This window comes from Adiantum capillus-veneris, chromosome 26 (assembly GCF_014529385.1).
Source record: "Adiantum capillus-veneris isolate H3 chromosome 26, ASM1452938v2, whole genome shotgun sequence".
Taxonomy (NCBI): Eukaryota; Viridiplantae; Streptophyta; class Polypodiopsida; order Polypodiales; family Pteridaceae; genus Adiantum; species Adiantum capillus-veneris.
In genome coordinates this window covers 82031123-82103211 of record NC_140956.1, presented here as the reverse complement: position 1 = coordinate 82103211, position 72089 = coordinate 82031123, and positions in this window count along the sequence as shown.

Sequence of the window (72089 nt, the reverse complement as noted above, 5' to 3'; positions counted from 1 at the left end):
TACTTTACAGTTTATTTTACCGGTTGCCATTGAGGGATGTTTGTCTCTCGACATCCGTAACACAATCTACAAACTTGCAAAGCTGGTGCAATGGATCTCACAAAAGGAGATCAACGTAGACTCCATACTATTCGCCAAACTAAATGCTGCGGAGCTTGTGTGCATGTTTGAGAAACATTTTCCTACTACCATGCTAACCATTCAGGTGCATCTTCTTGTTCACATAGTTGATGAGGTGGAAATAGCTGGCACAGTTCATTCCAGATGGATGTTCTTCTTAGAACGTTTCATAAAACCGCTTAAGGGATATGTGCGTCAAAAGGCACATCTGGAGGGTAGCATGGCAGAAGGTTGGTTGGTATCAGAGTCCCTAGTGTACATTGGAGAGTGGCTAGACAGATTTGATAAAGCCCGGGACACGCTATGGCGAACCATAGATGATGAGTGCATATCTGGGATTGTCATGTGCAATCTTGGTGTTGAGAAGAAGATGACGGAAGATCTAGAGGCTAAAATCAACCGCTTTTGCATGCTTCACAATCCAGTGATGCAAAAGTGGATTTCACAATATGAGGATGCAAAGCAAGAGCGACAAAGGGCACAAATCGAGTGGAGATGGGGAAGACGACCACCGATGCACTATCCGACGGTTCTGGAGAGCCTACCAACATTCATGAGCTTAAGATGGTTGCACAACCAATTGAAAAGCGCACAACAATGCAGTGACGAAGTGGTTGAGGAAGAGTGGGAGTACTCTCGGGGTTGCGCGACCAAGGTAAGTTTGCAATGTACGACTAGCTAGTGACTTTATTTCTAAACGTTTGAATGGCCACTCATAATCTTTGTTCGTTGTAGTATAAGTCATACACAGCAGCATGGTGTAAAGGTCGACATTTTAGGGTGGAACGGATCGACAAAAAGCGTTTTACTCAAGATTGTGGAATCATGGCAAAATTTGAATAGTCTAGTCGACGACGTTCCTCTGATGCAGATCCTGTGGTGGCAGAACTCACTTACTTCGGCACGCTACAAGAGATTTTGAGGATCGATTACAGAGGATTTTGTCGACTTGTTCGATGTGCAATGGTTCAAGATAATCATGGAGGGTCGCAACGCTACTGTGCGTAGAGGAGAGTCTGGTTTTCTTGAGGTGGATTCTACTAAGAAATGGACTGACCTAAGAGACACTTTCGTACTACCCGAGCATTGTGAACAAGTAAGTATGTAAATAGTTAACATCCCCCTTTTACAAGTTATGTGCTTGAAAGCTCTCATGTAAGTTATGTGGCTCTGGCAGGTAATATTTCATCCTACAAAGTCTACATCAAACTGGTGGTACGTCATAGAGGTAGCCCCTCGTAGTGCAAGGACGTATGAAGGCTACCATGTGCCAATCACAACGGCATCAATGGAGGAGATCAGAGAAGATGCTCAATCAGAAGCCGCTGCGGTGGTGCCAGACGAGCATCAAGATGCTACTACTCTATATGGGGTGCATGCAGAGGAGCTACAAAATGAAACAGAGGATATGTGTCTAAACGGAGAGCTCTATATAGATATAGGAAGTTATGCTGAGTTATCCGAGGATGAGAGAGAGATCTCTTAAAGCCACAAATATTGTATTTGAACAATTTTGCTCCGTGTTGTAAAAGCTCTGGCTCTCTAAGTACCTTCCATGGTGTATAACGCTCTTTTCTACTCGCGCTCACATCTTTTGATTGAAAATTCTGAGTTTTCGACTTGCCTCTTCTATCACTCAATTGATTGCGTCGTTGTATTTATATGCGTCATTACGTCATTGTATTTAATGTTCTTTGCGTCATTGTCTACTCTATTCATTCAATATTAAGTTTAAATATTCGTGTGTTTAATGCAGGTATGGATGATGAGGAGTTTCTTTCTTCTTTGTCACCGCAGCAGAGACAGTGGTACGTGGAGCGTCATCGCTCTGGCGCATCATCGCGCGTTCCTACTCCATCTGCATCTCCCTCTCTTTCGGAGCATTCGGCGCGCTCCGAAGCTTCGGCGTTGACGAGACGAGCTTCACACTCGTCTAGACACCGGCGCTCTAGTGGTGGCGGTGGCGGTTGTTGTGGGGATTCCGCCACCGATGCCTCCACACCGCCTCCTGTTCGAGGAGGCTCTTTACCCTCCCCTTCTTTGCCCGACCCCACACCAGCCACAGCATCGCCATCTACGCCAGGTTTTGCACGGCTGACTGTTCCTAGAAGCTACACACCTCTACCTACTCCGCCAGGAGCCACCCCACTCGACACTCCTCGCTTCGGGGCCCAGACGCCGGTGGAGACACCTGACGTCCGTACCCCCATCGACACGCCGCTAGAGACCCCTGCCGGGACACCCAGGTTCACGCGTCACCGGCCAGAGGGCTTGTCTTACTCCATCGACTTCAGCGGCAGCATCATCATGGATGATGACGGCAAGAAGGTGATCTCGCGCATACGTGGTCTTTGCTCTCAGCTGTTTAGACACTACATACTAAACAAATGGAGTGAAGTACCAAGTGATTTAAAAAACAGAGTCATCAGCATACTTCATGATGAGTTTCCCGTTCCAACACGGGATCAGCGCTTCAATGAAGACCTGATGAAGATTCGAATGCGCGAATACTGCAAACACAAGCGTTCCGAAGTGCAAAAAGCAATCAAGAATGGGTGTAACAGGCCAGATTGGCTGGCCAAAGAAGATTGGAAGAATGTGAAGAAAGCAGCGCGCGAGAATCCCGACAAGTGGAAGCAACAAAAGGATGCAGCCAAAGCGCGAGTAGAGGCAGGGAGCTCGCACCACTTGGGGAGCGGTGAATGGGCATCATTTGAGGCCGATTTTGTAAGTGTTTTCGCATTGCTCTTTATGTTCGATAGTTTAGGGTTTATGAGTTTTTTAATTCTAACATAATGAAATCTTTGTATGTTTTGACAGTGGTCGATGACAGGACGTGATCCCACATCGTACGAGCGCGAGTACGCAGGCAGGAAGGGCTTAAACGCCCTAATGGACATTCTCAGTTCTCGCAGCGGCATGGTTAGTATTAGGGTTTACTCTTTTCTATTTTTTGTATTGTTTTATAAATGTCGTTATATGTTTATACTTACTGAAAGCTGTCTTATTGTCTTTTTTTGCAGAATCCGATAGATACGCCGCTTGGACGCGATGAGACGTCTGACTAAACGACGTCAATTTAGCCGTAGCTAGATAGCATTAGTTTAGGGTTTCTCATAGCTTATGTATCATGAGACGGATTTTATACGTCTTTTTGAACCATGTATATTATTACATTTGTCACCGCAGTTCATTTTGCCAATCAATTCTTTATGCCTATGATGTTGTACAATTGTCATTATTACATTTGCCAATCAATTCATTTTGCCTATGATGTATACAATTGTCAATTTTATGCTTGTCAATTTTACGCTTGTCAATTTTACAAACAATGCATCTTGTGGGTGACTATTTTGGGTCTATTATCTACCCTTGCACTTTTTTTAAAAAGTGAATCAAGTACAATATGGTTGATGGGTGGCAGGGCATTCAATGCCCTGTCACCAAAAAAAAATTCTATCGGGCGTCGCTATAACCGTCGCTATTTATGGCTCTGGAGTGTCGCTATAGACTTCTGTGTAAAAGTCGCTATAACCGTCGCTATGATCGTTGCCAGGAGCGTCGCTATATAGCAACGCTTATAGCGACGCATATAGCGACGCTATTAGCGACGGTTTTAGCGACGTCGGGGGTTATAAAAACCCAGTGTATTTCCGTCGCTAACAGCGTCACAAGAGCACACAACCTCTTGTAGTGTCTTTGATCAATGTAGGATTTATCAAAGAATTGTTTTTATGAAGAAAAACTTGGTGGCAATAAAAGATTTATGAAGATATGTTTGGTGATGTCATATTGATGACAACATGAAGATATGTTTGGTGATACGATAGTGATGACAAGCTACATAGCAGATTCATGGAGACACTTCTGATTACGAGCTAATCGATAGCCTTTACACCTCTTTATTGAACCTTTGTATTCATTATTGTATTTGATAGGATAGGAGTACTGTAAACTTTTATAAAACATTCATTGTAAAAGGAGTGATGTTGCTCCTCATAAAATATTCATTGTAAAAGGAGTGATGTAGCTCCTCATAAACATTTGTATATTCAATGATTTTTATAATATAACAGTGGGTGTATATAGAGCTGTGGGTTTTTCCCTTGATCCCCCAAGGGTTTTTTCATCCACAGTTAGGGACCCTTATTTGAGTGGGGGTGTTGAGCTTATATGTGAAGCTACTCAATATATGGCACCCAGGTCCCCTCTATATATACATCATCTCATGTGTGTATTCTACACACTTTAAGGTTCTATTTCTGTGCTCTCTCTTTCCCTCTCAACAATTTCAAGTTTCCAAGGTCAATGTCCCATACAACTCAAACTCTTGAGTTTATCCACTCGGATTTGTGCGGCCCAATGCAAACACAATCACTCACCGACAACAAATACTTCCTAATCTTCATCGACGACTATACAAGATACACTTATGTCTATTTCTTGGCAGATAAAAGTGATACTTTCATCCTACATGAGCACCAATTGAAGACCTCTTTAGCTCTCCCAATAGAAACAAACCATTTCAGCCCTCTACCTCATTCAAAAACGACCCAAAACAGCCCTTATTTCAGCCCCTCAACTTCTCCTTCATCGCCTCTAGACATGGCACACACACCTATTGTAGTCTCATCATCATACTCAGCCCCGCCTACTTCTACTACTCGTTCTTCTTCCTCAGCCCTCAAGGCATCCAATCATTATTCTATTCAACCCTCTGGATCAGCCCCAATGGATGATGAAGGGATATCGTCTCCCCTTCCCCCTCGACACCGCTCTCTCGAAGTTATCTACGAAGCAACTTCCTTCGCCTCATTCTTGCTTCAAGAATAAGAAGACCTCTCCATCAACATCCCCTACCCGCTCGAAGAGAACAGACTCTCAGTTCAAGACGCCATTGCCTCTCCCGAAGGCGAACAATGGATTCAAGCCATGAAGGAAGAACTTCAAGCACATGCAGAATCTCAAACTTGGACTATCACGCCAAGGCCCGACGACGCCAATGTCATCGGTTGCCAATGGATTCTCAAGAAGAAGCATCGCCCCAACGGTTCTGTCGAACGCTACAAAGCAAGGCTTGTCGCGAAGGGCTATACGCAACAACATGGTACAGATTTCACTGATACTTACTCTCCCGTCATGGGTATCACATCATTTCGCATACTTGTTTCATTAGCCGCTTTCTTTGACATTCCTCTTCATCACATTGACATTCGCACTGCCTTTTTACATTGATGGCTAGGGTGAAGTCATTTATATGGCTCAATCGCCCTACTTCTATTTTGATGATCCCACTATCTATGTATGCAAGCTACATAAGCCTATATACGGTCTCAAGCAATCTGCACGACAATGGTTCAAGTGGTTGCATGCTTTTCTTATCAAATGGGGATGGGTTCAATGCACTTCTGACCCAAACTTATTCTATCATACTCTCTTTCATGGATGGGCAATCATTGGTGTCTATGTCGATGATATTCCTATCATTGCTGGTGATGAGACGTATGTCTCAAATGTTGTGGAACTGTTCAAGGAAGAATTCCCAGTCCATGACAACGGCCTTATGACCTACTTCTTGAGCATAGAGGTCAACAGGGATCCAAATGGCAGAATCATCAAGCTTTCTCAGCGGAAATACATTGAAGACATATTGGGTGAGTATGGTCTTCTCTCTTCTGGTGCACAACTCTCTTCACCACCACTTGTCAAGCATAAATTATTCACTTCTATGCCACCATCTGGTGATGATACTTATTCTATGTCAAGATTTCCCTACGCTCGCTTAATTGGCCAGCAAAGGTACCTCATATCATGCACAAGACTTGACATTAGCTTTATAGGTCATGTATTATCTCGCCATATGAAGGCATCTCACAAATGCCATGGTCTCGCTGCCAAGAGATCACTGCGCTACTTACACCACACTCGTCATCATTCTCTCACATATTATAGTCAGCACCACTCATCACCATTGCAAATCAAAGGTTTTGTTGATGCCGACTAGGGCCGTCCAAGACCCAAATATGCATAGCATCTCTGGGCATGTATTTCTTCTTGCAGAAGGTGTTATTTATTGGCGAAGCAAGCGCCAGACTTCACTTGCTCTATCATTTGTCGAGGTAGAGTATATAGCAAAATCCCTTGCTGCTCGTGAAGCATTGTGGCTTCACCAACTCCTAGAAGAATTGCCAATTCCATGTGCCACTCTGCCAATCATTCTACATTGCAACAATCAGTCAACAATTGCAATGGCGAAGAGTTCTCAGCTTACCGAGCGCACAAAGCACATAAAACTCGTGTATCACTTCATCAAGGAGCTAGTAGAAGACAACTTCATCCACCTTAAATACATCTCTACCACAGAGAATGTTACCGATTTCTTTACCAAGGTAGTTCCTCTTGAAAAACACATTCTTTGCTCAGCAAGAGCCAGTTTGGAATCTCCCTAGCTTCATCTTCAACAACACTCATTGTATTTCAGCATGGTTTTATTTTGTATTCGCATTTAAGGGGGGATCTTCTCACAAATACTTATGCTTTCTGTTATGATTTCGGTTTGAGGGGGAATGTGGAAAGTGCATCCCTACAACGGCTATATTGCTTATCCAAGCCTATAAAAGGAACTCCCCCTTGTATTGTTCCACAACAGTTGTTGTATGCAATTCGAATTCGAACTTCCCCCTCTACTTGGTGTCAGCTCCCCCTTCCCTTCTCTCTCACACCTCTCTCTTCTCTACCTCCATCTCTCTGTCTACTCTCTCTCTTCTCTACCTCCATCTCTCTGTCTACTCTCTCCTTCTCTCCTCTCTCACTCTATCTTCTATATATCACTCAAGTTCACATGGCCATGTCTCAGATCTCTCTTGACAGACTTTTGCAAAATCGGCTGGAAGAGTTGTCTCTTAGCAAGGTAAAACAATTGATTTTTTCTTGACAAAAGAATTTTGGCGCGCTCCAGTTTCTCATTACATCTCAATTCACATATTAAATACAGGATTTAAGCTCCAAGTATTATGGTGATGCTGCCATTCCAAATGGTTATGATGAGCAGGGGCCCTTAAGCAGTGCAAGATTTGGGCGATATTTTTAGTTATATTCAATTATGAGTATTCATATGAAATGAACTACAGCAGCAAACTCGTAGTGCTACTAAGCAGCGAAATGTTTGGGCTGATCGACACCATGCAAGCTTTGTGGCAATGCTGGTATGCTTCATATAAGGCTAAAAAGCGATAGTCCATGCCTCGTTACTGAGCTAAAAAGGCTTTGTGGTGCTCCAAAAAGCTGGGGGTGTTCGCCACAAGACTATTATTGGCGGCCATCTTCTAGCAAGTCTCACGATTGGCATTTGAAAGCCCCTCCGCCGAGCAGCAAAGAAAATGCGAAAGCGGAGTGGCACAAACAGTTTTGAGAATGGAAGATCAAAGAGCATGTGGAAGTGTCAAGATAGTGCTTTGCAGGTTGAGGCAAGCCTACAGGTCGGTCCAATAGCTTGGCTTGCTGGTTCTGACGAGCGTGTAAAACCACAGTAAAGATGCCTTGTTGGTTCTGATGAGCGTGTAAAGCCACAATAAAAATGCGCTTGGCAAAAGGAACTACTCCCACTCCCAAAGATTATTCTTATAATCCTTATTTCACATTCATTAAGGGACAAATGACATTGGATGTGTTGTATTGCAAGGATGAATGGTATTAAGGGTTTAAATGCCCATTCTTAGTTTAAGGGACAAATCATTAGGGGAATTTTGAGGTCATTTTTCTGCCCTCTATAGAAGTTTGACCAAAAGATTCTCTCAAAAGTTGGGCGTCCGGTAAATTTTTTGCAAATGAGCTCCAAATCTGGCGGACCTTGCATATTTAGATTCTACTCGTCGAGCTCTTTCCGGTGATATATGGGTTGATAGGGTTTGGAGGTCGGACGAGGAAGTTATGCAAAAGATACCTTTTAGCCTAGCAAAAGGTTCCGGAACCTTTTGCTAGGCTAAAAGGTATCTTTTGCATAACTTCCTCGTCCGACCTCCAAACCCTATCAACCCATATATCACCGGAAAGAGCTCGACGAGTAGAATCTAAATATGCAAGGTCCGCCAGATTTGGAGCTCATTTGCAAAAAATTTACCGGACGCCCAACTTTTGAGAGAATCATTTGGTCAAACTTCCTTAGAGGGGCAGAAAAATGATCTCAAAATTCCCCTAATGGACATTGGATGTGTTGTATTGCAAGGATGAATGGTATTCAGGGTTTAAATGCCCATTCTTAGTTTGAGTGCACACAGTTGAAAGATGTTTCTTTCTGAGTATTAACTAGCATTCAAGAGGTTTGGATGCAATTTCTATTGTGCTCAGTGGGCACATTAATTTTGCATTGAATACCTCTCCTCGAACTACTGTTCTAAAAGATGGTCTCTCACAAGGAAGCAATTTTAGGGTTTAAAAATTGCCTCTCAAATGAAAAATCCTTACAACGACGGACCTTGTTCACCGCATTTAAAACATCGGTTATCTTTGCAAAATGTCCAACATCTTCAGGAGAGATGATTTTTACCTTGGTAGCTTTGTTTGTGTTTTGGCTTCCCTCCTTTGTTGTGGTTGCTCGCTTGCGGTTGTCTCCCTTTCTCCTGAGGCTTCTCTTTCACAAACTTTTGCTTTGATCCCTTGTCTTTATGCTGAAATTTAATGTTGGAGGCTATCATAGAGTGATGAATAGCCTCCGATTTGTTCCTGGGAGCCCAACATAGAATTGTTGCTTTTGCTTAGAGAAGTCAATGCGTTTGTAAATAGTTGCTCTGAGATGCAAGTCCCAAAACTTATCCACATACCTTTGAGTGTTCTCTCCATCTTCAAGATATAGGCTTTGCCATGTTGTGGGCACTTTATCGGAAGTTCCATGTGAAAGGAATTGCTTCATGATAGCAGCTTTGCATGTTTTCCAGGTCCTTAAAGCTTCTCCTTTGGAGCATATGCTTGCCTACCATTGACAGGCTGATTTTTAGAGATACATGCCAATGACGGACGCAAAGCGGACCCCGAACCCCGACGGCCTCTAAAACGCTGGGGGCCGAATGGCGCGCCTCGAGCCTTACATGGTAAAGTGAACAGCGGGCACCACCTAGCTTTGAGCGGCTAGGACGCAAAACCACGATGATATGAACACCGCAAACCTACACACCGAGAGAGAGAGAGAGAGAGAGAGAGAGAGAGAGAGAGAGAGAGAGAGAGAGAGAGATTTTCAAATGATGAAAACCCTCTGGGGTGTGAGGGTAAATTATTTGTGAAGTATTTACAAAGCGGCATGCCGTGGTGGTAGAGAGGTAGGGAGAGGAGGTGGTGCAACCTACTTGGTGCGTTCGAGATCTAAGACGACTCAATGATTGTGAATACTTACGACCAAGAGCGTGCATACGTGTGTGCATCGACCATTAGAGTCGAGAGATGGATGTGGTTCCCTTCGCATGATGCAATTCCCAAGGCAAACCCAACATACAAGCCCCCTCCCTGTGATGATGATAGTGTCAATCCTTCCCACTACACTCTACCAAATTCTTGGCTCCTCATGAATTGCCCCCCCCCTCCTGATAGTGACCTCTCAGTGTCAATTTATAGGTGTTGGCTACGTGGATTATGGTAATCCCAGTGTGATTAGGGTAAGCTTAATCAGGGAGACAAAGCAAGTGGTGGGCCCGGTGTGGTTGACCCTTGCTTTGTTTTGGGAGGTTATTAAAAGATGGGAATCTCTAGGTGAGCCTTTGTGACCATCACCTAGAGAGAGGATGTTTACAAAAATGGAAAATGGCTCGGGTGAAAACTGAAGATAATGATGAAAATAATCTATAAATTACTGGGATGGCATCGTGGTTGCGTGTTGCCGACGAATGGCGTGTTGCTGGTGTGTCGGTGTCGAGCGTACTTCCTTTTAGAGTCGGCCGGGGCATGCCTTCGGCGCATTTTCTCTTTTTGTTGTTGGCGGTGCGTGCTTTGGATCCTTCTTTTTTATTCGTCGATGTCGTAGTCATTTCTCCTCCTTTGTATTTTTTTTGGTGCAGTGTGTATATGCGTGTGTGTGTGTGTGTGTGTGTGTCTGTATGTATATGTATGTGTGTGCAAAAAACGTGCGTGGGCACGGCCTTTATATATATATAGTTTTTTTTTTTTTTTTTTTTTTTGATGGCGGATGGCCTGTTTTCTACTGAGCGAGGTAGAGGGTGGGGGGGGAATGGGGTAGGGGTATAGAGAGTGTGTGTGCGGTGTGTGTGTGTGTGTGTGGGTGTGTGTGTATATTGTGTGTGTGTGTATGGATGGCCTGCTGCGGTGCATGAGCACTCGGGTGGGAGAGTGGGTAGTCCTGCGGACTGAGCGCATAGCGTCGAAGGAAGAGAGGGGAGGGGGAGGGGGGGTGATTTTGTGTGTTTGTGTATGGTGTGTGTGTATGGTGTGTGTGTGTGTGTGTGTGTGTGTGTGTGTGAGAGAGAGAGAGAGAGAGAGAGAGAGAGAGAGAGAGAGAGAGAGAGAGAGAGAGAGAGAGAGCGGTCCTATTGGCGCTGTCCGTGAGAAGGAGAGAGAGAGAGAGATTTCCTCATGCGTAGCCTAAGCGCCCGAGTGAGAGAGAGAGAGAGCGGTGTCCGCGGACTGAGCTAAGAGAGAGAGAGAGAGAGAGAGAGAGAGAGAGAGAGAGAGAGAGAGAGAGAGAGAGAGAGATTGTGAGGGAGAGGGAGGGGTGAGGTGTGGATAAGAGAGAGAGAGAGAGAGAGAGATGAGGGAGAGGGAGGGGTGAGGCTTGGGAGTGGGTTAGGGGAGATGTGTGGGTGAGAGAGAGAGGGGGGGGTTCTACTGTCTTGCATGGGAGCTTGAGGACGAGGGGAGAGAAACAAGTCAATGGGTGGGAGTGAGGGAATATATCAGCGGGCCAAGAGGGGGGGAAATGAGGCCGAGGGGAGGGGAATGAGGCCGAGGGAAGGTGAGGTGAGCGGGTGGGGAAGAGGGTGAGGGGTCGGGGAAGGAATATTGGCAGGCCAAAAAAAAAGGGGGGGTAATGAGAGTGGGGGGGGGGTTCCATGCGGCTCACACCGAGGGAGCACGAGAGAGGGATCGGGGGGTTTTTTCAAAGCTTCCACCTGGCCGGGGGGGTTTGAGAGTGGGGGTAAATTGGGAGAGAGGATATTAGGGGCGGGGGTATATAGGGAAAATGAGGGAGAGAGAGAGAGGGGGTGTTATTTATCCAATGCCCGTCGGGTGGGAGAGGGAATGAGCTAGGGGGGGTACTGAGAGTTGGGGGGGGGGGAATGAGTTTTTTTTTTCTTTTTTTTCTTTGATTTTCGAAAGTCAGCTATCATTAGCCCTCTCCCTTTGGCTATAGGCATTCTCGCTTCTAGCCCTTCTTCTGCTTCTTTAGCTGTAGAGTTAGAGGGTTCTCCTTCTTCTGGAATGTCTAGCATGAATTCTGGGTCAAACCTAAGAAAATACCTTTTTATCCTCCATCCATTGATCCTAGTCTTGTGAATTCGCCCATCTGCTTCCATTAGCTTATAGCTGCCGTTGTCATAGCGTTTCTTGATGATGAATGGCCCTTCCCATCTGGGTTGAAATTTCTTTAGTGTCAAATCTGTAGTCGTATCGCAGAACTAACATGCCTTTTTCCAGACCTTTTTCTTTAAGCCCTTGATTGAAAGTGAGCCGACGTCGCTTTACCAGTGTTGCATAGTGATTGATTGCTTCTTCCCTATCTAGTTGGAGTCTCTCTAGATCCAAGATGTGGTTTCAGAGGTTTACAATTGGATGGTGTGTCGGCTAGCCAAGACTAGTAAGCTGGCTAATTGTACCTCAATGGGTAGAATTGCCTCCTTCCCATAAACTAGATGGAAAGGAGTGAAACCTAGTGATGTTCGGTATGTTGTTCTGTAGGCCCAAAGAGCTGCCATGAGATGTTTATCCCAGTCCCCTGTGTGGTTGTTCACCTGTTTTGTGATGATTTTGCAAATCATTCCATTTACCTTCTCTACCAGACCATTGCATTGTGGGTAGTATGGTGTGGAATGCCTACGTGTGATGCCTAGCTTCTTCATCAGTTCTCCCACCAAATCACCTCTGAATCCTGGTCCTCTATCTGATATTATCTCAAGAGGAGTGCCAAAACAGAAAATGATATGCTCAAAAATGAACTTTGCCACCTCTTGGGTTGTAATGCGGGTAGTGGCTGTTGCTTTTGCCCATCGAGTCATGTAGTCTACACCCACTATGATGTACAGTTTACCTGATTTGTTAGGAAATAAGACGTAGCTAAATAGATAATTGAGTAGATTACTTAATGGAGAGAGATAGATTTATATACACGAGATTATAGAGTAGAGAGAGAGAGAGAGAGAGTACACACGATATATGTGGTTCACCCAATGTGGACTACGTCCACGGGAAAGCAGCCACTCAATGGCTTTAGTACTTCAAAACAAGAAGTAGTTTACAAAGGGATTATACCCTTAATGGAGCTCCCGCCTTGCTTCACTCTCACCACCTCACACTCACCTTGTTGCATCAACTTTACACTATGAAATGTGTGTAGAAATGGCCTCCTTTTATAGGCCAAAAGGGTTGCCCTCTCTTATGAGAGACAGCCATGTGTAGCCTCCCTTGTGCGAATAAGTCCAAATTGGACCCTCCAATCCGCCCATGTGTGGCCGCCCTTGAGAAGACAAGTCCGCTTTTGAATTCGGCCACCGGCCATTGAATTCGACCATCGGCCATCGGCCATTGACTTTCGACTACCGGCCATCGGCCATTGACTACCGACTACCGGCCACCGGCCAACCGACCGATTGTTTTCCGACCACTTTTCGGCCGCCGTCCGGCCATAATATTCCGGCGAAAAAGAATATTCCGACGAAAAAAAAGTCTCGGGGGCCTCCGCCCCCGAGGCCTTTAAAGTTGCCCCTGATTCTTGTCCGTGAAAATTTTGGTTTTCGGTGAGTGATTTTCCTTCACGCACGATGGCTTCTCCTCATAATGGGGGCCTTACAAATGTGCGCTTTTACCACAGAAAATTACAAGGGTAAATCAGGCTCCATACTTAAGATGATTTGGCCCTTGGTAAAGGACCGATTGCATCTATTCCCCATTTCTCAAAAGGACCATATGAAATGATAGGGGTTTGTGGCTCGTAGGTTAACGTGCGATCACTGGCCACTTGACAAGCCTTACATGTTTTACACCAATGGTGTACATCCCTATCAAACTAGGCCAAAAGTATCCTGCCTGTAGAATCTTCCTACTGGTGATATCTAGAGCAAAATTACCGCCGCAGACGCCGTCATGGCAACTTGAAATTACCTCTGTGATTTCACTGGAGGTTGGCACCCACCTGAGAATTTGATCTTTGCCCTTACAATACAAGTGGTCGTCTATAAGGCGGTACCTAGTAGCCATCCTTACCAGCCATTTTTTTTGGCCTTTGGTGTGTCCTGTTGGACATTCTCCTGTATCTAGAAAACTGATGATATCAGGCATAACATCACTACCTTGGAAGAGGGATAGTTTTAATTTGATTGCTCCTACGGGAACGTCTTGTATTCTTTCTTTAGCTAGTGCATCTGCCTCTTGATTTTCTGCTCTGGGGACATGGAAGAGTTTCACTGCTTCAAACTTCTTTAGGAGGTCTTTAACTTGGCGAAGTTGACCAAGTAAAACCTGATTTTTGCACTCCCAGGTGCCATTTATCTACCTTATCAAAAGCAAAGCGTCGCCAAACACATTTAGGCGTTGAATTCTTTGTGAAACACATTGTTCCAACCCAAGGATTAGGGCTGCATATTCTGCTGCATTGTTGGAGTGGGAGTGTACTAACTGCCCCATGGAGAATACTCTTTCTTGCCATTCATTGAAAATGACCATGCCTGTTGGCAGACTGATCCATTGTTCTCTTGTATGCTCCGTCAAAGAAAAGAGAGTGAGCTCTCTCTAGCTTAGGACTTTCTATCGCTGGTGTTCCTTCCTTTACTTCCGTGTTGACCTTCAGCTTCTTCTCATAGTGACGATGAATGAGAATTCTCGCTAAACTAGCCCAGGTGGAGTTTTCTACTTGCATGGTGTAGTCAAAATCTTGTAGTTTAATTAACCACTTTGAGATCCTAGATGAGACATCCATGTGTCGCATTACATATGGGAAAACCTCCTCCATTGTCAGGATTACAAAGGGTCTAGGCAGGAGATAGGAGTAGAACTTTGTGGTAGCAAACATTAGTTCTAGAACCATGTGTTCTACTTTGGTAAATCCTTTTTCTGATGGGGTCATGACCCGAATAGAGAAGTAAATAGGGCACATGAAAGAAGTTTTGGGATCCTTTTGCATTAGCACTACTCCTAGTGTATCGTTTCCCACACTAGGGTTCACATAAAATGGCTCGTCCCACTTAGGAGGTGAAATAGTGGGAAGCTTAGCTAGGATTTGGTTCACCTCAGTAAACTGCTGCTCGTTCTCTTCACTCATGAGAAGACATCCCTCTGGGTGAGTTGTTGTAGGGGAAGGACCACTTGAGATAGCAGGTGAATGAACCTGCTTAAGTATCTTACCTTATGAAGGAAAGAAACCAGTTGCTTGGCGGTGGTGGGTGATGATAAAGATACCAGAGCCTGCATCTAGCTAGGGTCAGCCTCGATTCATTTTGCTGAAATTACATGACCAAGGAGAGTGACTTTGCTCTCTCCAATGTGACACTTGTCCACGTTGAGTTGGCCACCCAAGGTTTGTAGCCTGGTTAAGCCATCATAGAATTTGCTTAAATAAAGGGCTCATGAGCTATAAATGCAAAAATCATCTATGAAAACCCGTATTGATGTTCTAAAGTAGGGTTGGAAGACAAAAGTTACATAGCGTTGAAATGTGGCAGGGGCGTTAGTGAGGCCAAACGGCATCACTCTGTAGGCAAAACATCCCCAAGGTGTGATGAAGGTTGTCTTCTTTTGATCCTCCTCCGCAATGCTAATCTGGAAGTATCGTGAGTAGCCATCGCATACTGTGTAGCGTTCGTGACTTGCCACTTCATTGAGTATTTCATCCTGGAATGGGAGGGAAAAGTGGTCCCTCTTCGTGGCTGGATTGAGAGGTTTATAATCCACACATGCACTCTACACTTACCATTTTTTTTTTGTGTGACTACTACTGGGGAGACCCATTCTGAGTCTTTGACAGGATAGATGAAACCTGCTTGTAGCAAACTTCTCACTTCTTTAAGAAATGCCTCTTGTTGGATTACTCCAAGTCTTCTGAGCTTTTGTACTATGGGTTTGTTATATTCCTTGAGATTTTTGTGGTGTTGCACTACTGTAATTCCTGTGATCTTATCATAGCCATCAATGAACAAAGTAGTGAAGTTACCTGACATGGAGATGTACTCCTTTCTTTCTTCATTGGTTAACTCATTTGAGAGCATTTTTTGTAGCTTACCTGCATCCTCCAAGGACTGCATACCTGATGATCCCTCTTGGTTTGCCGAGGTTGCTTTAGATTGTGTTAATCTGTTTGGGTCTTTAAGAATGATTCCCATTACTTCGATTCTACTGTCACTTTGGTCGGTGGTGGTCGTCTCTTCTCCGGAGGTAGACGAGTAGTCGCTGGTGGACTCGTCTTCCGAAGCCTCCAAGATCATGTTGCGCTGCTTTCTAGTCTTCATGTCGTAGAATATGGACTTTCCTTTAGCATCCTTCATATGGATCATCCCGGTGCTCCAGTCTTGCTTAGCTTCCATAGCCATAAGCCAAGGCCTTCCAAGAATGATGGGGTAGCCCTCCCCTTTGTGTGGCATGATGAAGATGTATACCTCCATTTCTGTATTGAATGCTTTTACTTTGACCGCATTTACAATGCCTACACATTTCACTCTGACATTGTTTGCTATCTTGGCTCGGCAGGGTGCCGACCTACTTACCTCTAGACCTAGATGGTGCATCATCTTTTCACTCATGACGCATATTTGCACACCACCATCTATGTAGACGTTTGAAATCCATTGCCCCTTGATGTGAGTGTCCATGGTTGGCAGGATGTCGTCGAGATCCCTCCCAGAGATAGCCCCAGCTATCTTGGGTCTTGATTTCCTAGTACTTACCATTTTCGTCCATTGCCTCCTCATTCTGGGTGCAAGGTGGAGTAATTGGGGCCAAGTTATCTTCGGGCCCTGCATTAACACATCCTGGACTAAGTCATAGTGTTTTTTATACTCACCTAGTGAGAAGTCCACGATGTCTATCTTCTGCCACCGCGGTTTAGCTGCTTGCTTGCTAGACTAGGCCTTCCCTTTCATCTTCTCTTCTCTTTGAGATGCTTCCTCGTGTCTCGCACGCTTCACTCCCATAGCATCCACTTCTTCTACCTTCACTTTTCCTTTGTGCTCCTCTCAAGCTGACTCTTCTACCTTCGCCTTCCCTTTAGCCTCCAAGATAATAACACTCACCGCTTGGTTCACAGCAGGTGGTGGGGGTAGTGGCGGAATCAGAGGTTGGGGTGGTGGTTGCTATTGTACAGGTGGTCGAAGGATTTGGACCGGTGGGATTGGTCCTAGTTTCCTAGGTGGTGGTGGTCTTGCTCTCGGCGGAGAGATCTGATTTTGTCTCCCCTCTCTATTGAAATTCTGTCTCCTTGGGTGTGGGCAGTAGTACATTCCATGGCCATCTTCCCCGTAGTTGTAACAATGGTACTCTGGGTTCTTCCTTCAATGTCCCCTTCCTTGTTATGGATTTCTGTCAGATGCATGCCCTTGCTGCACCAGATGCACAGATAAACTCTCTAGTTGGGTGGTGATGCGACTCAGCAGGTCTTGTTGTTCTGTCAGATGCATGCCCTTGCTGCACTAGATGCACAGATAAACTCTCTAGTTGGGTGGTGATGCGACTCAGCAGGTCTTGTTGTTCTTCTGATGCCTCCTGCGGTTGGACTCTATGATTGGTTGTTGCAGCCACTGGGGCTGGTCGGGCCAAGCTTGTTTCCTCTGACTTGTTTACTCTTGATACATTTGCAGCGTCTTATCTTTAAGGCAGGCTACTTCGATTGCCAACTCATATGTTGCAGGAAACCTTCCCTTCACCTTCTCTCTAAGCGGCGACCATAGGCCATCAATGAAACGTTCCTTCTTTAGGAAATTAGGCGCTCCTTTGCCTTCCTCCAGTGTGGCAACCCATCTCTCCCAAAATTCCACAAACTTTGACTCGTAGGTGGCATACTCCAGCAGGCCTCCTAATTCTGTCAGTAGCTACCATAGCTTCTCCGAGGTTGTGCTCCACCAAACCTCTTTACAAAAGCAGCCCTTAACACATCCCATGCATTCTTGGTAGCCTGGGGCAATGCATTATACCAGGACTTGGCCTCTACTTTCATCAGTAGAGGAAAAATTCTAAGTCTTAAAACGTCGTCATCTTTGTTGGAGACGACACAAGCAATGTCGAAATCATCCAAAAAGTCGGTGGTGAGATCCTCTTCCTTCTTTTCACCGAACGTGGGGAAAAAAACACTTGCCATGGTGGTGACTTAGAAAATTAAAAACCTTTTTTTTCTTTTCTTTTCTTTTCTTTTACATCAACAGTAGCGACTGATAGCGGCTTTTTACAGGGGTGGGTGGATAAGTCAAAACAGGATAAAAATAGAGACATTAAAGGAATGATGGTAATCTAATATGGGGAGAATGATAGGGTTCAGGGAATTGAGGATTTCTCCTAGTACCGCCGCACCAAATAGGTAAACGATCTTCTGTTGGTAGAAGACTTTCCTATCTACATAGATATTCATATGCATATGCTCCACGAATCTAAACGGGAATGTCGTCGGCCCGTTTTCCATTATGCACAGAGCGTTGAATACTTACTTATACTCTTACCATGCCAATGTTGATGAGTCGGCACATCCACAAGAGGTCGTCGCCTTTCATGGGCTCCACCTTTCCTTCGTTGCTTAGCACGTACGGGGTGATGGCGAAGCGTCTGACCACTCCCAGCCTCTTGGATAACAGCAATTGCAGGTAATTTCCGTAATTGGCGTGTTGCATGAATTCTACTCCATTCAGTTGTAGCTCATCTCCATCCCACTGGGTTTCTCCTGTGGTAGAGAGATTCTTCAGGATAAGTTGTACAAGGAGAGGAGGAAGGTCCTCCACTCGCTTCCCAAAACAGTGAGAGCAGTAGACGAACCACTCTTCTCTAGGACATGGGAATCTTCTTACCACTTCTTCTTCTGGATTGTCATTGGTAGCACTCGCATGCGTCGTGCAAATCGGTAGGCAACCTTCCGCCGCTTAGCTTCGGATGACTTCTTCTTTGACAAAGTGGGGACAACCTGGCTTTCTGAGCTTGAAGCACTTGCTTGGCCAGATGCTTCTCCGTTCGGGGTCATGCGTTTCTAGACTAGATTATCTTCTCCTTGCCTTTGGCTCAAGCAGCCCCTTTAGGCCACTTTGGAGTTATATCTTTGACTGCAACTTCTTTAGGGAAAAGAGGTCTCACCGTTTGCTTCCCTTCCTTGACGTGAATGATTTCTTCTCGATGAATGTCGATGTAGATGACTTCAGCCCTTTCGCTGCCTTCATTGCTAGCACTCATTGACAGTGTGCCTTGGCTGACAACAATGATGGCACTTCACGAATCTCCCACCTGAGGCTTTCGATTTATAGTTAGAACGAGCGACACGAGATGGAGAATTTACCTCTTGAATGCTGATGACACTGCAGCCTGGCAGTAGCACCTCAATGAAGGCAGCTAGTGCCTCCTTCGTTTCCTCTTCTTCCGTCCTCCAGTTAGAAAATTCCTTCAGCCACTCGTCCATGATTGATAGTGGGCGTCACTTTCAACATTGTAAACTGAAGGGTCTTAGAAAAGCCCTCCTCCGTGGGGGCACCAAATGACGGAAAAACGCAAACGGATTTCGGAAATGACTTTTATGCCTACTGAAACCATCCGTAGTCCATTAGGTAGTCTTAAATCAATGTGAAGAGCCTCTATAACAAGCCGTAGGTCAAACAGACAGAAGAAGCGCCAAATACACAAGGTATTGATCAGATCCGATTACGTTTTTCTACGAAAAAACGCAAACGGACTTCGAAAACTGATTCTACGGTTACCGAAACCATCCGTGGTCGATTAGGTAGTCTTTAGGCAATGTCAAGAACGCGTATGGCAAGCTGTAGGTCAAACGGACAAAAACAACGCCGAATACACAAGTCGTAGGTCAAATCTGGATCCGAAGATAAAACGAGAACTCTTGAGACCGTTTACATGGATTGTCTGAAGAGCACGTGTGTGTGTGTGTGTGTGTGTACTTATGTTGCACCCAAATATAGGCTTTAATTTGATCAATAAAGACATGATTTACCCGATGGTCCTAATCTCCGTGCACCTCTAAACCGAGGTGTGCGGAGATCGGGCATGACTAGAGAATGTGAGGTAATTTACACTATTTATATATACAAGGTGAAAGAGAATCTATGCTCCTTACTGTTAATTTATTGTACGACAGACACAGATCAATTATGGACGATAGGATGGCGTGTCCTTGTGTGCGATGCAAGCACCAGATCTTTCGAAAACGAAAGATATGTGAACAGCACATACGCAACAACAGTCTCTTCCCTGCAGAGCAACTACAAGATTTGCATTTTCGATCTCATGGTCAGGATGCAGTCGATCAATCCCCACAAATAGATATTGTTCCAACTTCATCACAGCAAAGACGAATATCAAACGAACCACCGGCAGTGGAATCTACTCCACCAATAGAGAATGTAACATTCCAAGAAGCTGAGATGGATCAAATGTTGGATGCATTTTTTTACATGGATCCGGTTATTGAAAACCAAGGTGGAGAAACCATCCAAGGAAACAATGTCGATCAACGTCACTCATCACGTCCACATCGACGACATGAGAGTGACGTTAAGCCAGAAGGTGAGATGATGCGGAGACTTGCACGGACGCCAGTTTACAATGGTGCATACATTTCAGTTCTTTGTACATCTTTGGCACTGCTTAATCTACAGTCGCTGCTATATACGTCGGTATAGGCTCTGCTATGTGCGTCGAAATCGACCTATAATTTCGAGCACATATTTAGACGAACATACTGACGCGTATATAATCGTCCATTCATAGGTTTCATACCGACGCATATATAATAGCTTATTTGGGTGTGTATTTTAGTGCTTATACCGACGCATATGCAAGCGTTTATACCAACGCATAATATACCGACCTGTATATAAGAGTGTCGATTCCGAGGCGGATACCGAAGCATGTACGGACTTCGTTCATTTTAAAAATAAACTCAATCCCGTCGGTACACACGCTGGTATTTACGCGACGTGTTGTAGTGACTAAGTAAATAAGACCTAGAATGTCTTGAACAAGCTGCGTGAGGAAATGCATCCAATCTTGATACCCTATAAGGACATGTGAACAATGGCAACCATAATATAGGAACGCAAATACCAAAGAATTAGTTGTAAGCGTTATGTTTTTCTAGGCAATGACCTTGTGAACAAGGATGTGAAGGAATGGCCTTTCCCTAGAAGATTCCCTCTCAAGTGTCGTTTAATGAAGTGCAATTTTCCAAAGTATTCTCAGAACTGACAAGGCCAACAATAAATGCAATACAATCACCCTTGTGAACATTGGGAATGATTGTGCTAGAGCAATGTAACAGTGGGTGGTGCTCTTGTGAACATGTGGCAAGGGTGGTGCACGCCTATGACTGAAGTATTTTATGTAAGTCTCTAGTCTCATAGAGTTGCATCTTTGAATGCATTGATTGGAGGGTATATCCAAGAAGGTGAATTGAACAAGAACTCAAATGCTTTGAGTGGATGTAGCATATATCAATTTTTTTCCTAACATGAACTCCGATTTAGAGTGTGTTAGACTTTGCACAATTGATCACCTTAGATGTATCTCCAACAATACAACGATTTCTTATTTCACTAGCTTCTCTTCACATGTAGTGTAATGCTTTAGACTATTTTGAGAAAATGCAGTGCAATACTTTGCTTGAATGCAAAAACTTATGCATGCATCTTCAACAACATGTCTTGTGATCAATTCATGAGCAAGGGAATAAACTTTCTAAAGAATATGCTCGACATTGCAACTCTAATCATTTCTTATAAAGGAAAACACGACGTGAAACAGAGAGCATGGCAGCAAGATTTTAGAGGATTTTCTTCCAAAAAGTGCTTTATTAAAAAAAACCTAAATTACAAAAGATGGTGCAAGAATTTTCCAAGAGCTTTAAAAGAAAGGTGACAAGCCAATTTGATGTCATGACATTTTTGGACCTTGCACTTTAGGTGAAAGAACACAGAGCTTAAGAAATCCTCTCTTTGCGAAGGATATGTCCTATACATTCATCCTTTTGATCTTCTTCTATTTGAAGGGGAGTTTCTGTTAAACCCCACGTGCTTACTTGCTAATAGTCCAAATCGGGTTCTCAACCCCTAGGCATGTGCTTGGTCATAGTGGACCAATGTCTTTTCCTGCATGGTAGCGTATTGATAACCGCTGCAACCTATCCTTTCATCTATCCAAACCTTGTGTTAGGGATCTTGATGGCAAAAACAAAGCTCAGTATGCACAAAACACTAACGGATAAGAAAGCTGAGTATGCACAAAACACTAACGGATAAGTACAATGCTAGTTACTAGCAAAAGAGAGCTTTGAATGTAAAGTAGGATATGAATGCAATTCCAACTTTCCAAACCAAGCTCCAAAAGAATTTTTGGGGATCATGTAATATAGTGGAAATGTTTTTTTACGGCAATCCTTGGTTGGCACTGGACCCTTCCAATAGAGGTCAATGGATACAACATTAAGTGATGCATCTTATTATATGAAATATGCATCTTTTGATGATATCAAACGTTCATGCTCAATGTGAGAAGGTGATGCCAGTGGCACCCTTCACATGGTGATGCCCGGTAGGGGCTTCGCTTTTTTTCTTTCCCCATGTATACCCTTAAGTGTACACACTAAAGCTGCCATGGATTAAAACTCAATTTTGGGTCACCAATGGCTGTAATGATTTTTCTTCCTCTAAGGAAGATGAAGCTGTACATGGACGCCCCAATCTACCAAGTATCTCTACCCATACCCATGTGTTTTGTGCAATCTAACACACAACACATGTTGTCAAAGGCAATCTACACAAGCATTTTGAGCGATACTCTCTGTAAGGCTCTTGTCATCACGTTTCTCTTTTTCACTGTGATGCTAGAATACCGTTTTCCTACAGCTGCCTGCAATTATAGAGGCTAGATTATGGACATTGACTTTTATCTCGTGTCTGCGCGAGGATTGTGAAGGCGTTTAGTAGGAGGAAATTGAGATTGCTGTTATGTATGCAACCACTTTCATGTACATAGGTTTGATTAACAATAGTTCTGTAATAGAACACTCAAATGTCCTGAGACACTAAAGTGTCCTGTTTTTTTAACAACTTGTCATAATTATTTGGTGAATCTAGAGAAACAATTCATAGGTCACGTTCATATCTTAGGTTGGCTATAAGGTGAAGAACATGGCCAAATTCGACTTTTGCTGAAATTATCACCAAATTAAGATTATAATGATAAGATTTAAGATGAAAAATCATAGAAATTTAGTGCAATTTTAACAAAATTTTCATAAATTGAATATAACTTCTCATCAAAAAAATATTTTACATAGATTTCAAGGTGTATGGATAGGGAAAAACTTATTGTAGCAAGAAATTGAGCTTCATAACCTACTTATGGGATTAGATTTTTGTTAGAATCAAAAGACCAAACTCTTGAAAATGCTGACAAAGAGGAAAATTTTGGTCTTTCAAGGCCTCTTTCATGAATACGATGAGGTTATGGGACAAAACCTAAGGTGTGTAATGTATTTATAGGTCAATACCCATCAACTAAGCATTTTTCAAGGGTTCAAACTCATAGGCATATTGTAATTTAAGATCACCTTAAAAAATTTGTAGTACGTAATTTCTTGCAAAAAACATATTGCTATGGAAAAATAATGAAAGTGTGTATATAAATCTCCCAATTGTGTCCATATAAGGTATTTGTATACAAATAAGTGAGATGAACAGAAAAATCCAAAAGTGGACTTTATTTTAAGACTTATCTTTGATAAATAAAAAATCATAATTACAACATGCACAATTTTTGAAATATTCCATAAATCACCAAATGTGGCTTGCATATCCATTAGAAATTATCACATTATGTAATGAAGTCATATATCTAGTATATATGCATCATAAGACATTGTAACTTTAGATGAACTAAATATTTTTTTGTGATGGTTAATTGAATTTGTGTGTTGAGATGTAGAGAGAAAGAGAGAGAGACGAGACAAGAGACACACCATCTACGCTCCCAAAGACTGATTCATATTGAGGACAAGATACAAATATATAGGTGAGACCAAGTTCAGTAGAGTGAGCCATATATAGCTCCAACACCCCCACTCAAACAAAGGTCTCTAGCTTTGGATGAAAAAACCCTTGGGGAGTTCAAGGGAAAAACCCAAGCCCCTATACAATGTGAAAATATGAACCAGTGCGGTGATGATGTGAAAGTGAATTGTGCATCTATGTAAAAATATTAAAGTGACTTAGATATCACAATGTGAAAATGTGGAGTGTGCATAGTGCATGATACCTAAAAGATTACAATGTCATATGTACAAAGCTATTACAATAGCAAAGAAGCTAATCTAGAAAGAGTGAAGCCGAAGCAACTCCAAGCTCCGAACGCAAGAGGATGAAACGTGATTCATTGAGGCCTTTGGTCAAAATGTCTGCAATCATCTGGTCACTTGGACAGTGTTTAACCATAATGGTTCCTTTGCGTACTTCATACCTGACATAATGATAATGGACAGCAATGTGCTTTGACTTATTATGTTGAACATAGTCTTTTGCAAGACTAATAGCACTTTGGTTGTCACACCGCAAGGGTGTGCTAGAAAGAGGAGAGTGACCAATATCAACCAGCATTTGTATAAGCCAAATCAACTCACGAGCTGCAAGTGATGCCGCAACATATTATGACTCAGTCGTAGAAACTGCAACACAACGTTGTTTCTTGCTGGTCCAAGAAACAAGACAACCATTTATAAAGAAGCAATTTCCACTAGTAGATCGCATAGATAAATGTGAGCTTGCCTAGTCTGCATCTGTGTAACCCAAAAGAGAAAGAGATTGCATAGAATCCGATGTGAGTTGTCGTCGATAGACTAAACCAAAATCTTTAGTGCCTTTCAAGTATTTCAATACACGCTTTGCAGCAGACCAATGCTTAAGAGAAGGACATGCAAGATGTTGTCCAAGATAGTTAGCAGCAAACAGAATATCAGGACGAGTGTTCATGCCAACAAACTGAAGACATCCAATCAAGTTAGCATAAGGTTGATTTGTGACAAGTTGACCGCCATTGTCAGAAGTATTCTTCGTAGATCTCGCAAGACAAGGTGTGTTGGATGAATGTGCAGATTCCATACCAAATTTTTGAATAGTATCTGCAATAAACTTTGACTGTCGAAGGAATAAAATACCTTTTGTACGGTTCCGTTGGATTTGAATGCCAAGACAAGAGTGAATCTCTCCAAGATCCACCATATCGAATGCAAAAGACAATAAATTTTTCACTTGCTGAAGAAATCCCAAATCATTGGAAACAAGGATGGTATCATCCACATAAAGAGCAAGAATCACAAAACTGCTACCTTGGCGTTTTATGTATAAGTTGGGGTCTGACGAGTAAGAGATGAATCCTTTAGAGGTGAGAAAAAGATCAAATTTTGTATACCAGGCTCGCGAAGCTTGTTTGAGACCATACAGTGCCTTATGGAGTTGAGCAACAAGGTCTTCTTTACCTGGAATAACAAACCCTTCTGGTTGTTCCATATAAATTTCCTCTTCCAAGTCACCATTAAGAAAAGCAGTTCGCACATCCATTTGATAAGCTTCTAAATCAAATTGAACGGCAAATGCCAATAAAACTCGAACACTTGTAATGTGAACAACTAGTGAAAAAGTCTCTTGATAATCAACACCAGCTACTTGGGAGTAACCTTTTGCAACTAAACGCGCCTTGAACTTGTCAAAAGATCCATCTGCTTTTCCTTTTGTCTTATACACCCACTTACATTTAATAGCTGTATGACCAGGAGGTAATTCAATTAGTATCCATGTACCTTTAGAGATAAGAGAATCGTACTCTGCTTCCATAGCCTCTTGCCATTGGTCCTTTTGTGGTGAAGAGATAGCTTCATCATAAGTAACGGGATCTTCAGAAGTAGAAAAAGCATTATCAGCAATATCATCATCAAAAACATAACATGAGCCATGTTCAAAATCAATAGGCAGATCAACAAAAATATCAATATCATCATTGGCAACATTTGGAATGGATGGTTGTGAAGAGGAAAGTTGCTCTATAGGAAGAGTTTCATCTTCTGAAAGAAATGGAAAAGCCTGAAGCAATGATTTAGTATCATCAGAATCATCCATGGACCATGAGCCTCCCATAAGCTGTTCGTTAAAAGTAGCATCACGATTCACAATTACTTTCTTGGAGGAAGGGTCATAGAATTTGTAGCCTTTGGAAGTGTCAGAATATCCAATAAAAATAACTTTAAGACCAGGAGCATCAAGCTTTGTTCGTGTTTCTTTGGGAACATGAATATAAGCAATACATCCAAAGGTTCGAAAATGAGATACAGAAGGAATGTCACCTGTCCATGCTGTGATGGGTATCTTACCAGAGGGTGCAGTAGTAGGAAGATGATTCTCAATAAATGCTGCTGTCAAAGTAGCTTCAACCCAGAAAACACGAGAATGAATCAGCATACATCTTACAGCATTGAGAATAGTGCAATTCTTTCGTTTAGAAACACCGTTCTGTTGAGGCGAATATGGAATTGTGTGTTCATGATGAATTCCACTATCAGCACAGTAACTCACAAACTCTTGAGAAACATATTCGCCTCCATTGTCACTACGAAGCTTCTTAAGGCGAGGACCAGTTTGAAGTTCTGCAGCCTTGTGGAATTGTTTGAAAACAGATAAGGCTTCATATTTTTGTCTAAGTAGAAATACAGTCGTATACCTTGAGAAATCATCAATGAAAGTAATGAAGTAGCGATATTGTGATCTCGAAGAAGGTAGAGGTCCACATATATCAATATGAACAAGATCCAATATGTCATGAGAATGAGTTGTAATTGAAAGAGGAAAGGGTTTACGATTGTGTTTCGCAAGAGCACAAAATTCACAAATTCCCATATGGGGATGGGCTTTAAGATCCATGCCATGAACAAGATCACGACGTTGAAGATCAAGGGGTTTTGAGAAATCAGCATGAACAAAACGGTGATGCCATACTTTGCAATCATTATCACCTGGAGTAGTGACAATATTTGCTACAACATCATTGAGAGAGAGTTCAAACAAATTACCATTTCGAGGAGCAGTGGTTACAGTCTGTACATCTTTGTCAATTCGGCATTTGGTATGATCAAATCCAACAAACATACCAAGATCAACAAGTCTAGCAACTGAAAGAAGATTACGTTGAAGATCTGGTACATGTAATACTCCTCGCAAAATTCGAGTGGAAGAAGATAAGGTACCAAGATATAAGTCTCCAATACCCTTTACTTGACAAGTAGTATCATCAACAAGATAAACAACACGTTGAACTGGCAGTGGATGATAGTTATGGAGCCACTTAGACTGATATGTCATATTTCCTGTAGCACCAGAATCGACAATAAAAAATGATCCATTACGTACATGAAGTATTATTTCTGGAGCAACTGATTATAGGACGCAGCTTGTTTCTGGTACAATGTTGTTTCGATGTTCAGTAGCATATGCTCTATTCCGATCTGTGTCGAATCGACACTTATAGCACATATGAGTGGAATGATCAGATCGTCCACAATATTCACAAGAAGAAGAAGAAGACTCTCTAGATAAACGTGGTTGTTTTGTGGTAATATTGTGTTCTTCATCATATTGACGTGCCCAACAATCATCTTCAGTATGGCCATTTCTATTGCAGTAAGAACATTGCTTATTAGGAAATTTGAGACGAGAGAAAATATTATCGCGACGACCACCTCTGCGGTTTCCTCGTTGAAATGGACGCCTTCGAGCATAAAAAGCACGTCCATCTGTTGTGACGCAGTCTCCTCTTGTGAAATCATAGTTGTATCGTGACCAGCATTCCGACGTTCTTGACGTTGAGAGTATTCAATTAAAGACATGCAGGCTTGGTCGAAATTAAGACCATCTTTATTAGAGAGAATAGTAACAATGTTATCATAAGAAGAGTCCTTCACCGTATCAAGGAGAAGTGTAATCAGTTGCTTTTGTGAAACAGGATCACCGGCAGCAGCAAGTTGATTAATAATAGATTTGAAAGATTCAATATGTCCCTTCATGGCAATACCAACTTCATATTGTAACTTGTTAAGCAACCCTCTCAAATAAAGTATTTCTGTAACAGATTTCTTCAGAAAGTTTGCAATAAGGTACTTCCATACGTCGTGGGAAGTAGGCAGTTCATACATATCAAGCAAAAGGGAATCAGTAAGAGCAGAAATTCTTCTGACGAGCTTCTTTATCACATCGTTTCCAATCCGTATAGGCAACATTCCAATCTTCAAATATAGGTCCTTCAGTGATAAACACGTTATCATTATCTGTATCAATAGGTTGAGGCGGACAAACACGATTTCCAAGAACAACATCCGAGAGTTCATCGCCTTCAAGAATTAACAACATCTTTGCTTTCCAACCTGGAAATCCTTGACCTTGGAAAGGAGGAACAGAACGATGGCCAGAAGGAAAGCCGTTGACGAGAATATTCATAGCCATATCTTGTTGCGAGAAGACGTATAAGATAAGATCGCAGAATCTGCACACCATATATGGTGAAGGCCGCAATTGAGAATGAGAGATATATGAGTATTGCGTTCTGTCAACGATAAACGTAAGAAAGATGCTCAAGGAACGTCCAAAGATGTGAGAGACGTCACCCAAAAAAAGTAGGGTAAAGGAGACGTTCATAATAAACGAGTCCTCAAAATAGAGTGGCGTGAGCCGCAAGATTGACGGCCACAATACGAATAGCAAAAAGATAAATCTTCTCGAAAAAGTTAATGCCAAAATAAGAAAAACGATCGCGGACGCTTCACGAAGAAGTAGGATGAAAAAAGCGACGTCAAGCTCAATTGCAGTAAAAACAACATAACTTTCTGTTGCGAACTCCGATTGACGCAAACCTACAACTCAAATCGAAGAGCTCGAGGAGACGAACAAGTTTCTCCAAATTTTGAGCAGAACAGCAAGAAAAATTGAGATGAAGTTCAGGGTGTCATCAACAAGAAAACGTAATCAACGATTAGATTGATTAAAAATAAACACCACATAAAACACTAATCATATTCTTCTTAATACAAAACAACCACAATTAACAAGAATCAACGCTCAAAAATAAAATTTGTAGCAATTTTGAATCTTACATGCGAATCACATACACATACTGTTGTGTCACTATGAATTGAATCAGTGCGTGATCGTTACCGCTCTGATACCATGTTGAGATGTAGAGAGAAAGAGAGAGATACGAGACAAGAGACACACCATATATGCTCCCAAAGACGAATTCATATTGAGGACAAGATACAAATATATAGGTGAGACCAAGTTCAGTAGAGTGAGCCATATATAGCTCCAACATTGTGAACGTTGCATATTTGATCCACATGACTTAATATATTTAATTCTAGTCATAAAGGATTTTTTTCTCACATAGAAATTGCAAAAATATCAAATACATAGATAAGTAGTTACCACGGATTATTGCATGCACCCTGCTCATTTTTTTCTTAGGCTAGAGTACGAGTTTTAACGAAACATTGAATGCTACTTTGCGTATGTTCTTTTCATGAGTGTAATGACTATTGATGCTATGATTAAAAATGAGGGATTATAATTTTTATGAGTACTTGAAATAACATTTTATAACTAGTTTGCAACAACATTTCTTGAGATGTGTTCTAGATTTCATGTACTATTTTATTTAAATCTGCAAAAAAGGACACTAAAGTGTCCTTTTTGGTACCAAAATAGTGTTAAAAAGCTTCAAAACTCTATCTAAAAGCTCTAAAGTGGATGCTACCATGTTGTGCTTTTGCTTCTCGTCGGAGCTTAAAAATACATGCTACATTGGCAAACTGCGTTGTCACAAGAAAGCTTCTCATGGAGAAAATCTGCATGTAAAATACACCTCATGTTGTAAAAATCTGCGTAACACATACTTAGTTTCTGGAGTGGCAAGTAGCCCCCAGCCAAGAATGAAACAAAACTATCATTGACACAATTAAGCAGAATCAAGGATAAATAAGTAACTAGCGTACTCCTAGCTTTCAAAACCGAAAAGAAAAGAAAAGACAAAAATCACGCTTGGTATGTTCTAAATGACAAGTGCCATGAAAGCTTGTTATATCGCAACATGGTGCAGAGAAGAGGTAAATTGGTTGGGAGAAAGTAGCGTACAAGTGCACCATGTATACTATACTTCACCTAATAAGCCGGCCCTCCGATCTAGTGAGCTATTACACTGTTTTGTGCTCGAAAAGCACAATGAAACCACTTTTTCATCGAGTTGACAATGTGAACACGTAATATGCGAAGAAAATTCCCTTCATTGTCTAGCACCCACAACAAAACCTCTCGAGGTTGAGAAGATCTGCCACTTGAAACCGGGGGTGTACTCTTTCTTGCTCCAAAATGAGCTCTCTGGAAATTGTGCAGGTGTTGTAGCCATTAAAATGGGACTTATTTATATCTTTCAATCAAATCTCTTTCTTCTCTCTCCTCAGCAGACAAGGCCTCTTGGGGGGGTTTATTTTAATCGGTCTACTTTTGGCCTTTTTTGGCAAAGTTTGGAGCCATGTCGGTGACTTTGTGAAGACCCGAATGCTCAGTTGCATCTTTGACCTAGCCATAGAAACCTTGACCTAGATCCCATCTCATAGAAACAAAGTCCTCGATTGCAAGTTTATAACCAAGAAAAGGCATGAGAAACTCTTTAATAAAAAATAATATGCATACATCAAGAAAAATTACATTGTGTCCCCATGATTGCCGAGTCCTACACTTGAGCACGCGGTATCCCACCTAGATAGCCTGCTCACAAGAAGTTTTGGACAAATTCTCACAATAATTCTCACCTTGTGACTTACCTCATTATCATGAGCTTCTGTGAGGGAGGCATCGCATACCTAGCTAGGTACGATTGGGGGTAGTGGAACGTCGACCCCATTGAGGGGGCGGGCGGTCCCCTGCCCTGAATCGTACCGCGCTAGGTATGCAGTGCCTCTTGAGCAGAAGCTCATGATGTTGTGCATTGTATGAAAAACACTGAAAACAACTCCATTTTCCTACATGATAAAATTTCTAAATCTTCTTGTGGCTACAGACCCAAAGGACATGAGAGTGTTTGTTGAGGGAATCTACCTATTCACACAGCTCAAAGGCGTGAGAAAGAGGCTGTTCTTCTCGTCCGTAGTCAGAGTGCAGAGGGAGGTGACCCTGCAAGAATGGAACACCTTTGGGGCTGATTTAGTATGGCTGCAGATACGACTTGATGAGGCACCGGGAATTGCATCCGGAAGGCGATTTTTGGGGCTGAAATGAACACCAAAAGGAAGATGTCTCCTTGGCTGAAAACTGATCGAATGCTCATGAGGCTATGGTTGCAAAAAGGGTACATAAATGGCACCATAACGGGCAGCCAGGAATGAATCTATGACGTAGAGGGTAATTCAGCCGCTTGGAATGCACCAATAGGGGACCCGAACACAGCCTATTTACTGATCGCAAGGCAGCTAGGGGTCTTGTTAGTTGCAAGCTTGTTGGGAGGATTCACAATGCATTTCATGTGAGCTATTGAGACCTTTCAAAGCTCAAGTGCCAGAGGATTGCAGCCAAAGGCCGAAGAAACAGAGGAGATTCTTTAACTTGAGCAGATTCTAGCCCACAAGGACACAAAGGTGAAGGGAGAGCTAGTCTGCAGATATTTGGTCAAGTTCAAGAATTATCCTACTCTTGATGCAAATTGGATGGAGGAGTACTTGGCAGATACTCCTTAGTTGATAGAGCTTTACCTTGAGGCTTTTGGTATTGGTAGTAGCTGATATGGAAGCGCACTGAGATTCAACAAATGAGTCAGGTGCACATAGTGCTACATGACATAGGAGCCACTCCACTCCCTTTTCAAGGAATCAATAGAGATTGCATAGCATCAGTCGGCATGGTCTTTGTCATGTTGAGAGCATAATGTGCTGAACATACTCTGCCTTGGGATGCTATAGGTATGTACATAGAAGATGAAAGGATATCCTTGAATGAGTAATGTACTCTTTTCGATTGTGTAGAATTTGTTTGAGTATATGAGATGAGAATGTCTCTCAACATTACCTCTCTAAAATCGGTGATGTGTTTAGTGCATCTAAGAGAAGTTTGTGTGATTTCGACTGAATGCACTACTGTGACCATGTTTGCATCCGAGATCTTGATAGGGATGACGATGTAATTAAGTGGATGTGTGTCATGTTTATATCTGAGGTCTCGACGGGAAATAATATATGAATGTGGCTGTGTGATACAGTGTGGATCAATGTGTATCTGGGGTCTGTAGACATCTAGAGACATTGTCCATTGAGTCTTTGTATAATTTGGACGAAGGTGACTTGGATTCAGAGACACCATATTGCGACGCATGCTCTGTGACTACTGTCTTGTGTGGATAGTAGAAGAGTATGTATGACTTTTGACAAAGTCTATTGTTTTGATCTTCTTTTTGTAGGTGTAATTGAGGGCGATTACTCTTCTTTTGGGGGGGAGGGGGAAGTGTGTCACAAAAGTGACAATGTGGCATATTTCCCGACCTAAAATTGAAGAGAAGAGATTGCTGTTGAGAAAAGATTAGAAATTAGATGCTGATGAGGCAAAAAGTGATTAAAAATCAGATATTGACGTGGGACTATTGTACAGACCTACGTTTTGCGACGAAAATCATGGGTGCCGAAGTGGCTGCCATATAGATTGCTGACGTGGCTGATTTAATCTACATTGCTCACTTTTTAAGGGCTGAATAGCAGATGCTTTTTAGACGCCAAAAGCTTTGCTTTGTGTAAGATCCTCAATTTTTGGGTCTCTTTAAAAAATAAGGAAATTAACTTTCAATATCTCTTTTGCCAAATTTTGACTTAACACTAGGTTGGTAATGGGACACTTTTATGTCCTGTTAAGTGACCATTTTCCTTGAATTATGTCAAGAGTTTCAAAACGGATTTTGAGGTGCTATCTGTCTAGAAAGTTGTCTCATGAGCTGAAAAAAACTCGACATTTTTTTGGAATATCAATTTCATCTTTAACCTTGTCCTTGCACAACATTTCACAACCTAAACTGTGTGAAAAAACGGGTCCTGTTTTTGACTTTTTTCAACTTTTTGCAACTATACCACTCTAGAATTCATGTTTGTGAGGTCTATAATGCTAGAGAACTATCTTTAGTAGTCCTCAACATGTCCTGATGCTTTTAGGGAGAAATAAATGTTAAAGTTGTAAGTTATGACCAAATTACAAAAATTGTCATATCCTGTTTTTTAGCCAATTTTAGCTCTTCTATGATTTTTTTGGTGGCTTTCATGATATCCAAATGCAGTTTTGATTTTCTATGTCACATATTGTAACATAAAGCTAGTGTTCTTTGAGTTTTGGGGCACCTAATACCCTATTTTGCATAGTAGACAACGATGGTTGATTTTTTCAATTATAGAAGAAAACGAAACAGTCTAGTATATCAAGTATAGCTTTTTCAATATTGTTAGTTTCTTGTGACAACTACATGCATTTTGTAGGTAGTAACCATATCTAGTCATAAGGATCAAATTTGGCTAGATATTGAATAGTTTCTATGGGATTCTACAACTCATAATGTTGAACCCATTTTTTTCATGTTTGCTGTATTTAGCACTTCATCTTTGTCCCCAAGATTCCCCTTGGTAAGAGATGTGTTATTCTTTTGACATGATCCATGGCTCCTTATGAACCTAAAGGACAATAGGGAACTAAGAAAATATGCATATATTATTTGTATTGAGCGTGGCTATAGAAACTTTGATGATAGGTTTGCAGAATGGTAAAAATTCAAGTTTTTTGTACCTATTTCTTTTGGCAAAACAAAAAATAGTGAGTGAGAAGCAGTCATATGTTCTGATCACCAACCCATTGAAGTTAACTAGGGAATTTATCTCAAGTCCCACAAAAATCCCTAATCTTATTTTTATGCAACAAAACATAAGAAATGATTGTTTTGATGAAAATGTACTGGTCCATCAACTTTCACTATAAGAGGTTGTGTGCTCTTGTGACGCTGTTAGCGACGGAAATACACTGGGTTTTTATAACCCCCGGCGTCGCTAAAACCGTCTCTAATAGCGTCGCTACGAGAGCGTCGCTATATACGTCGCTATAAGCGTCGCTATATAGAGACGCTCATAGCGACAGTCATAGCGACTATTATAGCGACGTTTACACAGAAGTCTATAGCGACGCTCATAGCGACGCTCCACAGCCATAAATAGCGACGGTTATAGCGATGCCCGAGAGATTTTTTTTTTGGTGACAGGGCATTGAATGCCCTGCCACCCATCAAGCATATTGTATTTGATTCACTTTTTAAAAAAAGTGCAAGGGTAGATAATAGACCCAAAATAGTCACCCACAAGACGCATTGTTTGCAAAATTGATAAGCGTAAAATTGACAATTGTACACATCATAGGCAAAATGAATTGTGGTGACAAATGTAATAATATACATGGTTCAAAAAGACTTATAAAATCCGTCTCATGATACATAAGCTATGAGAAACCCTCAACTAATGCTACCTAGCTACGGCTAAACTGACGTCGTCTAGTCAGACGTCTCATCGCGTCCAAGCGGCGTATCTGTCGGATTCTGCAAAAAAAGACAATAAGACAGCTTTCAGTAAGTATAAACATATAACGACATTTATAAAACAATACAAAAAATAGAAAAGAGTAAACCCTAATACTAACCATGCTGCCGCGAGAACTGAGAATGTCCATCAGCGCGTTTAAGCCCTTCCTGTCTGCGTACTCGCGCTCGTACGGTGTGGGATCACGTCCTGTCATCGACCACTGTCAAAACATACAAAGATTTCATTATGTTAGAATTAAAAAACTCATAAACCCTAAACTATCGAACATAAAGAGCAATGCGAAAACACTTACAAAATCGGCCTCAAATGATGCCCATCCACCGCTCCCCAAGTGGTGTAAGCTCCCTGCCTCTACTCGCGCTCTGGCTGCATCCTTTTGTTGCTTCCACTTGTCGGGATTCTCGCGCACTGCTTTCTTCGCATTCTTCCAATCTTCTTTGGCCAGCCAATCTGGCCTGTTCCACCCATGCTTGATTGCGTTTTGCACTTCAGAACGCTTGTGTTTGCAGTATTCGCGCATTCGAATCTTCCTCAAGTCTTCATTGAAGCGCTAATCCCGTGTTGGAACGGGAAAATCATCATGAAGTATGCGGATGACTCTGTTTTTTAAATCACTTGGTAATTCACTCCATTTGTTTAGTATGTAGTGTCTAAACAGCTGAGAGCAAAGACCACGCATGCGCGAGATCACCTTCTTGCCGTCCTCATCCATGATGATGCCGCCGTTGAAGTCGACGGAGTAAGGCAAGCCCTCTGGCCAGTGACGTGTGAACCTGGGTGTCCCGGGAGGGGTCTCTAGCGGCGTGTCGATGGGGGTACGGACGTCAGGTGTCTCCAACGGCGTCTGGGCCCTGAAGCGAGGAGTGTCGAGTGGGGTGGCTCCTGGCGGAGTAGGTAGAGGTGTGTAGCTACTAGGAACAGTCAGCCGCGCAAAACCTAGCGTAGATGGCGATGCTCTGGCTGGTGTGGGGGCGGGCAAAGAAGGGGAGGGTAAAGAGCCTCGTCGAACACCAGGCAGTGTGGAGGCATCGGCAGCGGAATCCCCACAACAACCGCCACCGCCACCACTAGAGCTCCGGTGTCTAGACGAGTGTGAAGATCGTCTCGTCAACGCCGAAGCTTCGGAGCGAGCCGAATGCTCCGAAAGAGAGGGAGATGCGGATGGAGAAGGAACGCGCGATGATGCGCCAGAGCGATGATGCTCCACGTACCACTATCTCTGCTGCGGTGACAAAGAAGAAAGAAACTCCTCATCATCCATACCTGCATTAAACACACGAATATTTAAACTTAATATTGAATGAATAGAGTAGACAATGACGCAAAGACCATTAAATACAATGACGTAATGACGCATATAAATACAATGACGCAATGAATTGAGTGATAGAAGAGGCAAGTCGAAAACTCAGAATTTTCAATCAAAAGATGTGAGCGCGAGTAGAAAAGAGCGTTATACACCATGGAAAGTACTTAGAGAGCCAGAGCTTTTACAACACGGAGCAAAATTGTTCAAATACAATATTTGTGGCTTTAAGAGATCTGTCTCTCATCCTCGCATAACTCAGCATAACTTCCTATATCTATATAGAGCTCTCCGTTTAAACACATATCCTCCGTTTCATTTTGTAGCTCCTCTGCATGCACCCCATATAGAGTAGTAGCATCTTGATGCTCGTCTGGCACCACCACAGCGGCTTTTGATTGAGCATCTTCTCTGATCTCCTCCATTGATGCCGTTGTGATTGGCACATGGTAGCCTTCACACGTCCTTGCACTACGAGGGGCTACCTCTATGACGTACCACCAGTTTGATGTAGACTTTGTAGGATAAAATATTACGTGCCAGAGGTAATATTTTATGTGCCAGAGGCACATAACTTACATGAGAGCTTTCAAGCACATAACTTGTAAAAGGGGGATGTTAACTATTTACATACTTACTTGTTCACAATGCTCGGGTAGTACGAAAGTGTCTCTTAGGTCAGTCCATTTCTTAGTAGAATCCACCTCAAGAAAACCAGACTCTCCTCTACGCACAGTAGCGTTGCGACCCTCCATGATTATCTTGAACCATTGCACGTCGAACAAGTCGACAAAAAATCCCCTGTAATCGATCCTCAAAATCTCTTGTAGCGTGCCGAAGTAAGTGAGTTCCGCCACCACAGGATCTGCATCAGAGGAACGTCGTCGACTAGACTGTTCAAATTTTGTCGTGATTCCACAATCTTGAAAACGCTTTTTGTCGATCCGTTCCACCATAAAATGTCGACCGTTACACCATGCTGCTGTGTATGACTTATACTACACTGAACAAAGATTATGAGTGGCCGTTCAAACGTTTAGAAATAAAGTCACTAACTAGTCGTACATTGCAAACTTACCTTGGTCGCGCAACCCCGAGAGTACTCCCACTCTTCCTCAGTCACTTCGTCACCGCATTGTTGTGCGCTTTTCAATTGGTTGTGCAATCATCTTAAGCTCATGAATGTTGGTAGGCTCTCCAGAACCGTCGGATAGTGCATCGGTGGTCGTCTTCCCCGTCTCCGCTCGATTCGTGCCCTTTGTCGCTCTTGCTTTGCATCCTCATATTGTGAAATCCACTTTTGCATCACTGGATTGTGAAGCATGCAAAATCGGTTGATTTTACCCTCTAGATCTTCCGTCATCTTCTTCTCAACACCGAGATTGCACATGACAATCCCAGATATGCGCTCATCATCTATGGTTCGCCATAGCGTGTCCCAAGCTTTATCAAATCCGTCTAGCCACTCTCCAATGTACACTAGGGACTCTGATACCAACCAACCTTCTGCCATGCTACCCTCCGGACGTACCTTTTGACCTCCGGACGTTTCCAGGCTGCGCAATCTGGAGTAATTCGTAGCACACCATCCGAAGATTTATTCTCCTCATGCCATGATGCTAGGGTGGCCATGTACTTACATTCGAAGAAATGCTTGATGCGAGGAAGCAGAGGAAAATGTTGCAAAAGCTTTTGTGGAATTTTTGTCCCGTGGAGATCTACTCGATATCTTTCGGAATCACATTTCGGACACTTCTCCATGTCTATGTATTCCCCTCTGAAAAGAATGCAGTCATTAGGACAAGCGTGGATAGAATTGTAATCCATCCCCAAGTTTCGCAAAATCTTTCTTGCTTCATCTAGGGAATCTAGCATCACATTGTCAGCTGGTAGTATGTGCTCTTTAAGCAATCTACACAACATAAATATACGATACAATCGTGTAAAAATCTATCAGATCATTATACATTTAGAGTTTTATTAAAGTAAACTAATTGTAATAGATCACCTGAAAAGCGCTGTGATGCTAGTGTCACTCCATCCAAACTTTGCTTGCATGTTGAAAAGAACCAGGAGTGCTTTCAATCTAGACATACGTGCTCCATTATACAATGGCGTATCGGCTTCACTTTTCATATCATCATAGATAAGCCTTTCTGAATCCATGATCGTCTCGATCATTTCATCAATCTCCGGCTCAAACATTGCCTCGTTGGGAATTTGCTTTGCATGATCATCCCCCGAGCTGTCAGAGGCTACATCTTGTGGCCTCACATATGCTGCTTGACCAAAGCGCCTGCGAACACGTCTATTGGGTTGCAAGATTACTGCTTGTTGGCCAGCGTCAGAGTCCGACGAGTTATAATTAGCAACAACTCGATCTATAATAGATGGATCGAACTCGCCAAATTCGCGAACGTGCTGCAAAGAAACACGTCTTGTCCGTCGCACATCATGCTTGCATTGATTACAAGGACATAAGACCCTCGTTGAGAGATAGGTGTTTCGGTTGGACGGTCCCACATCCTCCTCACTACTCATAATGAGGATAAAAATCTTATAACCTGGACAACAAATTTAATATTCTATTGGCATTCTTCATCTTATCTCTCTCTCTCTCTCTCTCTCTCTCTCTCTCTCTCTCTCTACCTCACATTCTCTAGTCATGTCCAATCCCCGCACACCTCGGTCTAGAGGTGCACGGAGATCAGAACCACCGGGTTATAATCTCGTCTTTATTGGTCAATACCTATATTTGTGGGTACAAGAAATCTACAGACCCATGTCTACATGATACTGCATGTAGTGGACAAAACCCCTTTGCCTCTTCTCTAGCTGTAGCACTTCACAGCATCTTAACATCTTTTCACAGTAGATCTTTTCACTGTTCGTCTAACTCTAAACCCTAAACCGTAAGTAATTCTTGCGTGGACTCGATCTAACGTAAATATGCGTAAATCTAAATAAACGTAAACCTAACTAAAAATAAACCTAAATCTAATTTAACGTAAGTCTACATCTAACCTAATCTTTAACGTCTTTTGGGATAGTTTCCTACGACGTTAAAACTCTCTTCTTCTTGTGTGTGTGTGTGTGTGTGTGTGGGTAAACCTAAATAAACCTAAGTCTAATCTAATATAACATAAATCTAAATCTAACGTAAATTATGTTATATTAAAAACAAAGAACTAAACTAACAGGGATTATAAGAACCTTAAAACTGATTTAACACATAATTTTTCACATAACTCGGCAAAAGTTGACATTCTCATCACTAAAGATGTAAGAGTTAACTTCCGGCGGTGACACTGCCTCATCTCCATCCACATCTGACGACAGCAATTGGCCCTTTGGACCGTTCTTGCTCTTGTTACTAACTTTGAAGTTGCTGTTGAATGACTAGAGGTTGTCTAGATGGTCATTGTCGGGGATGTAGTGACTCTTGCCGCCCTGAAGATCCACCTTCTTCCCTATCTTTTGAAGACATTTCACCAGTACTTTTGGATCGACGGACCCACCATGAGTGAAGGCAGCAATACCCTATATTCCATTGAGGGCTTTTTTCACCCGCTTCATCCAGGCATCGCAGTCTATGGAGACCTAAATCTAATCTAATATAACGAAAATCTAAATCTAGCCTAAATAAACGTAAATCTAACTAAAAATAAACCTAAATCTAATCTAATTTAACTTAAATAAACCTAAATCTAATTTAACGTAAGTCTACATCTAATCTAATCTTTAACGTCTTTTAGGATAGTTTCCTATGACGTTATAACTCTCTTCTTCTTGTGTGTGTGCGCGTGTGTGGATGTGTGTGCCAATAAAAAGAGATAAATGGTATAACCTTTCTATCACCCATGCCAAGTATGATAGATTGGTTATGCCATTTCCCTCTTGAATAATAGGTCTTGAGTTCAAGTCCTCGTTGGCTAGATCTTTAGGTCTTTTAATTTTAATTAGTTTCCTACGACATTAAATTAGTTTCTCTCTCTTTCTCTCTCAATGTGTGTGCGTTTTTTTGTTTATGCATGTTTTCTCTCTCTTTTCCTCTCTCAATGTGTGCGTTTTTTGTTTATGCATGTTCTCTCTCTCTTTTCCTCTCTCAATGTGTGCGTTTTTTGTTTATGCATGCTCTCTCTCTCTATTTCTCTCTCAATGTGTGTGTGCATTCTTTGTTTATGTATGTGTGTGTGCGTTTTTGTTTATGTTTGTACTCTCTCTCTCTCTCTCTCTCTCTCAAAAACACTATGTGTGTGTGTGTGTGTGTGAGAGAGAGAGAGAGAGGGAGAGAGAAAGAGGGGAAGGGAGCATGAGAGTGAGGAGCGGGAAGGAGCATACCTGGCTCTCCTTCCTCTCCTCGTGTGTGTGTGTGTGTGTGTGTGTGTGTGTGTGTGGAGAAGAAAGAGAGAGAGAGAGAGAGAGAGACAGAGAGCGTTACCTGCTCCTTGCTTGAGGGCGCCAAAAAACTCAGATCTGAGATTTGAGTTTTTGGGCGCTCTCTATTATTTTTTTTAGCCCAACCGGCGTTGCTATGAGCATCGCTATGAGCGTCGCAAATTTACTTGTAAATTTGCGACGCTGATAGCGACGCCGGGAAAAAAACATTTTGAGCGTCGCTGTGTGAGCGTCGCTAATGTGAATAGCCTCTTGTAGTGTTTGGAAGCTTGGTTTGACCAAAAGATGAGAAATTTTACATGTTTCTTATTTTTTCCATGTGTAGTAGGCCTTGAACTATAACCTCATGAAAGGATTTCACAAAATGAGTGGATCTACTATGGTTTTGGAGGTTTTTTTCAAAACCCAGAAAGGACACTTTTATGTCCTGATAGGTTACCAACCTAGTGTTAAGATGCTTCATTGACAGTATGTAAGGCTCTAATGTAAAAAGCAAGGCCATTTCCATGTTCCTGTAGGTTAGACGAACGTTTGATTCAGTTTTGAAAAAAATCGCTATCTTGAGCTTTCCATGCTTTTTATGCTTTTAGGTGCTTTTTTGCAAAAAACAAGGTCAGATCCTTGATCTACGTGTTCTAAGGAAGCTATGGTTCAATTTTATAAAAATCTACTTTTCGAGCACTTTTCACTCTATTTTTAGCTTTTCATGATTTTTAGTGTTTTTTTAAATTGAAAAGGGAGTCCGCTTCTTATTCTAGTGGACAAGGGGAACTCATGGTTTAATTTTTTGGAAGATTTACTTTTTTTTTCTTTTTACGTTATTTTTAGCTTTTCGTGCTTTTCGGTGTTTTTGAAAAGCAATGTGCTTTTCAGAATGACCTAAACATAAAAATATTAATTTAAATGTCCGTCGGATTCGAAAATGATCATTCAAAGCAAAAACAACACCAAACAAGACTTTTACGATAATTATTTTATTAAAAACAGTATCGTAAATACGTCGGGACAATACGAAAAAATCATAATTATGTTGGGACATTAAGGTGTGGCATAGTCTAGCTAAGGTTCCATTAGTTGGCTGGATACTGTTCAATTGGCAAATTTTACTGTAAAAATTGGATGGTAAGTGGGAAAGTTGACCACCAAAAGCCAAGGCGTATTTTTAGAAAAGTTTCCAAAAGCAAAAAGCTATTCCTAGCTCAAAATCTAGTGCTACCTTCAGCTTGGGGCACACTCCGGGCAATTGGGAAACCTATAAATTGGCATAGACACCTCAGTTTTGAGGCCGTCTGTTGCGTCTACTACCACAAGGCTATACGTATCTATTATACGGAGTGATGCAAGCTCTCCATCACCATCTCCATAAGATCTTCTCTCTCGTAAACGGAAAGAAGAAGCAGAAGAAGAAGAAGAAGAAGAAGAATAAGAAGAAGAAGAAGGATATTCTCTCTCTACTTGCTTACTATCTCCTCTCTCGTTTCACGGTGTACGTGCTTTCCGGAAGCTCTTGTGGCAGATACCTCTACGTAGCTCTCATCACCGCTCTCTTGCAGCAAAGAAAGAATCCTTTCAATAGCCCCTAATCGATCCTAAATCACGGTGAGAAGCTCTAAACTCCATAGCTATCATCATCATCTCTCTCTGTGTTGTTTTTATGAGTAGTCACCCTCTCGGTACTTGTTTTTTCGTATACGAGTGCATGTATGGATTAACCGAGTACGTATGAAGTTGCCCCATGATTATTTCATCATGTTAAACATGCTCAATTATACACATGATGCGTTTATGATCACGTGCGTGCATAAAGATCGCTTTTCGTTTCAACTTTCACGTCATAGAGATGGTAGGAACATTGTTTTGATCATAAATCACAAACCGTTATGAATCAGCCCGACCCCTTTATACCAGAGATAAAACACATCATTTAGAATATTTTCTCTCTTTGGTGTCATGTGAAAATCACGCAGGAGCTAAGAGATATGGTAGAAAAACAGCTTGCTACCCAGTGCACAACCAAAAGTTTTGACTCCAGGCTCCTTGGAGAACAATTATATAGATTCTCCTGATGGGCAAACCCACTTAACTAATTGAAAAGCTTGATGAAACTTGATGATAAATGTATTTAGGTCTCTGTTATCCCCTCGGTAATGCGAGTTATTAATTGTTCCATAACCGGTTTTACCTACGCGTGTAGGGGTGCTACCCAGGGGGAGTACCATATGATGTCTAGATCTTCTTCTTTTTGTTAGGCTCATCTACACGGTTAGTGCATCGGGGATTGAATGACCTACACGGCTACACGTCGAGGATTTTGCCTTGTCTTTGCCTAAACACTCGGTGTTGGGAATCAAAGAGGCGTGGTGCCTAATTTGATATGGTTGGTGTTGATACCCTACAACCTACTAGTACTTGGGATCCTTTTAGAGCTCAGGGTCATGGAGGGAGGCAAAGAGACCTCACTTTATGTTTGGGTCAGGTAGGTTGGAGGTGGTTTGGCTTTCTCGTGGCGAAGTAAAATTCTCTTTGTCCGTAGTAGAGCGGATGTGGATGGGTGGACTGGTCGATCTCTACACAAGGTCCGATGCTCTGTTAGTTATTTTGTCATAAACTATTGTATGTTATGTTATACCCAAATTTTTTCATTGCATTGATACATGGTTGCCTGTTTCATTTAGATGGAGCATTTAAAGATTCTCTGTTGTCATTCTCTCACGTCTCTGTGCTCTCCTTCACTCTCCACTACTCTCTCTCTCTCTCTCTCTCTCTCTCTCTCTCTCTCTCTCCGCAACACAGTGTACACATATATTCACCCTCCACAATGTTATATACGCTTTCATTCATAACACCTATTTAGAGGTAGCTCCATGGCCTAAACTCATGGCGGGCTCATGGCCTAAACTCCATGCTTGGTTGGGTGCTGAGAGCTCCTCCTCTTTGCAAATGCTTTCGCAACTCTGATGTATCTTGAAAATTGTATAAAGGTGTAAACTATATATTTTGTGCATAGACCCTTGGGGAGGGGTGTCTCTCAGCTGGTATCAGAGCCTATGCTTAACACTAGAATGGTAACCTAATAGGACATAAAAGTGTCCTTTCAGGGTTTTGGAAAAAAATTCCAAAACCATAGTAGATCCACTCATTTTGAAAAATCCTTCCATGAGCTTATAGTTCAATAACTACTACATATGGAAAAAATGAGAAACTTGTAATTTTTCTCATCCCTTGGTCACAACAAGCCTCCAAAGTTGATGGACCAGTGCATTTTGCCCAAAACAGCAATTTCTTACGGTTGATTGCATATAAATAAGAGTGGGGATTTTTGCAGGACATGAGATAAAATGCCCCATTAACTTCAATGGGTTGGTGACCAAAAAATATGGTTGCTTTTACCTCACTAATTTTTTTTGGGGGAAAATAATAGGCACAAAAAAGTTGCATTTTTGTCATTCTACGGACCTATCATCAAAGTTTCTATAGTACTCTCAATACAGATACTATATACATGTTTTCTTGGTTCCCTTTGGGCCTTTGGATTCAAAAGGAGCCATGGAGCATGTCAAGAGGATAATGGATCTCTTACAATTGGAACCTTGGGGGCAATGATAAAGTGCTAAATACAGCAAACATGAAAAAACTGGGTTTAGCATTATGACCTCTAGAAACCCATAGAAACTACTCAATATCTAGCCAAGTTTGTCGTCTATGATTAGATATGCTTACTACCTACAAAATACACACAATTGGCCTGAGAAACTAGCAATATTGAGAAAGTTATACTTGCTACTCTAAAATGTACGTATTCTTCAGCAATCAAAAAACTCAACCATCATCATATACTATGCTATATAGCATATTAGGTCCCCCAAAACTCAAGGAAGATTATTTATGTTATACATTACACTTACACAATCAAAATTGAATTTGGATACCAAGAAAGCCACCAAAAAAATCATAAAAGTGCTAATTTTGGCCAAAAAACAAGATTATGCAATTCTTGTAAATTGGTCATAACTTTCAATTTTAACATTTAGCTCTCCCTACAAGCATCAAAAGATGTTGAGAACTATGAAGGCCTAACCTCTAGCCATCTGAACCTCACAAACATGAAGTTTAGAGTGGTATAGTTGCTAAAAATTGAAAAAAAAAGCCAAAAACAGGACCCGTTTTCTCACACAGTTTAGGTTTAAAAATGTTGTGCAAGAGTAAGGTTAATGGTGAGATCGATACTCCAAAAAAAATGTTAAGTTTTTTTCAGCTCATAAGGAAACTTTGTGGATATATAGCACCTAGAAATTCATTTTCATACTCTTCAATAATTCAAGCAAAATGGTCACTTAACAGGACACAAAAGTGTCCAAGGACATAAAAGTGTCATGTTACCATTCTAGTGTTAAGATTATTCGGATAGCTTAAAGCCTAATACTAGTCGGGTTAGTTATGCATTTTGCACGCATTCATGCATGTTGTTTGAGAAAGCATATTGTATTCATGATGCATCTATAAGTGACATTGGTTGGTGGTACTTGCTTGACTTATCTTCTTGAGTGTATGCGTTTGGTTGAAGTTATGGTAAATTTATTGACAATGAAATTTCTTTGAATGTTTGTTTTGTAGTGACAAATGGCTCCTAAAGTGAAATCTGAATGCTTTAGCCAGGGAATGAGGTTTTGGCCATAGTGCTCTATAATATGGAGACACGGTTGTCCACGGTCTGAACCTGAAATTTTAGCGGGGAAGGCAAAGATATAGGAAACGTTCTTGAAGATTGGATTGAGTGCATGGATGACGGGATTTTGTCTCATTTGTCACAGTAGTAAACAAAAATATCATCGCTAAGTTCAAACTAGAAAAAATAGCCAAGCATTGGTGGAGAGACCATTGCACGGAAAACAATGTTGATCCTAATGCTGCAACTTGGGATTACCTTAAAATCCAGCTCAAGAAGAACTATCAAGATAAAGTTTATCATTTAGATTATATGAATGAGTTTCTTGACTGTACTCAAGGAACCAGAGATCTGGAATCAAACTATCAATATTTCTTAACCCTTGTCAAGTATGCTCCAGTAGGGATGACTCAAGAGGTCAAGGTAGCTCGATTCGTGTCAACGTTACATAATCCTATGAAGATTAGACTCCAAAGTCTTCTTCTTATCAATTTTTTAGATGTCCTTGATGTAGGCAAACCCATTGAAATAAATTTTTTTACTACCGAAAAGAGAAAACCAGAACCTGCTCCTGTTCGTGAAATCAAAAGGCCACATCCCGAGGAGGAACAAAGGTTTAGAAATCCACAGCAAAGAAGAGAGATCTTATTACATATGAAGGAAAAACATGATCATTTGTGCTACACTTTTCTTGATCCTGGTCATCAATCCATGGATTGTCCATTTAACAAATCAAGCTTCACAGGATTCGTGGACAATTATGAACATAGAAACTTCAATCCAAATCAAAATTTCAAAAAATTTAGACCTAGGTGATCAACAATTTAGAGAAACTTCAATTAGCAAAACTTTAACCAAAACCATAGACAACCTCAAAACCAAGAGAATTTTAGACCAAAAAATCCAGATTTTGTTCAGAATGGACCGCCTGTTAATAATAACAACAATGGAAATGCTAACCGTCAACCTCGTCGAGGGGGAGGAGGAAATCAAAGACCTCAAGGAAGACTAGAGATCAAGGGGCTAGAGGTGAAGGAAATCAGGCAAAGGCATATGCTTATGCTGAAATTGAACATCAAGGAGTGAATGAATAATTTTCAGTGATTCAGAATCCAATGGAGTATCAAGGTAAGTATTTTACCTTATTGATTGATTCAGGGAGTACACATTCTTTTATATCTCCTAAGTGTATTAGAAACCTCATTTTTCCCGAACACCTTGATATAGACCTTATAGTGGAATTAGCTACGGGTAGAAAGGTTAGATGTTCTAGTTCAGAGTAATTTGAATTTTGTTTTGGATGGTCATAATACTTTTGCAAACTTCAGAATCTTACCCATAGGAATCTACAATGTAGTTCTAAGAATGGATTGGCTTAAAGCAAATGATGCTCACATACATTGTAAAGATGTCGCTCCATTGACTTTTGAAACTGGCCAAAACTCTAGGGTTACAGTTACAGGGAAACGGAGAAAGCGTAAGCTCAGACTAGTGAACTTTACCAAACTTATGAAGAGTCATAAGAAAAATGAAAGGATTTACGGAGTAAAGCTTAACCCTATGGAGAAGAAGATAGATTCACCTGAAATTGAATGGATAACAGAATTTGATGATGTATTTCTCAAAGAACTTTGACAGTTACCACACAAGCGTAATGTTGATCATCCAATAGATCGAGCTTACTCCAGGAGGTCAACTAGTTGCCCGTAGACCTTCGAAAATGTCATTACTTGAATCTGCGGAACTCAAGGAACAATTAGCTCAACTCCTTGAACAAGGCTTCATTCGACCGAGCATTTCTCCATGGAGTACTCCTGTACTTTTTAATTAAAAAAAGGATGGTACTCTACGTCTTTGTATTGATTATTGTGGATTGAACCAGGTAACAATCAAGAATAAGTATGCAATACTAAGGATTGATGAACTACTTGACCGATTACATGGAGCTTCTGTCTTCACAAAATTGATCTTAAGTGAGGGTATTACCAAATCCAAATCAAGGAGGAGAAAATACTAAAGACATAATTTAATACTCATTTTGGACATTATGAATTTACAGTTATGCCTTTTGGACTTACCAATGCTTCGCAACTTTTAATCATCTCATGACCGATGTGTTTTGAGAGCATCTTGATGATTTTTTTCTTGTCTTGTTTAATGATATTCTAGTTTACTCAAGAAATAGAGAAGAAAATGAAAAACATGTGCGGCGAGTACTTGAACTTCTTCGTCAAAATCAACTTTATGCCAAACGTAGCAAATGCACCTTCTTCAGTGATGACAAGGTGGAATATTTGAGATTTATTGTATCCAAGGATGGTGTTTCTATTGATCCAAGTAAAATGGAAGCTGTTATAGCTTAGCCTACACCAAAATTAGTACGGGAAGTACGTGGCTTTCTTGATTTAACAGGATTGTATTATACATTTTTTCAAGGCTACGCTAAGATTGCATCTCCATTGACTAATACGCTTAAGAAGGCTAAAGGGTTTACTTGGAATGGACGTGCTCAAGCTAGTTTGAAAAACTCAATGAAACTTTGGTAAATGCTCCAATACTACAGCTTCTAGACTTCTCAAAGACAATCACTATGCCCACTGATGCAAGTGGACAATCAATCGGTGGCGTTCTGTTTCAAGAAGAAAAAACAGTAGCTTATGAATCTCGTAAGTTACGTATACATGAGTTAAATTATGCTACACATGACTTGAAATTATTGGCCATTGTGCATGCTCTTAAAGTATGGCAACATTATCTTCTTGGAAGGAGATTTGAACTACATATACACCACAAAATCTTGAAGTGGATATACACCCAATGTGACCTTAATATGGGACAACGAAGATGGATGGAGTTATTATGTGGATGTGATTTTGGAATCAAATATAAACCTGGGAAGGAAAATCTTGTGACTGATGCCTTAAGCAGAAAGAATACTGTAGCAGCTATCACAACCTCTACTACTTTTTTGATTGATTTTATTCGAGAAGGTACGATGTAGACTCCGTATTACATAAAGATCTAGTACTTGATGAGCTTAAATAATTGTACAGAGAAGCAAGAGAGGCAAATCAAATGCTTCCACATCAAAGGTGATGACCTTTACTTTGGTAACCGTCTTTGTATTCCAGTTCAAGGTGGAATTAAACTTCAGATATTATAGTAAGCTCATGATATACTATAGCAGGACATCCATGATACATTAAAACTTACTCTACTATAAGAAAGAGTTTCTTTTGGCCAGGACTAAAGCGTGATGTGTTGAACTATGTTACAAGATGCTTAACACTAGGTTAGTAATGGGACACTTTTATGTCCTGGGACACTTTTATGTCCTGGGACACTTTTATGTCCTGTGAAGTGACCATTTTTCTTGAATTATTTCAAGAGTTTCAAAATGGATTTTGAGGTGCTATCTATCTAGAAAAATGTCTCATGAGCTGAAAAAAACTCGACATTTTTTTGGAATATCAATTCCATCTTTAACCTTGTCCTTGCTTAACATTTCGCAACCTAAACTGTGTGAAAAAACGGGTCTTGTTTTTGGCTTTTTTCAACCTTTTGCAACTATACCACTCTAGAATTCATGTTTGTGAGGTCTATAATGCTAGAGAACTATCTTTAGTATCCCTCAACATGTCCTGATGCTTCTAGGGAGAAATAAATGTTAAAGTTGTAAGTTATGACCAAATTACAAAAATTGTCAAATCCTGGTTTTTAGCCAATTTTAGCTCTTCTATGATTTTTTTGGTGGCTTTCATGATATCCAAATGGAGTTTTGATTTTCCATGTCGCATATTGTAACATAAAGCTAATATTCCTTGAGTTTTGGGGCACCTAATACCCTATTTTTCATAGTGGACAACGATGGTTGATTTTTTCAATTATAGAAGAAAACGAAACACTCTAGTATATCAAGTATAGCTTTTTCAATATTGCTAGTTTCTTGTAAAAACTACATGCATTTTGTAGGTAGTAACCATATCTAGTCATGAGGATCAAATTAGGCTAGAGATTGAATAGTTTCTATGGGATTCTACAACTCATAATGTTGAACCCAGTTTTTTCATGTTTGTTGTATTTAGCACTTCATCTTTGTCCCGAAGATTCCCCTTGGTAAGAGATGTATTATTCTTTTGACATGCTCCATAGCTCCTTATGAACCTAAAGGACAATAGGGAACTAAGAAAACATGCATATATTATTTGTATTGAGCGTGGCTATAGAAACTTTGATGATAGGTTTGCAAAATGTTTAACATTCAACTTTTTTTTTATTTTGGCAAAACAAAAAATAGTGAGTGAGAAGCAATCATATGTTCTGATCACCAACCCATTGAAGTTAACTAGGGAATTTATCTCAAGTCCTATCCCTAATCTTATTTTTATGCAACAAAACGTAAGAAATGACTGTTTTGATGAAAATGTACTGGTCCATCAACTTTGGAGGCTTGGTGTGACCAAAAGATAAGAAATTTTACAAGTTTCTTATTTTTTCCATGTGTAGTAGGCCTTGAACTATAACCTCATGAAAGGATTTCACAAAATGCGTGGATCTACTATGGTTTTGGAGGTTTTTTTCAAAACCCTGAAAGGACACTTTTATGTCCTGTTAGGTTACCAACCTAGTGTTAACATGTCAACGTATTAAAGCTGAACGAATTCCATACCCCGGTAAGCTTCAACCTATTGATGCTCCACAAATGAAATGGGAATGCATATTTATGAATTTCATTACAGAACTTCCTAAATTTGTGGGATATGACTCTATTTTTGTGGTTGTTGATATTTTACAAAAATGACCCATTTATTTCCAGTCAAGACAACATTTACGGCTAAGGATAGCTCAAGTCTTCATCAAAGGTGTTTTCATGTATCACGGTTACCTTGACGAATAATTTTTGATCGTAATGCAAAGTTCACCTCTAATTTTTGGAAAGCCTTATTCTCAGCATAGGAATCTAGTTAGTTTTTATTACTGCTTATCATCCTCAGACTAATGGAAAAACAAAAAGAAAAAATCAAATCACTGAAGACATGTTAAGAGCTAATTGTATGCATGAACAGAGTAAATGGACTAGATATTTGTATTTTGTTGAATTTGCGTATAATTCCTCATTCCAATGCTCAATTGGAATGTCTCCTTTTCAACCAATTTACGGACAAGAGTATCTCACTCCACTCAAATGGACAGACCCTCTCATATTAGTTCAAGCATCCAAAGAAATATTGGATGAATTGCAACTACGAATTAATCTTATATGGCAGGATATTAAGATTGCTCAAGATAGACAGAAGAGTTATGCTGATCCAAAATGATCTGTCAGAATTTTTGAAGAGGAGGATATGGTATTTCTGAGAGTTAAATCCAAATGTAGTTCTTTATCAATGGGTAAGTGTAAGAAGCTAAGTGCCAGATATTGTGGACCTTTTGTAATCACAGAGAGGATTAATGATCAAGCTTACAGACTCTTGTTACCACCACACATAAAGGTATATAATGTTTTTCACGTGATCTTACTCAAGAAGTATTTACCTGATTCTCAACACATTCTTGACGATTCTCTATTGTCTACCTCTACCGATGGAACTTTTGAAGTATATCCCAAAGTGATACTTCAGAGTAGAACTAAGCCTCTACGAAGTCAAACCATTATTGAACACCTTCTTAAATGATCAACGTATCGTCAGGACTTGGGAACATGATGATGTAATGAGACCTAATTATCCAGATTTCACGTTGATGTGGAGAACACCTGGAATTTTTCAAGTGTGGGAGGATGTAAAATCCTCAATTTTTGGGTCTCTTATTAAAATAAGAAAATTTGCTTTCAATATCTATTTTGCCAAATTTTGACTTAAGATGCTTGATTGATAGTATTGTAAAGTTTTAAAATGAAAAGCAAGGCCGTTTCCATGTTTCTGTAGGTTAGATGGACGTTTGGTTCAGTTTTGAAAAAATTCACTAGTTTTAGCCTTTTCATGCTTTTTTGCAAAAAGCAACGTCGAATCCTTGATCTACGTGTTCTACGGAAGCTTGCTTCAATTTTGTAAAAATCTGCTTTTCGAGTGCTTTTCACACTATTTTAGCTTTTCATGATTTTTAGTGCATTTTAGTGAAAAGGGAGTCCGCTTCTTATTCTAGTGGACGAGGAGAACCCATGGTTCAATTTAATAAAATTTTACTTTCTTTTTGCTTTTTACGCTATTTTTAGCTTTTTTGTGCTATTTTGCTACGGTTTTGAAAAGCAATGTGCTTTTTAGGATGACCTAAAATAAAATATTAATTTTAGTCTTCGTCGGATTGGAAAATAATCACCCAGAGAAAAAACGGAACCAAATGGGATTTTTATGGGAATTATTATTATAGAAAGCGGTACTATAAATACGTCGGAACAGTATGGAAAAATCATAATTATGTTGGGACATTACGGTGTGGCATAGTCTAGCTAAGGTTTCATTAGTTGGCCGGATACTGTTCAATTGGCCAATTTTACTGTAAAAATTGGATGGTAAGTGGGAAAATTGACAACCAAAAGCAAAGGCATGTTTTTAGCAAAGTTCCCAAAAGTAGGAAGTTATTCCTGGCTCAAAATCTAGTGCTACTTTCAGCTTGGGACACACTTCGGGCAGTTCGGAAACCTATAAATTGGCAGACACCTCAGTTTTCAGGCCATCTGTTGCATCTACTACCGCAAGACTATACATATCTATTATACGGAGTGGTGCAAGCTCTTCATCACCATCTCCATTAGCTCTTATCTCTCGTATATGGGAACAAGAAGAAGAAGAAGAAGGATATTCTCTCTCTACTTGCTTACTATCTCCTCTCTCGTTTCACGGTGTATGCGCTCTTCGGAAGCTTTCGTGGTGGATACTTCTACGTAGCTTTCATCACCGCTCTCTTGCGGCAAAGCAAGAAGCCTTTCGACAGTCCCTAATTGATTCGAAAGCACAGTGAGAAGCTCTAAACTCCATAGCCATCATCATCATCTCTCTCTCTCTATGCCGTTTTTCTGAGTAGTCACCCTCTACTGTTTTTTTGTACAGGAGTGCATGTATGGATTATCTGAGTAAGTATGAAGTTTCCCCATGATTATTTTGTCATGTTTAACACACTAAATTATCCACATTATGCGTTTATGATCACGTGCATGCATAAAAAGTGTTGAGATGTAGAGAGAAAGAGAGAGAGACGAGACAAGAGACACACCATATACGCTCCCAAAGACTGATTCATATTGAGGACAAGATACAAATATATAGGTGAGACCAAGTTCAGTAGAGTGAGCCATATATAGCTCCAACACCCCCACTCAAACAAAGGTCTCTAGCTTTGGATGAAAAAACCCTTGGGGAGTTCAAGGGAAAAACCCAAGCCCCTATACAATGTGAAATATGAACCAGTGGTGATGATGTAAAAGTGAATTGTGCGTCTATGTACAAATATTCAAGTGACTTAGATATTACAAGGTGCAAATGTGGAGTGTGCATAGTGCACGGTACCTAAAAGATTACAATGTCATATGTACAAAGCTATTACAATAGAAAAGAAGCTAATCTAGAAAGAGTGAGGCCAAAGCAACTCCAAGCTCCGAGCGCAAGAGGATGAAACGTGACTCATTGAGGCCTTTGGTCAAAATGTCTGCAATCATCTGGTCACTTGGACAGTGTTCAACCATAATGGTTCCCTTGCATACTTCATACCTGACATAATGATAATGGACAGCAATGTGCTTTGACTTATTATGTTGAACATAGTCTTTTGCAAGACTAATAGCACTTTGGTTGTCACACCGCAAGGGTGTGCTAGAAAGAGGAGAGTGACCAATATCAACCAACATTTGTCGAAGCCAAATCAACTCACGAGCTGCAAGTGATGCCGCAACATATTCTGACTCAGTCGTAGAAACTGCAACACAACGTTGTTTCTTGCTGGTCCAAGAAACAAGACAACCATTTATAAAGAAGCAATTTCCACTAGTAGATCGCATAGATAAATGTGAGCTTGCCTAGTCTGCATCTGTGTAACCCAAAAGAGAAAGAGATTGCATAGAATCCGATGTGAGTTGTCGTCGATAGACTAAACCAAAATCGTTAGTGCCTTTCAAGTATTTCAATACACGCTTTGCAGCAGACCAATGCTTAAGAGAAGGACATGCAAGATGTTGTCCAAGATAGTTAGCAGCAAACAGAATATCAGGACGAGTGTTCATGCCAACAAACTGAAGACATCCAATCAAGTTAGCATAAGGTTGATTTGTGACAAGTTGACCGCCATTGTCAGAAGTATTCTTCGTAGAGCTCGCAAGACAAGGTGTGTTGGCTGAATGTGCAGATTCCATACCAAATTTTTGAATAGTATCTGCAATAAACTTTGACTGTCGAAGGAATAAAATACCTTTTGTACGGTTCCGTTGGATTTGAATGCCAAGACAAGAGTGAATCTCTCCAAGATCCACCATATCGAATGCAAAAGACAATAAATTTTTCACTTGCTGAAGAAATCCCAAATCATTGGAAACAAGGATGGTATCATCCACATAAAGAGCAAGAATCACAAAACTACTACCTTGGCGTTTTATGTATAAGTTGGGGTCTGACGAGCAAGAGATGAATCCTTTAGAGGTGAGAAAAAGATCAAATTTTGTATACCAGGCTCGCGAAGCTTGTTTGAGACCATATAGTGCCTTATGGAGTTGAGCAACAAGGTCTTCTTTAACTGGAATAACAAACCCTTCTGGGTGTTCCATATAAATTTCCTCTTCCAAGTCACCATTAAGAAAAGCAGTTCGCACATTCATTTGATGAGCTTCTAAATCAAATTGAACAGCAAATGCCAATAAAACTCTAACACTTGTAATGCGAACAACTGGTGAAAAAGTCTCTTGATAATCAACACCAGCTACTTGGGAGTAACCTTTTGCAACTAAACACGCCTTGAACTTGTCAAAAGATCCATCTGCTTTTACTTTTGTTTTATACACCCACTTACATTTAATAGCTGTACGACCAGGAGGTAATTCAGTTAGTATCCATGTGCCTTTAGAGATAAAAGAATCGTACTCTGCTTCCATAGCCTCTTGCCATTGATCCTTTTGTGGTGAAGAGATAGCTTCATCATAAGTAACGGGATCTTCAGAAGTTGAAAAAGCATTATCAGCAATATCGTCATCATAAACATGACAGGAGCCATGTTCAAAATCAATAGGCAGATCAACAAAAATATCAATATCATCATTGGCAACATTTGGAATGGATGGTTGTGAGGAGGAAAGTTGGTCTATAGGAAGAGTTTCATCTTCTGAAAGAAATGAAAAAGCCTGAAGCAATGATTTAGTATCATCAGAATCATCCATGGACCATGAGCCTCCCATAAGCTGCTCGTTAAAAGTAGCATCACGATTCACAATTACTTTCTTGGAGGAAGGGTCATAGAATTTGTAGCCTTTGGAAGTGTCAGAATATCCAATAAAAATAACTTTAAGACCAGGAGCATCAAGCTTTGTTCGTGTTTCTTTGGGAACATGAATATAAGCAATACATCTAAAGGTTCGAAAATGAGATACAGAAGGAATGTCACCTGTCCATGCTGTGATGGGTATCTTACGAGAGGGTGCAGTAGTAGGAAGATGATTCTGAATAAATGTTGCTGTCAAAGTAGCTTCAGCCCAGAAAACACGAGATAAGCCAGAATGAATCAGCATACATCTTACAGCATTGAGAATAGTGCAATTCTTTCGTTTAGAAACACCGTTCTGTTGAGGCGAATATGGAATAGTGTGTTCATGATGAATTCCACTATCAGCACAGTAACTCACAAACTCTCGAGAAACATATTCGCCTCCATTGTCACTACGAAGCTTCTTAAGGCGAGGACTAGTTTGAAGTTCTGTAGCCTTCTGGAATTGTTTGAAAACAGATAAGGCTTCAGATTTTTGTCTAAGTAGAAATACAGTCGTATACCTTGAGAAATCATCAATGAAAGTAATGAAGTAGCGATATTGTGATCTCGAAGAAGGTAGAGGTCCACATATATCAGTATGAACAAGATCCAATATGTCATAAGAATGACTTGTATTTGAAAGAGGAAAGGGTTTACGATTGTGTTTCCCAAGAGCACAAAATTCATAAATTCCCATATGGGGATTGGCTTTAAGATCCATGACATGGACAAGATCACGACGTTGAAGATCAAGGAGTTTCGAGAAATCAGCATGAACAAAACGGTGATGCCAAACTTTGCAATCATGATCACCTGGAGCAGTGACAATATTTGCTACAACATCGTTAAGAGAGAGTTCAAACAAATTACCATTTCGAGGAGCAGTTGCTATAGTCTTTCCATCTTTCTCAATTCGGCATTTGGTATGATCAAATCCAACAAACAGACCAAGATCAACAAGTCTAGCAACTGAAAGAAGATTACGTTGAAGATCTGGTACATGTAATACTCCTCGCAAAATTCGAGTGGAAGAAGATAAGGTACCAAGATATAAGTCTCCAATACCCTTTACTTGACAAGTAGTATCATCAGCAAGATAAACAACACGTTGAACTGGCAGTGGATGATAGTTATGGAGCCACTTAGACTGATATGTCATATTTCCTGTAGCACCAGAATCGACAATAAAAAGTGATCCATCACGTACATGAAGTATTCTGTCTGGAGCAACTGAACATAGGACGCAGCTTGTTTCTGGTACAATGTTGTTTCGATGTTCAGTAGCATATGCTCTATTCCGATCTGTGTCGAATCGACGCTTATAGCACATATGAGTGGGATGATCAGATCGTCCACAATATTCACAAGAAGAAGAAGAAGAGTCTCTAGATAAACGTGGTTGTTTTGTGTTCTTCATCATATTGATGTGCCCAACAATCATCTTCAGTATGGCCATTTCTGTTGCAGTAAGAACATTGCTTATTAGGAAATTTGAGACGAGAGAAAATATTACCACGACGGCCACCTCTGCGGTTTCCTCGTTGAAATGGACGCCTTCGAGCATAAAAAGCACGTTCCATCTGTTGTGACTCAGTCTCCTCTTGTGAAATCATAGCTGTATCGTGACCAGCATTCCGACGTTCTTGACGTTGAGAGTATTCAATTAAAGACATGCAAGCTTGGTCGAAATCAAGACCATCTTTATTAGAGAGAGTAGTAACAATGTTATCATAAGAAGAGTTCTTCACCGTATCAAGGAGAAGTGTAATCAGTTGCTTTTGTGGAACAGGATCACCGGCAGCAGCAAGTTGATTAATAATAGATTTGAAAGACTCAATATGTCCCGTCATGGCAGTACCAACTTCATATTGTAACTTGTTAAGCAACCCTCTCAAATAAAGTATTTCTGTAACAGATTTCTTCTGAAAGTTTGCAATAAGGTACTTCCATACGTCATGGGAAGTAGGCAGTTCATACATATCAAGCAAAAGGGAATCAGTAAGAGCAAAAAGAATATACCGATGAGCTGCTTTATCACGTCGTTGCCAATCCGTATAGGCAACATTCCAATCTTCAAATATAGGTCCTTCAGTGATAAGCACGTTATCATTATCTGTATCAATAGGTTGAGGCGAACAAACACGATTTCCAAGAACAACATCCGAGAGTTCATCGCCTTCAAGAATTAACATCTTTGCTTTCCAACCTGGAAATCCTTGACCTTGGAAAGGAGGAACAGAACGATGGCCAGAAGGAAAGCCGTTGACGAGAATATTCATAGCCATATCTTGTTGCGAGAAGACGTATAAGATAAGATCGCAGAATCTGCACACCATATATGGTGAAGGCCGCAATTGAGAATGAGAGATATATGAGTATTGCGTTCTGTCAACGATAAACGTAATAAGGATGCTCAAGGAACGTCCAAAGATGTGAGAGACGTCACCCAAAAAAAGCAGGGTAAAGGAGACGTTCATAATAAACGAGTCCTCAAAATAGAGTGGCGTGAGATGCAAGATTGACGGCCACAATACGAATAGCAAAAAGATAAATCTTCTCGAAAAAGTTAATGCCAAAATAAGAAAAACGATCGCGGACGCTTCACGAAGAAGTAGGACGAAGAAAGCTGCGTCAAGCTCTATTGCAGTAAAAACAGCATAACTTTCTGCTGCGAACTCCGATTGACGCAAACCTAGAACTCAAATCGAAGAGCTCGAGGAGACGAACAAGTTTTGGATGAAAAGTTCCATTGCACTACACTCCATTGCGCTTTTCCCGTTTCTCCAAATTTTGAGCAGAACAGCAAGAAAAATTGAGATGAAGTTCAGGGTATCATTAACAAGAAAACGTAATCAACGATTAGATTGATTATAAATAAACGCCACATAAAAAACTAATCATATTCTTCTTAACACAAAACAACCATAGTTAACAAGAATCAACGCTCAAAAATAAAATTTGTAACAATTTTGAATCTTACATGCGAATCGCATACACATACTGTTGTCACCATGAATTGAATCTGCGCGTGATCGTTACCGCTCTGATACCATGTTGAGATGTAGAGAGAAAGAGAGAGAGACGAGACAAGAGACACACCATATACGCTCCCAAAGACTGATTCATATTGATGACAAGATACAAATATATAGGTGAGACCAAGTTCAGTAGAGTGAGCCATATATAGCTCCAACAAAAAGCGCTTTTTGTTTCATGTCATAGAGGCGGTAGAAACATTGTTTTGGTCATAACTCAGAAACCGTATGAATCAACCCAAATTCTTTGTACCAGGGATAAAACACATCATTTAGAGGATTTTTTCTCTTTGGTGTCATGTGAAAATCACGCATGAGCTAAGAGATAGTCAAAAAACAGCTTGCTGTCCACTGCACAACTAATGTTTTTAACTCGAAGCTCCTTAGAGAACCACTGTATAGATTTGCTAGATAGACATACCCAGTTCACCAATTGAAAATCTTGATGAAACTTGATGATAAATGTATTTAGGTCTCCGTTATCACCTTTGGAATGCGAGTTATAAATCGTTCCATAACCGGTTTTACCTATGCCTATAGGGGTGCTACCTAGGGGGAGTACCATATGATGTCATGAGTTAATTGAGCTCCTCATGAATGATTTATGGTTTATTTTGGTGATTTGATTTCAGTTATTAGATGCCCATAAACTTACGTGAGGGTATATGGTTAGACAAGATGAACCGCATAGATAGATATGATTAAGTGGATTTGTTTTTGGGTTACTGTTTGTTGTGTAAGTACCATATGGGTAAAGTGATGTGATAGAGTGCTAGTTTATATTATTAAGTTGAGCTTGATGCATTGGTTTGAGGTCAATTACTTTCATTTGCATGTTATCCGTGCTAGTTGTTTTTTGCATATGTGAGAAGTTATGGTTTATGGTTGACCTAAAGGTCTAAGCTGTTTTGCATCATGTTTATGGTGATGCAATGTTATCATATGATGTATGGAAACTTATGGATAGATGCAGATGCCTCATATGCATGGTTATGATTTCTTTCCACCTTTCTAGGTAAAAACTTAGCTCTATGTGCTAGAGAGGTGAACTGCAGATGTGATGCATCAACTTTGCATGGTTGGATGTTGTCAAAATTGGATTTTTATACCATGATTACTTGCTAGTCGAACTCTTTTTATGCATGAAAGAATCATGTCTTAAGAGTCATATATGTATGGACTCTGATTGAGTGCAAGGGATATGTCAAACTCCAAGTGTGGGAGTTGGGTCAATGTGATTATGATTTGTGGTTAAGGGCTAATATTTCCTCATGGATTATGGTTGTGGTCGTGGCTCATGGTTTTTTTTTTGTTTATGGTTAGGCTCTCAAAATGCTGTCGAAATTTTTGCAGCCATGCTAAGTTCTAAAGTGGTTATGCATGATTGGTCGTGCCTCACCCAGGTTGGGTGGAGTACTCACCCATGTGCTGTGATTGGATTATGGTTAATGGTTTATGGTTTATGGTTTTGGGATTATATCATGAAGTGATCTAGATGATTTATGGTGGATGTGTGAGGGTAGAGATCCTATATAGTCTAACTGGTTGAAAATATTATGAAAAGTGCTATTGTGATTTGAATCACGTGTTATGTTCCTCATGGCATCCTCACTACAAGACTAGGATCACCTACATTGCTTAGCCTTTGACTAAAGGGTCGTTGACCTGGGGCTTTGCTGGATTGGGAGTGTTGCCTAGGTATTCTTCTTTTTGTTAGACTCATCTACACAGTTAGTGCGTCTGGGATTGAATGACCTACATGGCTAATGCGTCGGGGATTTTTCCTTGAGTTTTCCTAAACACCCGGTGCTGGGCATCAAAGAGGCATGTCACCTAAACTAGTATTGTTGGTGTTGATACCCTACCAGCTACTGGTACTTGGGATCCTTTCAGAGCTCAGGATTATGGAGGGAGCCTGGGAGGCGAAGCGGCCTAAGCTTATGTCTGGCTCAGGTAGGTTGGAGGTGTTCTAGTTCGCTCCCGAAAAAGTGAAATTCTCTTTGTCCATAGTAGAGCGGATGTGGATGGGTGGACCGGTCGATCCCTACATAGGGTCCAATGCTTGCTAGTTCTTTTGTCATAAACTTTTTGATGTTATGGTATACCCAGATTTTTTCATTGCATTAATACATGGTTTCCTGTTTCATTTAGGTGGGGCATTTAAAGATTCTCTGTTGTCATTATTTCACATCTCTGTGCACTCTATTTCATCCTCCACAATATACTCTCTCTCTCTCTCTCTCTCTCTCTCTCTCTCTCTCTCTCTCTCTCTCTCTCTTCCCGCAACGTGGTGTACACATATATTCACCCCCACAATGTTATATTTTTCTTCAGTGTGCTTTCATTCATAACACCCATTCAATAGTAGCACTAGTCGCTAGGTGCCTCTGGATACTGTCTGGCTCATGGCCTAAACTCCATGCTCGGTCGAGTGCTGAGAGCTCCTTTCCTATGAAAATTCTTTCGAAACTCTGATGTATATTGAGAATTGTAAAGGTGTAAACTGTAAATTTTGTGCATAGACCCCCAGGGAGGGGTTTCTCTCACTTTGGGGTTGGGTGAAGATGTATAAATACAGGACCTGCGTGCCTAACTTGGGGATCCTATCTAAGGACAAGCCCATGTAATGAGAGCTTGTGTGAGCCAAAAAGATAGATGAGCACTCGGGAGTTGTACTATTCGCAGACTAAGGAAAAGAGTTACCCTTTGGGGGTACTTATCTTGAGGGTCAACACCTCTGGAGAAGGAACTACACCTTCTCGTATCTCTTCTATAGTTGTCTTTTTAAAGATTCAGTTCTATTTGCTTACAGGTTACGGGTATCAATTTTGTGAGTTGATTTTGATTGATTTACCGCCTAGCCATGTGGCAAGCCGGTTTCACGCATATGCATTTTTAGGGTTTTCTTGACATTATCGTACACCATAATGGAGAATCTCCAAGTAAGCGATGTAGCATGTGCATTTAGATGCAAGTTTTGGAACTCCATTCTAAGTTCGGACAAGTAGCTAGAGCATATTCAATATTTAGGCTAAAAAACATTTAAGTAGTTTTTGCCCATAATTCCTATATTCGGGCCAGGCATTTGACTTTCATCTCTATAAAAGGATCCCTTAGCCTATACATTTTAGCGTGATTCATCAACACAGTCAGGCATTGTGCCTTTTTCCCTCGTCGCAAAGAACTCATACTTCAAAAGTGTGTGGTATGCCAAAAGACAAAGTTTGATAGCGGGAAGCAACTTGGATTGCTTCAACCTTTGCCAATCCCTAATTCACCATGCAAGAGCATAGCCATGGATTTTATCTTTAGATTGCCTAAGTCTATCCATGGGAATACGGGAATATGGATGATAGTAGAGAGGTTCAGCAAACAAGCTCATTTTATATCTGTCAGAAAGACTATCAAATCCCATCAAATGGCAACCCTCTTCATCTTACAAATCTTCAAGTACCATGGCTTGCCAATGTCCATAGTGTTGGATAGAGATCCTAGAATGACCAGTAATTTTTGAACGGTCTCTTTGAGAGTTTAGGGACAAGGCTAAACTTCTCTTCGGCCTATCACCCGCAAACGGATGGCCAGAGTTAAATAGCTAACCTAACAATTCTTGATCTAGTAAAAGCCTATGTAATGGAATTAGATCAATGGTCCCAATGGGAGAAGTACTTACCGTTAGTGGAGTATGTCTAAAATAGCACTATACATACCTCCACCAAAAAAGCACCTTTGGAGGTAGTTGAGGGAAGATCAAAAAGTCCCTTGCTACTTAAGGTACATGAGAAGATCTTCGCTGCAAATGAGTATAGCCGGGACATACAAAGATATTTCCAAAAGACTAAGGATGCTATTGCTATCTCACAACAAAGGAAAAAGGCTGCTATTGATAAGCACTTAAGAGCTCAAGCCTTTAACCAAAATGATTGGGTCTTTCTCAAGTTTCCTAAGGCTTGATCAAGGCATACAACGGGCAAGAATACTACAGGACACAAAAAGTACTATGCTAAGTTAGCAAAAAGGTACTATGGTCCCTTCCAAATTCTTAGACCAATCAATGAGATGGCCTATCAACTCAAGTTTCCTAGTCATTGGCTCATACACAATGATTTCCATGTGAGCCTACTAAATCCTTAAAAAGGAGAGCCACCTCAAGAACCTACTAATTCTCCTAAATGATTTTATCATGCTAAACTGATCATTTTATATGGGAAAGTACCAGGGGAGAAAATGATAGAATATTGGTAAGGCTAGCAAACCGGTCTTAGTAGGGATCCAAAGGAGGGAAAATAGGGATCCAAAGAGGGACCATCTGCAAAAGAGCAATGTGCATCAAAGTGATTCAAAGAACTTAGGGTTTAGCCCATTAAGACTTCCAAAATGCTAAGGTTCAAAAATTCAAAGTTAAAGTCCAAATGGTCAAGCTTAATAGAATTGGATGCTTATGTGAAGACCATAAAGTCTTCACATATCCCTAGATAGGAGGGGGCGAGCCATTCTTGTAGGGGATGAGAGAGAAACACACACACACACACTCCTCCAAGCTCCCTTTACACAAAGGGCATAGTGGACACATGTCAGCTTCCTAGCTCAGTTTCCCCCAATGTACATTCAAATTCTATTGGATGGCTATAGAGATGGACCAATGAGAATTAGGCTTGAATAAGTCCGGTTTAATTCATTTAAAAACACCTAATAAAAGAACCAATAGAAATTAAGCTCTCTAGAAGACTATTGGACACTCTACTAAGGGGTCCAATGAGCATTCAGCAGCCCAATGGCTTGCCTAAACTCTACGGGCGAGAAGACCAAGAGGTCCAATGAGAGATTAATTAAATTATTTAAATACCTAAAGCTCCCACAAACGGGAAAAAGGGGGACACATGTCACAAGGCTATCACTTACGCTTCCTTATTGCCATTGGCTAAGCTTTTCAGGGGCCAATATGATGACATCATGAGCAAATTGCAAGAGGGGTCGACCAAGAGAGAGAGGGGGGTGATTTTTTCAAGGCATTATCACACACACACACACACACACAATCTCACGTGTGAAGTAAATAAGACTATCTCATTCTCCAAGATTTAATGGAAAGCTTGTCATCTTCTCCAAGTTTTTGAGAAGGGAGGCCTACACCAACAACTCTTGGCTTGTGATGCAAATCCAACCAAGAGCCAAGCTTCAATGTATCGTCATCTCCTCTACCATGCTAGTTACTAAGCTATGCTAAGCTATTATGAGTGATTATGTGAGGGGAAATACTTCTTTCTCGTAAGAATACTCCTTCTTCCTCTCGATCTACTCTCATACCCCGCTAACTCTCACCATCTTCAAAGGTGTGTGAGGTCTTGGTTCTGAGATCGTGAGGGAATTGATGATGTGTTTTAAAGTGTGAGATTGGTGCTTGAAGCTTCCATCTTCATTGCATCGGCAAGTTATTGAAGGAACACAAAGTTTTGTATTGTAAAATGTCTCCCTGAATGGGGGAACCTATACTACAAAGCCTTTTGGACGGGGGCCGGGCTCCATGTAAATCTGGTCCTCAACTATTGTCAATATCTTAATTTCTCTCTCTTTTTGAAGTATTTTTTATGCCTATCTAGCTAGGTGTTATGCTTTTGTCGTTCTCTCTATCCAAGCACTCTTGCTATGATCATTAGGAATCTATTCTTAATGAAATGCTCAGTATGTCTATGTTATTTTCCACTCCACACAACTTACTAGACCATTAAATGTTACACATTACATGAAAAGATAAACAATGATGGAAAAACCCCTCTAGATATCCAAGGAATACAAAGCTGAGGGAAAAAACCACACTCAGAGGGAGGGAAAAATATCAGCAAAAGGGACGTATGGAGGAAACTGAAGTAGGTCTTCAGGTTTGAAAGCTTCCCCAGATGACTGATGGAGCCAACCATCAAATCACCATATGCACCATGAAGAAGAAAACCTATGTGAAAATCTTGAATGAACTTGCAAAAACTCTTCAAGAAACAGAACAAGGCGGTGAAGGTTGCCTCTTGCCATCTCTGGGAGCAATCCAAAGCTATGGCTGCTACAATCTACAAAAGAAAGGAAGGATGTCAAAGACAAAAGTTGTAGAGAGGCTAAATTCCACCCACCAAATCCCAACCCCTCCAAGAACCTGCAAGCAACTCTAAAGGAACACACAGAAGCAACCACAAGCAATCAAGCAACACACCCACCCAACACAAGGAATCAAGCAATGCAAGTAGACACAGACAATCCACCAAACACCACACACAAAACAAAAAAACACAAGCAAACAAAACATGCATCAAAAACCAAAGCAAGAAAATAAAGACCTATGTCAAAATAAAAAAGACAACAAGGAAGAAAAAAAGTGTCACGGGAATGATGAGTAACATGCGGTGCCAAAAGGAGGGGAGGAAGAAGAGGGTGAAAAACCTTAAGCAACCATCACACTGAGAAGTACGGCGGTTGCTTAGGGTGGGGTGCTCTTATGGCAGGGCCACCATGTGGAGGTGGCTCCCCTGTCGGCTTCTCTTTCTCTCTCTCTCTCTCTCTCTCTCTCTCTCTCTCTCTCTCACTCACTCACTCACTCTCTCTCTCCTCTCTCTCTCTCTCTGGGCTTGGCCCTATTGCATTACATGACAATTCAGCTATGGCCAAAATACAAGAAGGTTATGGGTTAAAACCCTACGAATACACAATGATATTCATGAGAAAAATACCCATAAAACTACGAAATACAACTGATGTGATACAATCTGGCACAATAATAAGTCTCCTCTCTCTCTCTCTCTCTCTCTCTCTCTCTCTCTCTCTTCAAAGTTGCTTTGGAATATTTTATCTTTCATTTTGGCTAAGATACGCTCTCCATATTTGTGACAATGGTATCACAACAAGGTCTCCCTCTCTTTCTCCAAAAAGAAGGGCAATTCTAAGAGGAAGGCAGTAAGAGCCATTACTAGCTAAGAAGAAAGCATAGAGCAAGGAGGTCAAACCACCTAAACACCCCCAAGCAATTGTGTTGCTTGCATGTAGTGTCTCACTCGCACTCACACTCGCAATCTGCAACATAATCCCAAGTCTGCAATCACCCTGAAAATCACCCCCAACAACACTTTTATATGTCCTCGCTCGACATGCGACCCAATCCGACTTGTGCTCCAAGTCAACCTGCAAAAATAGAAGAAAGAAAAGAACGTGATCCTAAAACGATCCATTGGGTTAACGTTTTTTGAAAGTGTTGAGTTTTGCAGTTGTTTTCAACAGTTCATATCTTCCAAACATAGCCAAAACTGTTCGGGCCTGTCTCACGGCATTTCGTTCGTCTTGTCATGCTCTTTGATGACCGTGAGACACAAAAAAATATATCTTGCTCAAATTTTCTATTATACAAAAACAATGCAAAATTGAAATTTCCTACTTTTTCCTTAATTTGCGGACCTAAACAAGCATCAAAAGAACAAAACTTGTAAAAGCTTAGAGAATGAAAGTTGTTCCCTATATTATAGGCTTCAATTGCTACATGCAAAACTTTTTCAAAATCACGCTTTAACACCTTCAAAAACGATCTAGACACTGACCTTCGGGTCAAAAAGTTTTACTGAACAAAAACGATCAAAATATACTTCTACATAGTGAACAAATTTCAAAACAAACAAAACTACCTAAAAATCAAAATTTATTGCTAAAACACTTTGAAATAGAATCTTGTTACACTCTCCCCTTTTCAGAATCAACTCTGTCTCCTCATAGTTGGAAGGAGGGGAATTAATTTTGCAAAACATTAAGATCAACCCATGAGGCATCCTCTACTGAGTAATTTTACCACTTAACCAAAAATTTTGTAATGCAATGTCCATATTTCTAAGATGCTTAACTCGTCTATCTAATACTGTTTCTGGTTCTACTATCAAGGTTCCGTCCTCCTTTAGCTTAGAATTATGCGCTGTAAGACATGTGCACATTAGGAACATACTTTTTCAATAAAATCACATGGAATACAAAATGCACATTAAGATGAGAAATTAAAGCAATTCTAATTTGTTGATAATGAACCAATGTACTTCAAACAGGCCAGCAAATGGTGCAGATAACCTCTTATCCCTTCCAAGAATCAAATGAGACTTCTCAGGAATAACTTTCAAGAAAACCATATCACCAAACTTATACTCCACTATGCGATGTTTCTTATCATAATACAATTTATGTCTCTTTTGGGCTTCCCTGATATTCCCCCTGATTTTAGCCGAATCCTCAACCATTTTCTCAACCATCTCGTGTGAAAATTCTACCTTATTTCTAGAGTCAAGAAAATTGATAGGCATAGGACAATTGTAGCCATACATTGCCTCCGACGGAGTCATCAAAATAAATGTATAATATTCAATTAGATTGGTTTTCATTGATATAAATTTGTAACATATCCTCTAAAATACAATTCACTCTCTCTGTTTCCCCATCAGACTAAGGATGAAATGTAGTAGACACGCATAACTGAGTGCCTGTAGACTCAAAAATAGCTCTCCAGAAATGAGATGTGAATATGGAATCCTTGTCACAAACTATAATCTTTGGCATGCCATGCAAAAAAAAAAAAAAAAAAAACATACAAACGAGCAGTGGTCATTGCAATATCAGTCATCTTTAAGAAAAAAATGACCTTGTTTTGTGAGTCTATCTGTCACCACAAAGATTGAGTCATACAGTCCACGAGTAGAAGGATGTCTAATAAAGTGGTCCATGGAGATAAACTCCCACTTTTGTAAAGGGATATCTAAAGAGACTGAAGGTCAATAGTCATTTTCTTATGCTCAATCTTCACTTGTTGACATTGGAAACACTCACGTACAAAATTCTTAGCATCTGACTTCATACCCGGCCAAAAGACTGTACTTTTAATCTTCTCATACGTCTTATTTAATCCCAAATGACCAAAAAATGGTAAATTATGACATGCATATAGAATTTGATTTTCAAATGTAGAATTCGTAGGAATGCATAAATAATTTGAATAACACAAACCTTTCTTATACAAGTGAAAAAAAAAAGTAGAATTCGGAGGAATGCAAAAACAATTGAAATAACACAAATTTTTCTTATACCAAGATTTTCACGCAAGAATTCCAAAATAGGCACAAAGAAAGAATTGTTCTCAACTTCAACATGCATATCATAAACCACATTTGAATGCACAATAGTCAAAAGATTGCATATAGGCCTACGACTCAATGCATCTACAATTCTATTCTCTTTTCCAATCAAAATGATATTCAGCCAACAATTCAATCCACCTTCTTTTTCTTTTGTTCTATAAACGTTGTGTGAAAATATATTTAGACTCTGATGATCAATACATAATTCAAACTTTACACCAAGAAAGAGATGACACCAATGTTTCAATGCATGTACGACAACAAGCAATTCCAAATCATGAGTTGCATAATTCAATTCATGTCTTCTTAATTTCTTAGACTCATATGCAACCACTCTTCCCTCTTGAGCCAATATAAAACCCAAGTGCTCATCACTAGCATCACATACCACAAAAAATGGCTTGCCCATCTCAGGAACTTTCAAAACAAAATTCTCAGCCACTTTAGCTTTCAAAGTCTCAAAAGCCGCTTGACACTCACAAGTCCACATAAAACCCTTATCTCTCTTGGTTAAGTCAGTCAAAGGACCTATTATTTTAGAGCTCTTTAATGTGTGCTCTCTCATATTGTGCTAAACCCATAAAACTTCTCACATTCCTCACAGATTTTGGTGTAGGCCAATCTGCGATAGCCTTTACTTTGTTAAGGTCTATATGTATCCCTTCTTAAGAAATCACCCTACCCAAATACACAATTTAATTCTTTACAAAAAACACTTACTTGCTTTGGCATACAATTGATGTCCACACAAATTTTGATTGCGATTAACATTCTGATTGTGGTTATTTGAAGGAATTTAAGGATTGTGGTTATTCATGTAAGAGTCTCTTTTTGCTTAAACAAATCCTTAAATTGCGGTTATTTGCGATTAACATTCAAGGTTTAGTTGGCTAAGCATGTGCACCCAAGTGTGAATGGGCGAGCTCATATAAAAGTCACCTAAGCCTAAAAATCACTCATTGATCTCTTATTTGTGCAATAAAAGAGTGCTCTTGCTCCAGCTCCATCTTCTTCTTCATCTTCTTGTGTGTGTGTATGCCCGAGAGAGAGAGAGAGAGAGAGAGAGACAGAGGCAGAGAGTGATCGAGCATTGTGATGACATGGTGGTGGCGAGGCGGTTGAGCGTGGCATGGCGGTAGCTCCCTCTTCTTCGCTTCGACGGATCCTCCCCGAAGGCAAGCGTAGGGTTGTGAGTGACACACCCTTGCTCACTTGAGCTTGCTAGATTAATTTGGTTGTGTGCTTGCAGTCATTTGTGGCTTGCACATAGTGTACGAAAAGTCCCTTGCTTTGACACACGTGTGACAGATGTGCACATTTTTGGCACCATTGCCGGGGAGATGCCCTGCATTAAGCTCAAATAGCACTCTATGCTGTTTTGTGGTGCAATTTGAGATGAAGGAAACGTAGAGAAAGAAGGTGTGTGGCTGTTGAGAAGGATTTGTGAACTTTGTTTTTGTTGTAGTGTACTATTTTGTGTTAATAAGGTGTTGCAATGTACTGCTTTCTTTTGATAAGGTGTTAAATTAAGGTATTAGATCTATAATGATAGATATGTAAGTTGCAGTAAGTAGATTTGTTAGTTGATTAGTTATTGTAGTATTGTGTTAAATAGTGTGTAACAATAGCATTGTTAGTTGCAAGTAGGTAGGTTAGGTGTATGTGTGCACGCGTGCATGGTGCGGCCACGACGATCTTATCCCAAAAAAGTAATAATAATAATAAAAGGGAGGACCGAGATCGGGAAAAAGCCCAAGCCCTGGCTCAGGCCTTAGTCACCTTTTGTACTTACTTATTTTAGACTCACGCTGCCTGAGTAAAAATCGACCCTTTTGAGGACCATCGGAGCTTCGAGTAACCAAACGCTGTGCTGTAAAGCACACCAGGACCCCTTGAGCAATACTCTTGTTTTGAGCTATCCCACACTCTATTCCAAAAGTTGATTGTAAAACGACATTAAAAAAAGAGTGAAAACAGGGTGCAAAACGCCCAAAAAATCAAGCGGTTAACCTTCGAGGGTATTTGCCAACGCTTGTAGGCTACCAAAAGCACATGCATCTGTGCTCTGGTCGTGTGATAAAGGCCGAGCAACTAGCGAGGACTTTGACTTACGCGGGTTCTCAATACCCACCTACCTTAGGTTTCGGGCCCTCGGCGGATACCGAAGATAGTACAACCCAAGACCCAAACATAGTGGCCAGTGACTCTTCATCTGACTATGATATTGTGGAAGAGCATCCTACACCAAATCCTGAGAAAGTAAACAAAAAAGTCCCTGTCTAGGCCCCACAACTTGGATCTACTGTATTTAGTCGCTTTATAAAAACCTTTAGTAGAGCTGCTCTCTCTGAACTTGGGGCTAGTGAAGTTAATGACAAAGGTGAGGGAGACGTAGATTCACCTTTGGTATCTCAGGGGGAGCTTAAACTCCCCAAGAGTGTCCACTTCGATATCCTGCCCCCACTACAAGAGGTTGTGTGCTCTTGTGACGCTGCTGGCGACGGAAATACATTGGGTTTTAATAACCCCCGGCGTCGCTAAAACCGTCGCTACGAGCGTCGCTACGAGAGCGTCACTATATGCATCGCTATGAGCGTCGCTATATAGCGACGCATATAGCGACGCCTATAGCGACGTTTACACAGAAGACTATAGCGACGCTCATAGCGATGCTACAGAGCCATAAATAGCGACGCTTATAGCGACGCCCGAGAGAATTTTTTTTTGGTGGCAGGGCATTGAATGCCCTGCCACCCATCAACCATATTGTACTTGATTCACTTTTTAAAAAAAGTGCAAAGGTAGATAATAGACCCAAAATAGTCACCCACAAGACGCATTGTTTGCAAAATTGACAATTGTACACATCATAGGCAAAATGAATTGATTGGCAAATGTAATAATGACAATTGTACAACATCATAGGCATAAAGAATTGATTGGCAAAACGAACTGCGGTGACAAATGTAATAATATACATGGTTCAAAAAGACGTATAAAATCCGTCTCATGATACATAAGCTATGAGAAACCCTAAACTAATGCTATCTAGCTACGGCTAAACTGACGTGTCTAGTCAGACGTCTCATCGCGTCCAAGCGTATCTGTCGGATTCTGCAAAAAAAGACAATAAGACAGCTTTCAGTAAGTATAAACATATAACGACATTTATAAAACAATACAAAAAATAAAAAAGAGTAAACCCTAATACTAACCATGCCGCCGCGAGAACTGAGAATGTCCATCAGGGCGTTTAAGCCCTTCCTGCCTGCGTACTCGCGCTCGTACGGTGTGGGATCACGTCCTGTCATCGACCACTGTCAAAACATACAAAGATTTCATTATGTTAGAACTAAAAAACTCATAAACCCTAAACTATCGAACATGCATAAAGAGCAATGTGAAAAGACTTACAAAATCGGCCTCAAACGATGCCCATCCACCGCTCCCCAAGTGGTGCGAGCTCCCTGCCTCTACTCGCGCTCTGGCTGCATCCTTTTGTTGCTTCCACTTGTCGGGATTCTCGCGCGCTGCTTTCTTCGCATTCTTCCAATCTTCTTTGGCCAGCCAATCTGGCCTGTGCCACCCATTCTTGATTGCTTTTTGCACTTCGGAACGCTTGTGTTTGCAGTATTCGCGCATTCGAATCTTCATCAGGTCTTCATTGAAGCGCTGATCCCGTGTTGGAACGGGAAACTCATCATGAAGTATGCTGATGACTCTGTTTTTTAAATCACTTGGTACTTCACTCCGTTTGTTTAGTATGTAGTGTCTAAACAGCTGAGAGCAAAGACCACGCATGCGCGAGATCACCTTCTTGCCGTCATCATCCATGATGATGCCGCCGCTGATGTCGACGGAGTAAGGCAAGCCCTCTGGCCGGTGAAGCGTGAACCTGGGTGTCTCGGCAGGGGTCTCTAGCGGCCTGTCGATGGGGGTATGGACGTCAGGTGTCTCCACCAGCGTCTGGGCCCCGAAGCGAGGAGTGTCGAGTGGGGTGGCTCCTGGCGGAGTAGGTAGAGGTGTGTAGCTTCTAGGAACAGTTATCCGTGCAAAACCTGGCGTAGATGGTGATGTTGTGGCTGGTGTGGGGGCGGGCAAAGAAGGGGAGGGTAAAGAGCCTCATCGAACACGAGGCCGTGTGGAGGCATCGGTGGCGGAATCCCCACAACAACCGCCACCGCCACCACTAGAGCGCCGGTGTCTAGACGAGTGTGAAGCTCGTCTCGTCGACGCCGAAGCTTCGGAGCGCGTCGAATGCTCCGAAAGAGAGGGAGATGCGGATGGTGTAGGAACGCGCGATGATGCGCCAGAGCGATGACGCTCCACGTACCACTGTCTCTGCTGTGGTGACAAAGAAGAAAGAAACTCCTCATCATCCATACCTGCATTAAACACACGAATATTTAAACTTAATATTGAATGAATAGAGTAGACAATGACGCAAAGACCATTAAATACAATGACGTAATGACGCATATAAATACAATGACGCAATGAATCGAGTGATAGAAGAGGCAAGTCGAAAACTCAGAATTTTCAATCAAAAGATGTGAGCGCGAGTAGAAAAGAGCGTTATACACCATGGAAGGTACTTAGAGAGCCAGAGCTTTTACAACACGGAGCAAAATTGTTCAAATACAATATTTGTGGCTTTAAGAGATCTCTCTCTCATCCTCGCATAACTCAGCATAACTTCCTATATCTATATAGAGCTCTCCGTTTAAACACATATCCTCTGTTTCATTTTGTAGCTCCTCTGCATGCACCCCATATAGAGTAGTAGCATCTTGATGCTCGTCTGGCACCACCGCAGCGGCTTCTGATTGAGCATCTTCTCTGATCTCCTCCATTGATGTCGTTGTGATTGGCACATGGTAGCCTTCATACGTCCTTGCACTACGAGGGGCTACCTCTATGACGTACCACCAGTTTGATGTAGACTTTGTAGGATGAAATATTACCTGCCAGAGCCACATAACTTACATGAGAGCTTTCAAGCACATAACTTGTAAAAGGGGGATGTTAACTATTTACATACTTACTTGTTCACAATGCTCGGGTAGTACGAAAGTGTCTCTTAGGTCAGTCCATTTCTTAGTAGAATCCACCTCAAGAAAACCAGACTCTCCTCTACGCACAGTAGCGTTGCGACCCTCCATGATTATCTTGAACCATTGCACGTCGAACAAGTCGACAAAAAATCCTCTGTAATCGATCCTCAAAATCTCTTGCAGCGTGCCGAAGTAAGTGAGTTCCGCCACCACAGGATCTGCATCAGAGGAACGTCGTCGACTAGACTGTTCAAATTTTGCCATGATTCCACAATCTTGAGTAAAACGCTTTTTGTCGATTCGTTCCACCCTAAAATGTCGACCTTTACACCATGCTGCTGTGTATGACTTATACTACAACGAACAAAGATTATGAGTGGCCGTTCAAACGTTTATAAATAAAGTCACTTGCTAGTCGTACATTGCAAACTTACCTTGGTCGCGCAACCCCGAGAGTACTCCCACTCTTCTTCAGTCACTTCGTCACCGCATTGTTGTGCGCTTTTCAATTGGTTGTGCAACCATCTTAAGCTCATGAAGGTTGGTAGGCTCTCCAGAACCGCTGGATAGTGCATCGGTGGTCGTCTTCCCCGTCTCCACTCGATTCGTGCCCTTTGTCGCTCTTGCTTTGCATCCTCATATTGTGAAATCCACTTTTGCATCACTGGATTGTGAAGCATGCAAAATCGGTTGATTTTAGCCTCTAGATCTTCCGTCATCTTCTTCTCAACACCGAGATTGCACATGACAATCCCAGATATGCGCTCATCATCTATGGTTCGCCATAGCGTGTCCCGGGATTTATCAAATCCGTCTAGCCACTCTCCAATGTACACTAGGGACTCTGATACCAACCAACCTTCTGCCATGCTACCCTC